We start from the raw sequence: 72,089 nt of genomic DNA, 5'->3' as shown, positions 1-72,089 counted from the left end.
AAAGTTTCATTTGTGATGTCTATTATTTTAAAGGAATGCAGACATGGTTATGCAGGTTCAAGATTTTGTAAATTGCAAATATTTTTACCATCAGAATCCAGGTGACTACTTAGCTCCTTCTGGAAATAATTACTCATGCATGTTGCTTACTCATAACAATAAAGTCTGATACAAATGGAAGAGTATGCTTTCAGAGACTGATAGGAAAACTTATTGTGAAATGGAGTTCTAGAAAGTTAAAGCCAGCAAAAGTAGGGTGCATTCCCAATGCAGGTAAGTCCCCCAATAAACATGACACGTGCATGCTTGTACACAGCCTTTTGAGTATAACTTCTATGTTCTGCTTAGTCTAGTTTTTTTTTTTAAAAAAAGCTCTATAGAATTTGGGACCAATACATTGCTTAATCCCTTATGAACCTGCCCAACCACTATGGTTATCTTTGGAAACCCTGCTTCAGGAGTCTACTGAGATTTGGCCTGTTCTGACATCAAAGCTCGGGAACTCTCTCCCTTGCCTTTCCCTCTCTGTTGCCATCTTCCACCAGTAAGTGAAAATCTTTGTTTCATTTGGCATTCCCTGTTTGAATCCTCCTTCCTAACCAACGTTTTTGTCTTTTATATGAATTCTAACTCTGTTTAATTGCTTGAACAATATGTGTTTGATGGAGTTGATTTTAATGGTTTTTAAAATGTAATTTTATCATGTAGGTTTTATATTGTTTGCTGCCTTGGTGGCCTTTGTAAGGGAGAAAGGTGGAAAACAAATGATAAATCAATAAAAAATAATACATCAATTAAAAATGGGCTGCACCTTACTGTTGTTTGCAAGGAGATGAATATTTGCACTCTGTACCCTCCTGTCACCATGATTCTCTACCAAGAAATGGAAGATTGTTGGCCTTGCCTGCGTAATGAAAATCATGGAACAGTAGCTGAACTTTAAAAGCCTGTTGGTTCCTCATAGGAGAAACTGATCAAACATTAGTACATTCTCCAGAGTCCCACCTTTCATTCTGAATCTCAAGCATCCTGCACCCTCTTTTTCAAAATCCCCAGACTAGCTTTAGGACATTCACACAAATACCAAAGGACATCTATTATCTGGTACATAGTATCTGGTACATATCCTTCAGTTTCTCCAAGAAACCTATGGTGACATAAATTGCTCACCTCCAAGAAACCTATGGTGACATAAATTGCTTTTATCTTCATAACAATTCTATCTAGGTTAGGCTGACAGAGAGTCTGACTGTGCCAAAGTTATGCAAAAAGCCTCGTAACTGAATGGGGACTTGAACCTGGATTCCCCAGACTGTAACCACTACACTAGATCAAATATCTTAGCTTGCATCTTATTTATTTTGGCTGTTTCCGCACGGGCGGAATATAGCGGCCTGGGGACGGCAAAACACCGTCCCCAGGCAGCCATTTGCACAGGGGGTGCAGCTGCTTCGCAGCCGCGCCGCCCTCGTGCCGCCCGCCTGGCGCCGAGCCGGCGTTTCCAGAGTGCGCTGGGAAGCGCACTTTTCTGGAAATGCCGGCTAGAAGCCGATGCCATGCGAACGGCAGCGGCTTCCCGGCGCTTCCTCCCCACTCCCTCCCTTCACTTACCTGCTCTCCGGCCCTCAGGCATGTCGCCGGGGCCTGGGGACACGCCCCCCTGCTCTGCGACACGGAAGCAGGCGCACAGGGCAGGGGAGGCGTGTCCCCAGGCCCCAGCGATGCGCCGGAGGGCCGGAGAGCAGGTGAGTCGACCGGGCGGTTCTTTCTGGGACTGTCCATGCGGACGGTCCCAGTGTCATCGGGTCGGCATCAGAAACGCCGACCAAAGCCCTTCCGCCTCCGTGCGGAAAGGGCCTTTATTTTGTTGTTGTTAATAGTATTCCTTTCTCACAGGGACTCAAGGCAAATTACACACAGTGAGTCAGTACAATCACAAAAATGGGACTTCAGTGAACAATGCAGTAAGACTTTAGAAGTCAAGAACTAGTAGGGCATTCTAGTAGCAAAGAGTCTCTGCAATTTGCTGAGGCATCAACACAACATAAACCCCCCACTAGAAGCTACATTTTTAACTTTGTGTTTTGTTTGCTAATTCCCTATTCTAAGAGTTTTCTCAGTAAATTCTTACTTTAAACATATGACTGTTTATTTCTAAGACTCTGCACAGCCTTATGAGGCATTAGATCAAACCTTGGACCCTGGGATACACCTGGCTGGACAGCCTCTATTATAATTGCCCTAAGTGCACATGAGTGTGGGCTCTTGACATGTTAAGGAAACACTCTTATAGGCTGGGGAAATACATGTGCAGACTATTTAGGTAACACTTAATGCAAGTCTTCATACACAAGTATTAGTGCAATGACTGCAGTGGGACCCAGAATTTTTTTAATGAAATAGCAATGTGGTGGAATGTATACAAGACAGTTTGCATGATTTTATCCCATTGTTTTGAAGAACAAGAAACCCCTTGCACTAGGTCTTGCATATGTAGAAAAGATACAAAGATACAACCACGTTCACTTGGTGCTAGCTGATTTTTGTACTTCCACTTGTATGAGGATAGTTTAACATGTTTAAATCTTCAATGGGATTCAAACCCCTGTTTTTTTATTCCACTTTCTGTCCTCAGACTTCTTCTGTTGGGTGAAGGATATGTGTGTGAGAGAAACAGTAAAGTGTTTTGAATAACCGAGAACAGATTTTTCTCATACCCTAAGCCTAAGGTCCTTTCTTTGGAGTTGGATAAGACTGTAGACAGACTAATCAGGCAAGAATGACTTTTACAGTCCAATTCAAATGGGGGGACGGGACAGAACAGCCACTGCAGGCTCTTGTAGACATGTTGGCCTCCCAGCCAGCATAAACGAACTAATGCAAGCCAGGAGGGCAAATAGGGATATGGACCGGCACACTTCTGGCTGCCAATTCCAAAGTTGCACAGGCCTAACATTGAAGCCAGTGCAGCTGGGGGTATTCAAGGGGCATTCCCAGAGGCAAAGCTGACATTAATCAACTCCACAGGAAAGTCAGTGGCGAGGAAATTGGACTTATGCTCTCCCCAAAGGATGGTGTAAGTCTGTTTAGTTCCTTGGAGGGCTTCAAGAAGGTGGGGGATTTTGAGTTTTATTTTCCTCCCTGCAACCCCTGCAACTCCTCTGGCAGTAACACATCACTGGCCAGCTCTCCATCTGGATTGGGCTGTTAGAAGATCTAGATCACAGGTGTCAAACTCGCGGCCCTCCAGATGTTATGGACTACAGTTCCCATCATCCCCTGCCAGCAGTGATCTAGATCAGCCATTCTCAACCAGGGTTCCCTGGTACCCTGGGATGCCGTGAGAATGTCCCAGGGGTACCACGGCAACACTACCGCTCCCCCTCATTTTTGTGGTGTCTCCCACCGGCGCCAGCAAGGACATGGAGCTGGCTCATGGGGCAGGGCCTGCCACAAGGTCAGCAGCCACCACCACCCCCAGTGCTACCCTTCACCCTGGGAGGGGAAGGTGGGGGGTGTGGCAAGCAGGGGCAATGGAAGGGGAAGGGGGAGGGTGGCAGCAGGGGTACTGTGAGATATGAAGAGTGAGGTCAAGGGTACCCTGACCTTGAAAAGGTTGGGAAACACTGATCTAGATAGATTTTTAATACAGCAGCCCCTATGTATTATTAGGAAACTGACTGTAGCCAATTCCCCTGCTCATGAACACATACCAATATTATGAAAAAAATATGCTGGAAATCTTTATACTTCTGATATTTCCAGATACAAATACTGTATTTAGGGGCAGTTTTATAAAATGCACTTTGACTGAGGAAGAATAATGTCTGCGAATCACTGCTTTCTGTATGAGGGATTGAAAACGACTGTTACTTTTCTATTCTGTTGCAGATGAAAAAGTCCTCTTATAGGCTAGTGGCTTAATATTGCATCTATTCTGTCACATAACCCCCCTCCCCCCCCCACACACACACCAGTCTTATTGCAGGCTAGTAGCTTAATATTGTGTATATTCAGTCATATAACACCCTCCACACAAAGTCTATTAGTTCTAAAACCTAGTGGTTATTCAAAGATAGAAAGGTATACTACTGCTAATGACTGTAGGGGACAATTTAGCTATTTTTATAGGTAGTTTTACCTTTCTTTCCTGTACCAATAGTATTCAGTGTATTTTCTATTAGAAGCCAATATTAGCTGCAATAAAAGGGCAAATTGCTTCTGACAAACAGGACACAGAAAAGCAATTAATTTTTGTTATTTTCTTTCCATAGCAGGGACATGGTTTAAGAAAGGTTGGGCAGGAAAACTTGCATACCACCTCCTCTGGATTATTTGATTACTTCTCTGCAGCCTGAATGACTGCTGATTATTATGAATATATAAAAAATAAACATGCCATTGCACTCAAAGTATGCTCCTGTTTTAAACATTCAATTTTGTCTATATCCAAGAGCAGAGCGTTGCGAACTGCTGCTGTGAATCTTTGGGTGAAACATCAATTAACTGTGCTATCCTAAGTGGGCCTACCCAAATCTTGGCTGTTGCTGTCACAAAGCTGTTCTTCAGAATGCACTGTAATTCCTTTTCCTTCTTTCCAACAGAACATCTGAGGAAATGGGGAAATATTTCGGCTATTCCTTTTTAGCCTCCTTTTTTTCTGTCATCACCCTCAAAGGCTGTGGCTGACTTTTTCTTCCTTGGTCGTGATGGCTGCTCACAGTTGTAAATCTGGAGCATGGACAAATTAAAAGGCTGATCTGGGTTAACAGACAATAGATCCCACACAGTCTTTCCTAAAGTTACCCCTCAATCCATGAACAGAATTCTAAGCCACAACTGATTGACTAACAAATGATAGCATTTAATAAATGTTTGGATGCAAGTGGTCAGTATGGCTAAAGGTAATTATGGAGGTAAAAGTTAAAGGTAGTCTCCTGTGCAAGCACAGGGTTGTTACTAATCAATTTGTCACATCATGACTTTTGTTTTTACTTTTTATGGGGTCATTTGCCATTACTTTCCCCAGTTTTCTACATTTTACCACCAGCAAGCTGAGGAGATGGCTGGGTAACTAGCTGGAGTTACCTAGTGAGCCTGGAGAGGGCAGCACTAGTGTCAGGTTTCTGTGGTGATTTGAACACATAGTCACATAGACATTTATTTATTTTTTTACCTCAGTTTAAGGTACTTATACTGGGACATGAAACTTTAGCTAAAAACCACCCAAACCAAACAAATAGACTTTAAAGACCATCATTACCAAGAAACCACAAAATTGTACGACCATAATTTTTGATAAGATCACCTGGGACCACTGTGTTCTCAACCGTTTTTACTTGTTCCATCTATCAGGGCTATGAGATCTGGCTCAGCCCATTTGTGGGCCTATTTTCATGAAGAAATCAAAAGACTATCTTTCCTTCTGGTTTTCAAGAGTTTTTGTATAACAGTGTTATTCATAAAGGCTTTGGATGGATTAAAACATGTAGAGATTGGAATTGGAATGTAGGATTTACGATGTTTTGTGTGCTGTCTGGTTTTAATTTTTTTAAAAAAAATTGCATTCTTATTGCTCTGTGTCTATTATGTGAACTGTATTCAGCCTTGTGTGAAGGAAAGATATAACAAAAAATTAATAAGTATGAAATAGGGTTTTTTAAAATCTTTGACTTAATAGTTCCAACTTAAACAAATTTAGTTAAAATGTAGACATGCCGAGTTCAGCAGAATATTTTGTTTTAAGTATGTATATTCCATACATCCATTTATTTGATTAGGGACTTTGAGGAAACATGGTTAAGATTTTGCTATTGAATTACTTTAATAGGTTCATCCTTAAAATTGGTCATAGGACATCATCCACAACATTACTAATTATGATGACCTTATTAAACTTACCCTTTTTCTTATAGTAAATCATTTTAATTCTATGTGATTGTTAGTACTTTATGGCTTTATATGCCTTATTAATTATCATCTATGACCATGACAAAGAAATATATTAATAGTCCTATTATCAGTATATCACATAATTATCCAAACATATTTTCCTACACAAACCCAATATAAAACCCATTTGGATTTCCTTTGGTATAATACTATTGTATAGTTTAAGATATGGTACAAGTCTGATGGTAGCAATCTGCATGTATTATTAAAATCCTTTTATTTAACCTGTATGGTTGTAATTGTCAGAAAGAAAAACAAATAATTATTACTTCCAAAATAAAACAGTGATTAGAAATCAAAGATTAGCTATCATATTGTAAAAATAAATTCAAATGGGTGTAAACATCCTCTATCTTTGGAAGGACTTATCTTGGTATTATGAGTATTCTTGAAATGGAATACATATTGCAACTAAAATAAATCAGGAGCACTTGTCATATCATTTACTACTTCAACACATAGACATCACTGGTTGATCAGAAGTGTTTGCTCAGCAGTGCTAAGGGTCCTTTCTGTGCTTTTCCTTCATCAAGGTGCCTTGGCACTCAGGCTGGTAGCTGCCAGCCAGCCCTATTGGCTGCAGTTTTGTAGGGCAGGAGGGTCATGACTGAATATTCAGAAGGGGGTTGGTTGTTAAAAGGGACAGAAATGATTGGTCAAACCCAAGTCAGCATCCAGACTTGCGTGGGACCTCATGGATAGGGTTCCAACAGTGGGGGGATCAATGCCTTTTGTCTTAGTGCACATTTACAACCCTAACAGGGGCATTTCTAGACTGAGGCATTAGGGAGCAGGCTAACTCCAACCACATTGCACAATACACCCATAACTATGCTGGTGTGTAGTCGACCCACGCGGTCAGCGTAAGAACGAGACGAGACGCGGAGATAACATCTGGTGGAGATCGCCAGCAGCGGGAGACCGGAGGTCCGTGTTCCTAGCGAGTCTCCCGTCTGCCGGTTCCTGGCACCTTTTATTGTTACTCTCTCGGGGGCATGTAGGAGGGAGGACCGGGGGGAGTTCCGGGAGAACGGGAGGCGGGAGGTCGGGAGATCATCATGTGATGCATGATCTCATCTGGCTACGTGCGGAGAGGAGCGTACGCGTCTGAGCCTAATCCTCACCTGGGGGCAAGACCATTGTCCCTGCGCCCGGTGATTGAGCCAGGCAGTTCATGACCCGTGACTCATGGGGGGATGAGGAGTGGGGGTGCGGTGCGACCAGCAAGGCCGTAGGTCCGTTGGCGTCCCAACGTTCTACCACGGTGCTGCTGGATCAGCAGTGCATTACTACACTGGTGCAGAGCCTTGTGCCTGAATTGTGTCACTGTACAACAGCGCTGATGCAGAAGAATGACACAACAGCACTGGTGGTCTGTGCCAGCGTAACTAGCCCGTATGCTACCTTATCTGTGAAACATGGTGGTATAATGGTTGGTTGACGTCCTAAGTCCATGCACTCCCTCCAATTGTGCTGCATAAGGCAGACTAGATATCAGAAGCTTAGGCCGTTTCCGCACGGGCGAAATATGACGTCGTGGAAACGGTAAAAGAACCGCCATAGCGAGAGCGTTCGCACGCGCAGCGGCGGAGGTGCGCATTCGCGCCGTCGCGGAAACGCTAAACCGCGAAGACGCCGTATTCAGAAAACGCTTTAAACCACTCTTTTTCCTCCTGTGACGCATCGACGCCGCACTCGTGCGAACAGCCGCAAGGGAGCCGTCGTCAAAATGGCGACTGCCAGACGGCCAAGCTGGGTCACCTTTTCCCCCCACACACACACACGTTTGTCCCTGGTGCTTTCCCTGCATGGCCAAGCACCTTTCCCAGACCCATGCACTGGGACTGACAGTAGCTGGGAGGGGAGGCACTGACAGATGGGGGACGGGCAGGACATCAGGGCAGTCACGTTGTCCATCGCACTGCTGCGTGGGCATGACGTCGGGCCTGCACGGCTTCGCAAGTGCGCAGGCGCAACGTCGCGAGACGCCGCTTCCGCAGCGCTTCAGTGCGAACCGTCACATTTCTGCGGGGCTGCGGACGCCCGCAGCTCCGCCTGTCTGTGTGAACGCTTTTTTTCGTATGCGTCGCAATTTGCGACGTCATCGCGTCGCTGCTTTTGGCCGTGCGGAAACGGCCTTAGATTTTTCTAGGTTTGGTTTTGACATTAATAGCAAAACTATCACCATAGCAGAAAGCGCAAGATGCCTATAGTATTAAGCGGGTAAATTATAAGTAGCAATTAGCTAGTTACATATAAATAACAATTAACAACAGTCCTATAAGGAGATGGACAGGTAGACTGAAGGCCAAATTAGATAATACTGTGTCCACAAGTCCACCACAGAGATGCAATATCATTTTAGACCTTTGATTTATATGTATTGTTGAAGGCTTTCAACACTATGCCGCAGAGAGAAATACATCTCACTGTGACATGCCTCTGAAGATGCCAACCTAAAAGTGGGTGAAATGTTAAGAACAAAATTACCAGACCACAGCTACACAGCCCAAAAAACCCACAACAGCTTTGATTTATAGTTTTCAAAATGCTGCAAGAGTCAAAGCTTGCTGAGACTTCAGAGCAGGGGAATGGGGGATAAGGAACTCCTTTCTGCTTCCTGTGCGGTTTTCAAAATCCAAAATGGTGACTTTTTCAGTGGATGAAAATTGTGTTTGTGGCAGAGAGGAAAGAGATAAGAACCCCTCATCCTTCTGTTTTGCAGTCCACAGTTGGATAGGTTCTCTGTAGCATTTTGTCAAGTAACAATCAAAGCTCTAAAATGGTGCTGTGTCTGTGTGGTGGTCTCAGGTACACAGTATCATCTAGTTTGACCCTGGGACAGCAAAAAAAAAAAATTCAAAAGAGAGGAAACAAAAGAGTGATTTTTAAAAATGAAGTTAACTTAGAATGCTATACTTTCTTTTCAACAGATTTGTTTCAGAAAAATTGGATTTCATTACAAAAATATCTAATATTCAGTCCAAGACATTGTGTAATCAATTGTTCCATACAACAATTTGTTTTAAAATTTATTGTCAGTTGTTGTTTTTTCATTTGGCATCAACATCACAATTTGCATTTTTTGGTCAATTAGTAATTGAGTGAGATTAAAAATTAAAATCGAATTTAAAAGGCAGTCATATGCAGATGATAGAGATAGGCTTAATGTCTAATGAGATGAAATGTTGAAACTATTACAGAAGGCCAAGACCTGATATCATTCCAACACTGCAGAAAGTAAGCTGACTGAGAAGGGAGTTTGCACACAAAGCACGAGGTAATTGGCTCAAAAAGGAAGTTGTGGACTGAAGTGCTGTGGTCTGGTGTAATTGTTAGAATTTTTTTATTTGTTTATTCTAAAAAACAGTCAAGAATTAAGGGGAAAAACTAAAATCAAGCAACATAATAAGATTAAAAAAAATAAAATATACATAAGCCGTCCTGAGTCCTTCAGGAGATTGGTGGGGTAAAAATGTAACAAACAAACAAATAAATAAATACAGTCAAAAATGGTAGATGATATATAAGCTTCTATAAGTGGTTTTCAATTACCTAAATATAAGTCCATATGCAATTGCTGTCTATATGCCATGCATTTAAATATTGATTAAGTTTGAAGGTTTTCAATCCATTAATCTACTGGAAGTGGGCTTTTATCTTTCCAGTGTTGTAATATGAGTCTTTTATCTGTAGTAAGGGCTCAGAGGTCAATTTTTGTTGACCATTGGTTAGCCTCCAAGAGATTGGCTGATATTTTAAAAAGTATATAAGCATCCTCAAAAATCAGTGAACATTCTAATACAAAACTGATGTGAATAATAATTTCTTCCCAAGAGAACAAATGATTGGATACACCCAAAGCACATGTTTAAGGGATGTATCCTGTGAGCTACGACTCCAGCAACACTTTACTTAGTCTGTTGCTAAAGAGTCACTGTGGTGTCCAGTGCATCCTAAACATATTCTTTTGCTGAGTAAATCTCAGCTTAAGATCCATGGAAAGAGCAGATATAAACTGATAGGGTTCTGGCTTGTTCCAGTTCAAGTAATCTGAGCTGCATTCATATGCAAAGTTTATGTCATGATGGAGAACCAAATGGCAGCAATGACCAGATCTGCCATTCCCCAGCTTCAGCTGGTGAGTGAGCTGCAGCCTTTCCTAGAGAAAAAATATCTTGCCATTGTGGTATATGCCCTGCTAGCATCTAGATTGGATTACTGCAGTGAGTTGTAATTGGGACTCCCCTTAAAAAATGATGGGAAGCTACAGCTCATACAGAGGCCATTTCTTCACAGGCCAAAAACAGTGTCTTAGGGACGGTAAAAACACCATCCCTTGGGCGCTGTTCGCACAGCTGCCACTGCTGCAGCAGAGCAGTGCCATGCTCTTCCCCCCAAAATGGCGGAAAAACACTCTTTTCCTAACTTGCTCAATGAGCGACTTGTTTAAAAAGCAGCTTCTTCCCGCCAGCTGTCACCGGTGTGAGGGCGCCGCTTTTAGGCACTGCCTGTTTGTGTTGTTTGCTTACCTTTTCTTCCCTCCAAGGCTCTGGAGGGAGAAGACACATACCCATGCTTCCCTCTGACCCCCGGGGGTCAGAGGGCAGCATGGGCATATCCCTCCCTCCCTCCGGAGCCTTGGAGGGAAGAAAAGGTAAGCAAACAACACAGGCCAGAGACGGCTCCATGCGGAGTCGCCTCTGCAGCCTGCAGTGGCTTTGGGGCCGCCTGCACGGTTCTGTGCGAACAGCATGATTTATACTGGTGGCCAGCTACTTCTGCAGCCAGTGCAGAAACAGCCAGAATGTTGCAGATAAAAACTTGACTGGAATAGGTCACAGGGACCAAATACTCCAGTCTTTTCTACTTGCTCCTAATCAGCTTCCAGGCCCAATTCAAGGTGTTGATATTCACTTTTAAAAGTTTACATAACTTGGCACCAACACACCTTACAGGATGTCTACTACCATATAAACATACTACAAGAATTCAAACACCCTTTCTCTGGGTGCCTTCACCATCTGTGACTAAATGGGCAGCAATTAAAGAAAGGACCTTTTTGGCCATTGCACCAAAATGATGAAATTCCCACCCTATGGAGGGACTGTACTCCAGACAGCAATGAAAGTAGTTATGTGCACTCAATATGACATTAGACTTCACTTTTTCTTAGATTAACATACACACAGGGTCGCTTTGAGGAAAAGTATGGATTAATCAGATCCATGTATAACATTCCTGACCACTGTGGCTAAATGGTGGGATATAAAAGGAATTAGTAATATTTCCATAATGTTGGAAACTTCATGTACAACAATTTTGAGATATATTTTAAAAGAAATGTTAAAGACTTGCAATAGCAACAAAATCTTTCAATAGCATATAAATCCAAGTCTTATTGCTGTGGAAAGCATTCAGAAAATTCTTCAAAATGCATTTGGTATGTGTAACATTTGATATGCATGAATGGAATTTAGCTCTGCTAAACCAAGGATTTATGAATATTTAAGAAATTCAGTATCTTTTTGTTGCAAATTACTCATGTTAGCATTTCATTCTACGGATAAGAAAAGCTATCACTGTAATTCACTGAAACAATTTGAGTTCTGGATACTTTTTCATTCTAGAAAAGTAAAAAAGCAAAAGCAAAGTAAATTAACGATGTCCTTCCAATTTAACTATTAAAAGTGAATGTAATTGCATGTATGTAATTGCATGTATAAATAACTTATGTGATTATTATTCTAATTCAAACGGAATGTCTCATTGGTATGTATGACAGCCACTTTTATATAAAATCTTTTACCCCAAGCCACAAAAGAAAGTTGCTAAATATTTGTGAGGCAGCTTCTTTGAATATTTGTTTCAAGATGTTTTTGGCAGCCATAGCTTGGCTACTTGCAAGGCCAGATCTACATTTTTTTTGAACAGGGGCAAAAATACAAAATGACACCCCCATATATTATATTCATATTTTTATGAATATAATATATGGGGGAAGGCCAAGCCTACCATGAAGGGATAGGTCTCTTTTACATATCTATGTTTGAAAAGTCCTTCTACACATAAAAATCCTACCCAAGGAGAACATTTTTCAGCCTAGCCTTTTCCCAGATATTTCAAAAAAATACAGCACACATAATTTTGACATAGGAAACATCGAACTCACCTCATGCTCCTTCACAGCCTGATAAAGTATGCCCCCCAAAAGCTTTATCTGTGAATTGTGCGGATAGAAGCTAAAATGAATAAGGACCATTCTGCACAGGCCAAGAAACACGTGTGTGGGATGCTATATAACCCGTTTGGTCAGGGGACTTTACACAAGTCCTGCCCCTAAAACAAGTCTGCCCATTTTATTCCCCCCAACCTGGGTTTTTTGAAAATTGTTTAACAAGTGAACCTTTTGAAAAAATCCAGGTTGGAGCTGCTCCGGAGCAAATGGCCATGCAGAAGGTGCTTTATTTCCCTCCCTTCCACTCTGTTCTCCATGTTGAGGGAGAAACCGCCTGCCATTGCCCAGCATTGCAGGGAGGCCCCTTTTTCTTTTTTAAATTGTGACTTGCAGATGTGTAGGTATGCAGGTGCAGCTGGTCATATCATGGAACATTGCTATGACTATGGAGGTTCATTTCAGCCTGTCTGCATAGCTACACATGTGTTGCAGGACAATAAGAAAAGAGAAGTGTCTCTGTGCAAAAGCATGACAGCAACCTGGATTGTTTCTGAAGCTTCTACTTGCTGCCTGCACAGAACACATGTGAATGGGAAAATAGGAAAACAGATTCCTTTATCACGACTGCAACCCATCATACATTTGCTGTGCAGAAGGGGCCTGTCTTGACTCTAGCGTTTTTCAAAACTGGCAGCCAAATTCCGTTCATTTTCATGGTTTCTTCCTTTCTGTTGAAATTTTACATGTGCTTGTGGACATGGACAATTTCAACGGAAAGGAAGAAACCATGAAAATGAACAGAATTTGGCTGCCAGTTTTGAAAAACACTAGAGTCAAGACAGTGACTCTAGTCAGCTCCACACAAAAAGACAGTGACTTTAGTCAGCTCCTCACAAACACATGATGACTATAGACTATAAACAATCAAAGGGAGCAAAGGCCAGACTACTTCTATTCAGATGCCTCACCTATTGACCTTGCTATCTCCATTGTTACTCACATGCTACACTTCATTGTTACTCACTTGCCAGGCCACTCCTATTCAGATGCCCTCACCTATTGACCTTTACTCACAGGTATATATACTCCACTTGCTTTCCTTTCCTACTATCAGATCCTCTGAAGATGCCAGCCACAGATGCAGGAGAAACATCAGGAGAGAATGCTGCTAGAACACAGCCATACAGCCCGGAAACCACACAGCACCCCAGTGATTCTGGCCGTGAAAGCCTTCGACAACTATTCTGTAGTTTCATATCTCAGAAAGGGATTTTAGTTTTCAGTAGGTAGCAGCAGGGTTGTGGAATGGATTCAGACCAAGATTCCAAAGTATCACACACTGAAGGAATATTTATAATAATCACTGTTAGCCTTCTGTTTTTCTCTGAAGACTTATTCTAGAAAATTGTGAAGAGATTTGATGATTTATTTGGGTTTTAAACGGTTATGGTTTCCTTGTTACATTTGACTTTTATAGAATTGTTTGTTAAATGTTTGAGTCCTAAGCCACCTTGAGCACTGAATGGTAAGTAAATAAGTAAACAAATATGACTCATAAATGCCAGGGAGGAAAAGGTAAGGTGAACAACCCTAGGGAAGGAATTCTACGATCTCAGCATATCACTATCGAGAAGACCATGTCCTTCTCCCCGCCCTTGCCTCCACTGTACCCATTCAGAAGAACACACATAAGATGCTTGATAAGAACTACTGTGTTCTCCTATCCCCCTATCTTCCAGTGGCCCCTTAATCAAGGTGGCCCTCTGGTCTTTTATACTACAATTGTGTCAATCTTGGTGGCCCTGAATATATTAAAACTAACACCAAGAAATTATTATAAACATACATAACAGTATGACGCAACATACCTAATGCTAAGCAACAAGGTACATTAGTGTCTTGAAAACATTTTACTGCTTGTGACCATTTGCTTCCTAGCATCAGAAATCCTTGAACCTGAGAATAAATGAATTTCAGCTATAGTAAAAACATTGTAAACATACTTCAATGAAAAATTTCAGGCTTTCAGAAGTTGCATTTATCTAGTCTTTCATTTTCTAAATAGGTGGCTTCATCAAGAGGCTCATACTTATATTTTGTTCTAATTATATGATGTCACGTAGTGATCTGGAATACAGTATGAGCCTCTTGAAAACCCCCAACTGAAGGAATTGGGCAGAAAGTTCTAGGAAGGTCTAAAAGGTTCTCCTGCTTGACCATATTCTTTTGGACAAATAAATTTGCTCTGAACAAGTTTGGGAGGCCAAGTAATTAAACAGATGTTCCAAGAGCATCACAGTGTGCAATTCATCACTACTGAAACAGTCAGAACAAAATGGAAATAAGTAACACCTGCTCCAGTCCCTTGGTTGAGATGAAACTTACAGTTCCAACCAAATTTTAACACAGGCCAAGACTTGGGCAGCCACTGGGAAATAAGAAGCACAATATTTCACTTACAAAAACAAATAGTGACTGCAGAAGAAACCTGGTGGGGGGCTGCCCTCAGATAATTTAAATAGTTTTAACCTTCCCATTGGTGTAATGGAACAAAAGAGAGCAGGCAATCTATTCCTAACTTGGCTGATTCCCAAACACAAGGACAGAAAATGTATCCCTAGAGATGGTTTACCCATAAAATGGTTTCTTTCTCACATTACATTGTTTTCAGTCTTGGTATATTGAGACTAGACAGAGTTCTGATTCACGTGTTCTGAAGCTAAAAATTCACACATAGCTCCTTTCAGAAAAAAATGACCATCACACATACTGGGATGACTGTGTGCATTGTATACTCCTGATAAGTGTGGTTGCTTGGCCTATGCGTATGTGACTATAATGAATGTAAAGAACTAAGGAGAGGAACCATGTGTTCCTTGAGCTGCTCACTAGTACAATGGGATCTTTCTCACATTATTTTGTAGCATCAGAGTTATAGTAACATCTTAGAGGTCTTTGATCACACTTAAAAGATACCTGCTCCAGCCTTCCCAGTTCTTAAGAGAGGTAATATTGGTATGGGAAAGAGGGGAGAAGCTGTAGCTCAATGGTGTGGTGCATGAAAAAGGTTCCAGGTTTAGTCTTTGGTATTTCTAGTTAAAATGTCTGGTGTTATGTGGAACATCTATATTTGTAACCTTGAGAAGCTGCTGATAGCCAGAATAGATAATATTGAACTAGATGGACCAGTTGTCTGACTCTGTATAAGATATGTTCATATTCAGAGGTGGGATCCAGCAGGTTCTCACAGGTTCCCGAGAGTAGGTTACTAATTATTTGTGTGTTCTGAGAGGGGGTTACTAATTGGTGATTTTGCCATGTGATTTTTGCCTTAGTTACGCCGCTCCTCTCAGCAGTAGCACGCAGAACTTGAAGCAATCTAGCAGGAGGTACACTGGCGTGCGTGGCAGCCTGCGCCTACATGCATTCGTTTCCTGTCCAAGGACTGGCGCAGCAGCTGCGTCCTGGCCACAGCCCCGCCCAGGAATGCCCCGCCCCTGGAATGCCTGGCCATGCCCCCGTTGTGCCCCGCCCAGCCCCATTGGCGCTACGCCACAGTTTGAATCCCACCACCATGGGAACCTGTTACTAAAATTTTTGGATCCCACCACTGTTCATATTTGTATTCTGAATTGTGTTTAATGGTTTATTACTTGAGCCATGCTGTAGCAGTTAATATTTCCCAAAAGTTAGAATGAGAATGGTGCATATGTGCAAGAAAAAGATGACAGTACACTCTGGCAAAACAATAGTAATAGCAATAATAATTGTTAAAATGATTACTTAGCAAATTGACAATGAAATAAGGCTTTTCTATGATGTTTTCTCTGCAATGGCGTATTCACCCATGTAATCCACCTCTGGATGATGAAGCCATCACATGAAAAACATGCATGAGTCAGTCACTGCTTGTCCATTATCTCTTCTACCCATTACTAATTTTAACTGAACTTCTTGAAAATCATCATTACTTCTAGTGCAATACTCTCTGGAGTGATGTTTAATGACCAATCATATGGATGAATTTATAGAACAGATCCCAACCTTCTAATCTGGTAGAGGGAGCTTGTTTTTTGGGAAACATTAGTATCATCAGACTCTCTCTATGTAGTTGAGCCATTACCTGAGTTGTGTGGGAGCCCTCTACAGAAAAATGACTCTCAGCATCTAGGGTAATATTGATTTAAATATTTAAGAAATAATCAAAGGCATTATTTAAAGTACCATCATTAGAAGTTGCTTTCACTGATGCCATACACTGGCCCTGTAAATGAACAATGGAAAGTTTACATCCAAATATTAGATTGCATTTGTATATTGTACTCTGGAGTATTGCCTCTTGTTCTCATTTCAAGTAATTTGAACATGCACACATTTTTCTTTCTCTTTTATTTAAAGCAAGATAAAAATCTAATGGGAAAATGTTTTGTAACAATCCAGTGCTTAAGGGGTGGGAATGAATATTTTGGCTGGAATATATAAATTGTGGTAGTGGCTTTTTTAGTCTGAACCTTGCTGAAGGGGTGGGAGTTCTGTGAAGTCCCCCCCCCCAAAAAAAAACAAGGTTTTTTCCTGCCCCCAGCCCAGGTTTATTGACCCATGCAGAAGGGGCCTTAGTAATTCAAATCTTGGAAAAAATTCCCAAAGACAAAGTAATGACATCTGTATATGCTACTGAACCAAAATTATATGTTTTTTATTCTCCCTAATATTTTCCATTTTTGTTTCCAAGGTACAATTTAGATACGGTGCCACCACAGACAATGGTATTTTGATGGACCAGCTCTGGGAAATGGGACTGAGGGGTGTTACCTGCCAGACTCGAGGTGGGATAGGGAGCTGTTTTTAGGAAGCAGTGTCTCTACTTATACTCTGTCCCTTAAAAGGTACCCTAGCGGTATAAGCCAAAGGTGGAAGCGATCTCCTTTATTGGCTCGTACTTCCTACCTGAACGAGCACCTGCACTCAAATGTACCTGGCCCGGCATTGAGGTCACAGGAGGAGGCACTTCTGGTGGTACCTGTATGGAAGTTCAACACCTCTGGTCCCTCACCCAGCCCTCTCGTCTCCAAGGAGACCGATAAGATCTTGCCAGTCAGTATAACTTTTTGTTTTTTCCAGCCGCTTCATATAAGAAAGGCTTACATGAGCCAGGGTCCTTAAACAGATCATGTTGTTTATTTACAATAGTCCAAAATCACAAGAAACAAAGCAAATAAAATCAGTTCCTTTTGGCACACTGATTAAAGTCTCCCAGAATTCTGGCAGGGCAAAAAGCCCTCCTTACAAGTGAAACACACAAACTTAACTTACTTGCTCCTGACCTCCTCCCATATACTTTCTTTAGTTAGTGATCATTAGCAGTTACTCCTATGCCTGTTAACTGCTGCAGGTGTTGTTAACTGAGTGGAGGCACCTAAGCTTACAGGCACAACTTCAACTGGTGATGTTTCCAACATATTAACATTGGCTTGTCCACACATTCCACCAAGGTGCAGGGGCCAGGGGCATACAGGAGGGCTTCCTTCGTGATTGCCCCTGGCCTCTGGAATAGTTTTCACTCAGCGATTTGCCATGTACCTACCCTTTATGGATTTAGGGGCATGGCAAAGACTTTCCTTTTCACCCAGACATTTGGTTAGCCTCCCTGGAAACCCCTTCTACAGCTGCAGGGAGGGTGGGCAAGGAGGGCTATTTTAATGTGATGTTTATTGTTGTCTTAATTCTAATATTTTATTCATGATGTTTTATTGTGGTTTTGATTATAAGCTGCCTAGAAATGCTAGTATGAGGCAGGTACAAATATTATAAATAATTAATATTGCTAGATCATTGCAGTTTAGGGAGAATCTTTATTTGATTCAGTATAAGTAGTGGCTCTGTATTGCTTGCTATTCTGTTATTTCTAGCACAGCAGTCTGGGTGGGAAGAAATAATTGTAAAAGCTATACTTTTGCAATAGGGGTGTGGGTGTGTATTTGCTGTTGAGTCGCAGCCGACGTGTGGTGACCCAGTAGGAGTTTCAAGGCAAGAGACATTCAGAGGTAGTTCACCATTGCTTGGCTCTGCTTAGTCACCCTGATATTCCTTGGTGGGCTCCAATTCAAATACTGATCAGGGCAAACTCTTCTTAAGCTTCTGATATTTGATCAGATTGGTCTAGTTTGGGTATCCAGGCCAGGGATACATACACACATACACTCATACACACTACGTATACCATATTCTTCGCATCCCCACTGAAAACATGTAGAGTGCTGCCAAAGCAGGCAAACAGAAACATTTTTTTTTACTTGCAAGTGCCAGTAGACAGGAAATCAGTGCTGCTGACTGGGGAAGAAGAAATGGCAAAATGCCATCCAGGCCATTCTCCAAACATCAAGCAGTATCTGCTATGCTGCCACAATATGTGTGCACTGCAGTGACAAAACAAGGAAGACTGACAGGACAGACAGACTTGGGTAAACTGTGAGGGATCAGTGATGGCAATCTGATCTCTCTTGATATGTCATATCAGTCATTGGAATGGTACATTTAAAGGGGAAAGCCCCACATCATTTTTCTCTTAGGCTGTTTCTGCACGTCGTCGATGGGGGTTGGGTCGGCGCATTCCGTGCCGACCCAACCCCCCTGGGACCGTTCGCACGAACGGTCCCAGAAACAGCCGGGCAGACGGCGCTGCGGAGCAGCATGTCACCGAGCGGCATGTCCGGCATAAGCGGCATGTCCGGCATGTCGCTGAGGCCTGGAGACACCCCCCCCCGGCCCTGCGCGCCTGCTTCAGCGTTGCAGGGCAGGGGGGCATGTCCCCAGTCCTCGGCGACGCGCCAGAGGGCCGGAGACAAGGTAAGTGAAGGGTGGGAGTGGGGGGGAGGGTGCCTTGGAGCCGCTGCCGTTCGCATGGCAGCGGCTCCAAGCCAGCATTTCCAAACAACCTCGCTTGCCAAGCGAGGTTGGGAAACGCCGGCTTTGCGCCGGTCGGGCGGCGCGAGGGCGGCGCAGCTGCACAGCAGCTGCGCCCCCTGTGCGAATGGCTCCCTGGGGACGACGTTTTTGCCGTCCCCAGGGTGCCATAAAACGCCCGTGTGGAAATGGCCATAATGATTTCCCTGTCTCAGCTGCTATTCTGCATTGGGTTGGGGGAGAAAAGTACATTTTAAGTAGTTAAATTAAAGGCTAAATGAAACACAACGGGGGAAGTTTTCATTTTTCTAGAGCAAGTATGGTATAGAGGTTAAAAGTGGTAGACTCTAATCAGGAGAAATGGGTTTGATTCCCACTCCTTCACATGAGTGGCAGTCTCATCTGGTGATCCAGGTTTGTTTCTCCTCGTCTTCCACAAGGAAGTTTGCTGGGTGACCTTAGGATACTTGTAGTTCCCTCTGAACTCTCTCAGCCCCACCTACTTCACAAGGTGTCTGTTGTGGGGAGGGGAAGGTGATTTTAAGCCGCTAAGAAACTCCTTATGGTTGGGAAAAGCAGGGAATAAAAACCAACTCTTCTTCTATTATTCTTTCCCTGTCATATACACCATTTCTTTACATATTGCCATTTTAAAACAAAACATGGAAAATTCAGGCAAGGGAATCTAAATCCTGCCCCCTTATATGCAAACCTGATGCATTTCATTGCATTTAAGTTTGTTTTTTTAAATTTGTCAGACAGGCTCCCATTCTAGTTTGGAGCTAGGGTGGGGGAAAGTTAGAATCTGGCTGTAGTGAAGGGCAGATTTTAGTTCTCCATGGCGCCTTCTGCACAACACAAATAAAATGTTTTGAGACAGGAAAATAAAACGTTTCCTCCAGGAGTTCCATTTGGTTCTACCACCAAAAGATTCAGAAAACATTTTATTTCACCCTCAACATGTTTCATTTGGATCCAGTTATTAAGATATCTTTTCCCCCAGAACGTTTTCAGAACATTTCCCATTTGCCCACGTGGAGAAACAGGAAAAGTTTTATTTCTCCCACCCACATGTAAAGCTCCACATCTCCTTTTGACTCTGCTACTTTAGTTTTTCTGCCCCCTTATAGCTGGCACAGAGAGTTTACAGATAATTTTGCAAAAACAAATAAAAAGGCTCGGTAAAAACTACTATCTTCTGTCCAACTGGAATCTGCAGTTTCAAATGAATTAACTGTGCTAGTTCGGGGTCCCATAGAGGATAGTCTAGGGAAAACTCCTACATCAGTAGCTTTCTCCAGTTTTTGTTTCATTGATCTTTAACAGAATGCAATATCAGCTCCTTCTGGTTGCACCTAATGGCTTCCCATGAAATTTATTCTGTTTAGAAGAGAACAAGTGTTAGTTACACACAGAAAACTCACCTTGTTCTCTCATAATCCAGCTGAGCTGCTTTTACTTTCTGTGCTATATAACCAACAATAAAAGATCTGCAAGATAGATCAGGCTCTCAGGGAAAATGTTTTTGATTGTTTTCTCATAGCAAGGAAAGAAGAAAATGAAAACTAACATAAAGCTATGTTATATTTCTTCCAGCGGCTTCACAGTAACATAAAAACTCTGATAAGATGTAATAAAATTGGGGAGTTATGACTTGTTACCAGTTCAGTTTATGAACTTCCACACTGTGCTTCCAGATGATTTTTTATAAGAAGTCAGGTATGCAGCAAATGCTAAAAAGATATATTTTAATGCATTTATTTTCAAGTGGCCTCTTCTTCAGCAGCAAACCTGAAAGAAGAATTTTTTTATTTCTGGCTTGGCTGTCTATAAAAGATCAGGTGCTTATGTCCCAGACCTTCTCTACACTTCCCATAAAGTAGCCATATAAAAGAGAGGTGTTAACCCTTCCTCCACATATTGGCTGTTTCCGCACGGGTGGAATATGGCAGCCTGGGGATGGCAAAAACGCCATCCCCAGGCCGCCATTCGCACAGGGGGCGCAGCTGCTGCACAGCCGCGCCGCCCTCACGCCGCCCAACTGGTGCGAAGCCGGCGTTTCCAAACCATGCTTCCCCAGTGTAGTTTTTTTGGAAACGCCGGCTTGGAGCCGCTGCCGTGCGAACGGCAGCAGCTTCCAAGCGCCTTCCCCCCCGGGTGACTCACCAGTCCTGTGACCCTCCGGCGCATCGCCGAGGCCTGGGGACATGCCCCCTTTGCCCTGCGACCCTGGAGCGGCCGCGCAGGGCAGGGGGGCATGTCCCCTGGCCTCGGCGACGTGCCGGAGGGCCGCGGGACTGGTGAGTCGCTCTGACGACGGTGCAGCTCCGCGCCGTCATCCAAGCCGGTTCTGGGACTGTCCATGCGTATGGTCCCAGCGTCGTCGGGCTGGCATGGGTTACGCCGACCCAAGCCCTTCCGCCTCCATGTGGAAGCGGCCATTGTTTTTATAGTGAACCCCCAAACTGCTATTTACTCTACAGGGGAAAACAAAGTAGGGAGGATTTACATTCTTAATGACGTGGGTTACATTTCTCTTCAGCCCTAATCTTCCATGCTGACCTTTAATTACATAAAATCAGTATGGTGAGCCAGTCACAGAACTCTCTGCATTTTGTTTAGTTGGGTCCTACCAGGATTAAATTCTCATTCCTAATTTCTATGTGATGGTATATATCCTCTTCCCCCCGCTCCAGTAAAAATATTTTCTCTGAGGCCAGTTCACACATGCATGTACATTGCTTCTACACTTGATTACATAACATATTTTGATTGCAAATGTCTTTATCCAGTTCATTTTAGTTTACTCATTCCCAGGATTGCAATGTTCAAATAGTCCATTTCTCATTTTATGATTTTGAGCCTATCCTGATACATACTTCTCACTTTTCATGTTCCTATTAATAGGTATCTTGAACAACTGTGGACTCTGCTTTTGCATCCATTCACATCAACAACTGAATGTCCTTTCAGTTTTAGTCCAGTTGTATCATTAAGACTAGTAGAACTTGTCCTCTGTTTTCCCCCAGTAGCTAATGGAGTGCTATCCTACTGAGAGGTCATATGCTCTAGTACTACATCATTTTTCATTTTGGATTGTGTTATCATTGGGTTTTCAACATATGGGATGATCAGCAGTGGTTTATCGTTGTCTTCTTCCCCACAGTACTAACCAGGGTTAGCCACTTCTGTTGTCTATTATAGATCCTCCACTATTGAGCCCCCAGGGGATGGGGCGGTTTATAAATCGAAACAATAAATAAATAAATAAATAAAATATTGTCACCGTGCACTAGTGCTGTTGCCCAGTAGCTAGCCTTTAAGGATTCCTCTGCCTCCATCACCATTGGAACTGTCCATTCTGTTCTGCTGATGTGGCTATTGATTCCTACAAGGGTAGAAACATCTTAGTCTGGTGACTCACCTGTGACCATTCTGCCTTGAGTCACTCTGCTAGGAGTTGACAGAGGCTGAACTCCTCACAGTATTGCTCTCAGTTGTGCTAGCACACACAGCCCCCCCCCCCCATACATATTAAGGTGTACATTTAAGGGGTGGCACCCCAAAGTACTCTTATTTTATATGATAGTGTGGATATCACCCAAAGCTCCAGTAAAATAGAACATGTACATATGAAGTCAGTATTTCTACTATGATGACAGATACATCAAATTGTATTGTACAAAAACGTTTCTCTTTTGTTGTATCAAGTGCATCACTTTGAAACTAAATATGTCATGACAGTGATAAATATACCAAACTTTTTCTCGGCATTTCAAAGTCTGAATGCTTTAATTGAATTTTTTTTTACTGTCTAAGAATAATCCAGCATCCTTTAAGATACTGATTCATCTTCTGGCAATTTCAGCTAGTCTCTTTTATTACATCCAGATGAGATTATGAAAATACAGGCCAAAATGTAATTTATAAACCTGTGATATAAATGTTTGACTAGTTATATAATTGTCCTGAAATCCTATTAAAAAATTAAAATGGGTAAATGCAGCAATCTGCTTCTCCCCCCGCCCCCCCCGCCCACAAAGCCAGTTATAGTTGCAGGGCCAATCACAAAATATTGGGAAACTCCAAACCTTTCAATGGAGGAAGCTGCTTCTAATTAAGTATTCCTTGTACATGCAAAGATGATAGTGTCTGGCCTATTCTGATGTATCTTCTGCACTGGGAAGGGAGAGAAAAGCTGCAACTGGCTTTTAAACTTGAGGTTTTAATTTGAGGAAGCCACCTCTTTACGTTTGGTTTCAGTTTCCAACAAATTAGGCGCGATGGCCACAAGGAGAGGTTTCTAAGCCTGGGGCCAGGTCACGGACTGTGATGTGGCTGCCCAGGATGAGCTCAGCACTTTGTTAAAAGCTGTTGAGGAATAAACTGTAGATCACTATTTTCTCCCCTTGCACTTGGAACTCTTTGGATTTTATCCCCAAGACTCAAGAAGCAATTGGACTCATTGACAGATACCATACTGGGGAATCACTAAATTAAAGAAAAGCTTTTGTTGCGTGTGAGTTGTATGGCCAACTGAAGTCATGTGTTTCTGAACAAGCAGAAAGAAGGGAGGTGAACATCAGATATACAAACTGGATGGAAAAGGAAAGAAATGGAAGTCCTGGCAGGGCTCCATTACAAATTGAAGTCCAGCCCTTTTGTGTGCTCTCTACTTTTGTGTTTTGCATTATGTACAATAGCATTTGAAGAGAACCATCTTGTGGCAACCAAAAAGTACTCTATGTAAAATAGGACAGTAGCCTTTTTGAAAACTTTTTATATCTTGTAAAGGAGTTGATGGGTCACTTTTGCATTGAAGACTTTTAAAGCCACAGGTATGAATTCATGTCCTTTAGAGAAAAAGAACCGCACAACTGCATCAACAGAATTCTGACATCTCCTGATAGCTGCCTCTCTATGGTTCGCCCAATCTACTCTAAATTGGAAGTGATCTCTTCTTACTCTTTTTTGATTTTGATTTTTGTGTGTGCATTTTAACAGTTTTAATGATGTTTTAATTGGTTTTAGTATGTGTGATCATTATGCATTTTTAATCTGCTAGCCACCTTAATTGCTCAAAGAAGGCAAAAAAGCAGAAATTTTCTAAATAAATAAATTTCTGGTTCAATAAGTCACCCTTGCTTTATGGGGACGTTTTATAATAGTTTGTGTCTCTATGTTATCTTAACATGAATAAGATAAAGGCTTCAAAATCCTATGCATATGTAAATGGAGATACATCACATTTAAACCAGTAAGTTTTTTGAGTATACACCCATAGAGTTGACCTACATTACTGGTATTCATTCAGGAATATTGGGTGTTAATATGTAAATTTCTGGGGATTCAGTGGATGAATCCCATCAGAGATACCACATTGACTTCTATAAAGGAGAGATTCTTACACACACTAGTGATTAATGGGGTACATGAGTTCATTGTCATTTTTACACTCCATGATGGAACTCACTGCCAAGAGAAAAATACTTAATATTATTTTTCTGTAGAAGATCCTGTAAAATCTTTTTGGGAAAAGAGTTTCCACATACCTACATCATGACTGCAGGAATTTGTCTTCAAAATGATCCATAGAGATTCCACATGGCTAGTCAAAAGGAAAGAATGTAGAGTGTAGAGAATGAAGAATCATGGCCCAGTGTCCTGACTTCAAAAGCTCCAGGGAAAGGAAAAGTAGCAAGATCTTGTGCTAAATCTTCTGTTTTTAGGTTCCATGTCATAACTCCTTTCTGCCTCCTAAAATAATAATAATAACTGGACTTTTTTCTATGCCTATCTTTCTCTGAGTGTCATACCTAAAATGAATGACACTGTCCTGATCCAAAAATCTTAGACTTGATTTTCTGTTGGTTGCATGCACTACCCTAATATTTAATGACAGATGGATCTAGAAGCACTATCCAATTCTCCCTCCAACTTCCCCTGGTAAGAAAGAAGCAAGAAGTTGTGGTAACAGCATACTTAGCAGTTGGTGAAGTGAAAAAAAAATGTCTAGTTTTACCAGCTGGTAATATTTTTGAAACAATGTTTCTCCCTGTCCAAATTGCCTATCGCAAGGTAGTTTTAGATGCACTATGGATCTCAGTGGCATCTCCAGGATCTATCAACTTTGACCAAAAGCTTGTTGAGCTTTAAGAAAGTGGAGGATAATTTGCTTATTTCACTTTGTGTAATCTCACCAGTGATATTTATGTACTTGAATGTGCTTCCTCCCTACTTCTGAACATATGTTGGGAGAGCTTTGATTATGTGTTCCTTCATTGCAGGGGGCTGGACTTGATGGCCCTTGTAGTCTCTTCCAACGCTATGATTCTATTATTCTTTTCTTTTCACTGTTCTTTCTTGTCCATAGTTAGAAGGACTATTTGTCTTCCTAAATGAAAGCCACATGAGAACAGGAAGTCATGTTGGGAACTGAAAGCAATAGAGCCTAGGGAAAAAAATATTTGTTGTAAGCCCACCTTTTAACTGGTGAATGTTTTATACTTATCCAACAAATAGTGGGTTGGGTGGAATTTGAGAATTATCATTCAAGACAGGTGAGCTAAGGGTTGCTTTTAAAATGCCTGTGGGCATACCTGAGTTTATATCTTCAGATTTATATATCTTCAGATGATTGTGAGGATAAGGTGACAACTGGTTATGAAAGAAAGAAAGAAAGAAAGAAAGAAAGAAAGAAAGAAAGAAAGAACTTAATTGGATGTACAACCAAGGCAAATAACAGGTAATGATGATGGATTTGCCACTGTAACCCTGTTTTATCGATAAGTCTGCAGTTCAACTTTGGTAATGAGATGCTTTTGAACTTTGTCTTATGACAATGTCAAACTGCAATCCTGCCTCCACTCTGTGAGAGATTCTATACCTTCACATTGCATTGAAATTGTGTGACCACATTTCAACTTGTATTTAACTTATATCATTCAGCTTGTATTTAAAATTGCTTTTTAAATTTCCCAGAGTCCTTTGCCACTATGTAGAACACAAACAACTGTTTCTTCATCTCAACTGTGACTTATTACTCTTCTTCAACTCTCAGCATGGTAATATTTTAGTTATTTATGCATTCATCCAGTTGCTCCAGTAATTATTACAGTCAATCCTATTGCAGCAATATTTATAGATCTCACTTTCAGTATTAGGCCAGAATAACAGAGGGAAATGGATTCATTAGATGAGTTTATCCACTCCAAATTTCATGGAGAGCCACATTTGCAATTCTTATTAACCAAGAAGAAGGATAAGCAGAGTTGGTTTTATATTCCGATTTTCCTTCCGTCAAGAGTCTCAAAATTAGTTACAACTGCCTTCCCCCCTGCCCTCTAGGCACTTTCTGAGTAGATAGGGTTGAAAGTGTTCTGTGAGAACTATGAATAGCCTAAGGTCATTTGGAAGGCTTCATGTGGAGGAGTGCAGAATCAAATCCAGTTTTCCATATTAGAATCTGCTTTTCTTAACCACTATACCATGCTGGCTCTCACACCATGCTGACCACTTGATCTATCTGTCTGGGAAAATTCTATGCTTATTTATTTCCTGCACAAAATGTGCCAAGAGACACTAAGTTCCATTAAAAAGGAGATCCTCTTATGGACAATTAGAGACAGTTATCCAAAATTCTTGCTCAGACCGGAAGTGACCTCCTAATCCCGTGCCATAAATACCATGGGTTTCCAAATAAATCCATAAATTCAGTCCACATGTCATAATGCTTCATGTTTGTTTTTTGTCTATTAAAGTCAGCTCTGACAGCAAGGCATAACTATTACTTTCCATTTTTGAAGAATTATTTATTCAGCTATTGCTGAGATTTGTGAGATCCAGAGTCTGTGTGATGTAGTAGTAAAGGACAGGTGGACCTTAATCTGAAGAACTGGGTTTGATTTCCCTCTCCTCCACAGGAATGACAGACGCTAATCTGGTGAGCAAGTTTGTCTTCCCTCTGCTCCACATGAACCCTAGACTAGACACAGTTCTCCCAGAGCTCTCTCTGCCCCACTTACCTCAGAAGGTTTCTGTAGTGGGGAGAAGAAAAGAAGGAGTTTGTTATCTGCTTTGAGACTCCTTACGGTTGAGAAAAGAGACCCTTCTCTTCTCTGTCCTTATGAGAGATGCCAAGGAGAAGGAATATCCTCCAGGGTTGCAACAAGCAGATTAAGATCATGTGGGCTCTTATGTTAAAAGTTCCCTTCAAGTTGAACTGTGCTGTAACCTGTCTCCATTCTCCACTTGCAAAGAGTTGTTTTATGGTTTAGAACAAGTGTAGTGGTGTGTCCCATTCTATCACCTCATTTAGCTGCACATGTTGACCCAGAACCCCTACATCTCCATAATCTTGATATGATAATCACTGGCCTGGCACTACAATTGTGTTTTTAAATAGAACAATTAGTCTTATTTTCAGCTCATATTAACAATCCCCCAATTTCTAAAAAAAAACCCAAACCCTCCTGTTTTCCTCTTCCCCTTTCATTGCCTGGGATAGGAACAAATGGGTTGAGAAACACCAAATTTGAAGATCTTCCACCCAGATATGTTAACAGTGTCATATTGTGTGTGTTTATTCAAAAAGAAGTCCCATTTGGTTCAATGGGATTTACTTTCAGGTAAGTGTGCACAGGATGGAAGGCAAAGTAATACATCTTCAGAAGACAACTGAAGCTCAAAGGGTTATGTGATAGGTAAGTGCTGAGTGGGTTCAGTAAGGGAAGGATGGGTACAGCACCTGTCTTTCTTCTACAGAGACCACTCTTGTGAACCCAGCTGTGAACAGAGCAAGAAATCAAATATTTGGGTCCTCACTGCAGGAGCCTGCACAAGCTGGATCATGAACTACATCAGTGTCATGGAGGCTCCAAGCCAATACTATTGGCTCAGAGCCAGCTCCTGAGTCAGCAAGTCTGTGAGCCTCTTGCTTCTTCCTCTGGCTTCTTACTCACTCAATAGTATGAGGTCCACTGGTTAGGTTATAGAGTGAGCTGGTCAAGGCTGTTGTGCCCTGTGGCAGTAAGTGAGAGAGACAGAGGCCCTTTCCACACACGCTTGGAAACGCACCTCCACCAGCATGAATTATGCCAGTGGAGGCTCCAAGGCTGTTTGCACCCCAGCGTGCAAGCAGCCCCTGACTTGGCCCCCAGCCGGAGAGGCGGCTCCGCACAGAGCCGCCTCTCCTCTGGTCCCCTCCACTGACCTTGTCTTCCAGCGTCGCTCTGGAGAGCTGCAGGGACCCGCCAACACTGCCCTCTGACCTCCAGGGGTTGGAGGGCAGCATGGGCGGGTCTCTACAGCCCTCCAGAGCGACACTGGACAGGCAGGTCAGGGGAGGCGACGGGAAAAGCAACGGCCTCCCGGCTTTGCATTTTGCACCATGCCAATGGGAAGCCGCCGCTTTGCAAAAACCTTGCTAGTTTTGCGAGGTTTAAAGTGGCGGCTTCACGCCGCTCTGGGGCGGCCAGGATGTGTGCGAAAGCCTCCTCAGGGATGGTGTTTTTGCCATCCCTGGGGCACTCTATTCCACTCGTGCGGAAAGGGCCAGAGAGACAGCAACAAGGGACATAAATGGTGCTTTGCCTTCCCACTGCCTTGGCAGTCTCAGTCTCTCTTCTGGAGCAAATCTCTTCAGTGAAAAAGTTATGATCCTTTATTTCTCTCTCAGGTCTCTTGCTCTATCCCTGATGAACCTGCTCAGGTGAGAGACTGAGACTGCCAAGGCACCCAGAGGACAGCAATCTGCCTATGGAGAAAATAAGTAACTTACTATAGCCAGTTTGCTCTTTTCTGGGATGGTTTTCATGGTGGTAGTAGGATAGTTTTACTCTTCTCTGGGGTCAACTTTATGTTATCCTTACAACTGCCCAGATACTGGGATAAGAGCATGGGTTTTAGTTATTGGAGGGAAGGGGCCTGCAAACACCCTTTCTGGTATCAGTTGAGGCCCACAGCTCAGGGAAGGTATCCAGCTTACTGGTCTTGTCATACCTCTGGAGGGGGCAGATTCAGCATGGTAACCATTCACCAACTACAAATCACCCTGGGTAATGGCCCAAACCACTTTTGTGGGAGAAGAGGTAGGTGTCAGAAAGAGGGAATGGCTTTCAGAAGAGCCTCAGGCAGTACATCAAAAAGCCACATGCAGGGCCATGGACTGAATATAGCTACATCTGTATCCAGCAGACCCTGGTTACTGCTGTAGTAGTACAAAATGATATGAGATACAAACTTGGCATATATCTTACAGCAGCAACTTAGGTTTCACTATGGGAGCAGCAGTGGCGTAGTGGCTAAGACTCTGATCTGGAGCAACCAGGTTTGATTCCCAGCTCTGCCGCTTGAGTTGTGGAGGCTTATCTGGGGAATTCAGATTAGCCTGTACACTCCCACACACGCCAGCTGGGTGACCTTGGGCTAGTCACAGCTTTTCGGAACTCTCTCAGCCCCACCCACCTCACAGGGTGTTTGTTGTGAGGGGGGAAGGGCAAGGAGATTGTAAGCCCCTTTGAGTCTCCTACAGGAGAGAAAGGGGGGATATAAATCCAAACCTCCTCCTCCTCCTCCTCCTCCTCCTCCTCCTTCACATTTCCATGAGACTGTGTTTTGGTGGGCAAAGCTGGGTGGAAGCTGACTAATGTTAGCTGCACCCTTGGCCACATCCCCTGAATGCTCCCACCATGTCTGCATAAATGGTAGGGGTGCACTGACACTCTGGGGGATTTCCCCTTCTGTCAGGGCAAGTCCCCCGGAGATGGCAAATCCTCTGGTGCAGACGTGCATTGCCTCCATAGGTGGATTCAGCTCCTTCAAACTCTGCATTGATCTGAAAGTCACATCAGATGAACTAATCGCTCCAGCAATTCATGCCAAAACATCTGTAAGTAAAAAGAACCAACTCTCTTTCCTTCTGTCAGATAAGTTCTTACTAGTTCTTACCAGCTGTGTTGCCAAATTTCTTTCATTGATACTAAAAACAATGTCTTGTAATTTGAAAAAAAAATGGCTGAGCTGTTTAATCACTATTTTTTCTTTTTAATCTACTGATTTTAATGTTCTTTATCTTTTGAATGCCAGTAAACATATCTGAATCTTTAAAACACTGTTTTTAATGCTTCAGTCAGGAGTATTACCTCTGGAAAGTATTGTTGATAGATTGAAACTGGCCTTGGGAAACTGTACTGTATTTACAGATTATCTCAGCTCCATTACTTGCAAAATGATTGCCAGATGTTTGGCAGATGCCAGAGAAGTATACAGACATAAATGAGAACAGAGGTGGATGGTTGCCCTCCAGCTGTTAAATGGCTGGCTTCTTCCCATATAAGCATTGCCTCATTCTCAGAAGCAGCAAAACTGGTGTGAGAATTAGAATTAGTAACCCCTTACACAAGAGCTTTCTGCCAATATGCTGCTGAAATTCAGGTCAAGTTCTGAAGTAAACACTAATGGAATATAAGCTGTTGTCAGGAGGGAAAATGTACAGAACCTTGGTCAACAGGGGCCCGGCTTGCTTGTACCTAACAGAATTCTCTAGGTTTTGTCCTTGATCTTTAGAAACCAATACAGATTTTCACTTCAACTATTTTGTTTTCATGGAGGAGAAAAGACATACATTGTTTGGGAAATGATAAAAAGCTTGATATGTGTAATCACATAATCACATGCTCTCTGTCTAACTTACCTCACAGGAATGTTCTGAGAATAAAATGGAGAAGAGAAGGATGTAAGATGCTTTGGATCAGCACTGGAGAGAAAGCAGAGTATAATTGGAGCAAACACAGCACACACGTGATTATTTTGTACTTGCAAAAAATCAAGACATTCCATTTAAGTTTGAAAAGTGTCAGATAAATCCTGTGATGTTACTTTGTTTACCCACAGGTTACTTCAGTTTCTTTCAAAGGGCACCTGTAATCTGTTTTAACTGCTGGTTGTTAACGGGATGGGTGGAGTCATTTCAGATACAACCATTTAAACTCCCAGCTCAAAGGGCTATATTTACCTTTTGAAATATAGCTGTTTGTGTCCTGTTTGCAAAGTGGGGCTCAGCCTTTTTTTTAAAAAATCAATTTTTCTTTTTTCAAGCGATCTTTTTGTTTCTGAATTGCTGTAGTGTGATGTTTGAAATGCCAATGTTTTTCAGTGATTCTTCCCCCTCTCACCTTTTGGCAGTGCATTCTTTTTTGCCATTTTTATTTCTAACTTTTCCACTATTGCACTAGACCAAAATAGCAATTTAGTGCTATAATGACAACATTCAAGTTACATAGAGTTACATAGAGACAAGAGGTGAAAAATACCCTTGAAGCTGATGCACAGAGGAGTCCATTGTGCACATTTCACTTTGCAAAATCTTGCATTATGTGTATTAATTTACAGGGTTGTTTTTTTGTCTTTAAAATGAAACTCCAAGGGTCATATCCTTTTTTATCCATTGCCTGTCAGTGCCACCAAATAAACTTTAAAGGTTCTGATTTACCTATGCAAATTGATACCATTGCCAAATGTATTTGATAGATAACATGTTGGAATGAAACACTGAAGTAGATTCCAGGTGGGCAGCTTGTTAAAGGTTTATTATTTACTTTGCACGGCATTCTAGAAGGAAAGGGGTTTATCCTCCATGGTCAAGGAAGAGAACCTTACAATGTCTTTTTGGCCTTTTGGGAAGTAAACCTTGGGATTCCGGGGTGGGTTGACACAAAGTTTGCTGCTTTGATGAAAATTTTTGACACACGGGGCGGGTGGCAGGTGCCCTGTGGATTCTACTCTTCTGCCATTGACTTGATGGGGTGGGTGGCAACCACCCTAGCAGGTGAGTTGGGTGATGAGGTGGTAGGTTGCACTCCCTTGCATCCACTTGTAAGTCAGGTTGACAGTCGCCTGGGACAGCTCTTGCTATTTTCAGCACTCTCCATGAGACTTTTTGGATGCTCACCTGTGTTCAAAGCGTACAATGTAATCTAAGTGGAAAAAAAGAGAAACATCAGGCAGTAGCATATCAGAGAATTTAGTTACTTTCATTTCCAAAATAAATTGCTACACACACCTCTTTGATGATAACAGAAGTGACTGACAGTCCTACACCAAGATCTTCCCAAGCCACTGATTCCCAAATAAAGAAGAAAGTCAGCAAACACTTCAAGGCCAGGTCTACTCAGAAAGGAGTCCAATTTTATTCAATGTCTTACTCCCAGGAGCATTTGTAAACCACACTTACTTAAGTACAGTGCCATTGCCTGGTTGGAGAATGTTATTTCTCTTCTCTCTAACAAGGTTAAAAACACTGTCCAATTTTTCAGTTTTACTATGCATCTGTTGCTGGAGCTCCTGTCCTGATACCTAACTATGATCATAAAGAAGGATGACTGCATCAAGAAGTATGTGCCTGGACCAGAAGGGAGGCTCACCTTACGCATGCTCAGGCCCAAGCTGGTTCACTATCCATTTGACCATGCTGGTTCTGACACGTAGGCTGGATGTTTACCATATGGATCTACTGCATTGTCTTCTGTCTTTGTAAGCCAATTTCTACACTATATCTCATGCCTTAAACAGGGGTTTTGTTTTGTTTTTTGTTTGCATTGTTTTATAGTTCTATAACCCTAATCCTACTGCATTTTTATTTATTTTTATGCTGATTTTTTCTTTTTATATTTTGTAATCTGCCTGGAGTCTTAGTGAGAATAGCCGGCTATAAGTAAATATACATTTGTTTCCCAAGTTCCTTACTGACATTAATAAAACCAAACAAGTTACGTATATGAAATGTGAATCTTTAAATAACAACTTATAAAGTAGGCAAATTCCCCAGAACAATCACTGCTGTACAATCTAGGATCCATGAAAGCCAGTTTCTGTAGTAGAGTTAAAACTTTTGACAAATCTAAACTACTTATGAAAGACCTGGCTTTTTTCTATAGGAAGAAGAAGAGGATTTTGGATTAATAACCTGCCTTTTTCTCCTATAAGGTGTCTCATGGTGACTTACAAACTCCTTTTCCCTTCCTCTCTCCACAATAGACACTTCGGCCGTTTCAAGCTCGATGTTCTTAAATGTATTACCTGGGAACGGGATAAACGCTTCGGGCCCCCAGGGGAGTTATTTGCACAGGCGTCGCTGCTGCTAAGCAGCAGCGCCGACCTGGCGTTGCTCCCCCTCCCCCAGGGCGGTGTCACGCCGCCCTGAAAAACAACCCTTTAAAGGGTTGTTTTTCCCCAGATGCGTGTTCTTCGGGCGTAACGGCGCGTAACAGCACCGCCGGCCAACACGTTGTTTCCCCTCCCCTCCCACTCACCTTGTCCTCCTCGTTGCCGTTTGTTGAGCTGTCGAAGCCCCAACCATCGCTGTCCTCCTCACCCCTGGAGGTCGGAGGGCAGCGTGGGCGGGGCTTCGACGGCCAGCAGGCCGGCGACGGAGACACGGTGAGTGGGACGGGGAGGGGGGAAGAGGCGGCTCCATGCGGAGCCGCCTGCCGTCTGCCGGCCTCTCCAGAGGCCGTCGGCATGCTTGCATGCGAACGGCCTCCGCCTCCACGCCGGCAGAATTCTTGCTGGCGTGGAGGCGCCTCGACGGCTGTGCGGAAACAGCCTTCGTGAGATAGGTGGGGTTGAGAGAGTCCTGAAGAACTCTGACTAGCCCAAGGTCACCCAGCAGACTTCATGCAGGGAAACAAATCCAGTTCACCAGATAAGAGTTCACTGCTCATGTGGAGGAGTGGGGAGTCAAACCTGGTTTGAATCCAATTTGAATCCACCTGTTCTTAAGCACTATACCACACTGGCTAAGTATGATCAAAAATATGATCTTGAGTGGGACTTGTCATAACAACATTTTCTTGAGAGCAGATTATTTGAGGGGAGAGGAAGGAAAGAAAATGATACAAAAGAAACCAGTTACTGCATCTTTCATTGCTCCGCTGTGGAAAATGCAACATCACTTTTTTGCTAACCTTACAGAGTAGAGAAAAAAAAATGGCAGGAAACCCACAATGCTGAAAGTACACCTGATAAATGGTGCAACTATTTTACCAAAGTAGATTTGCTCATTTATTACAAATAATAGCTGTTTTGTCCCTTCTCAATGGGACACCTTTGTAATATAAGTAATAACTCCCAGCACAAGATGTATGATTAACAAAACTATTGACTAGAGAAGAACAATTCCTGAAATGTTCTGTTATCATATGCGTCATGGAACAAGAACATGCCATCTCTGGTTATTATGGGTGGGTTTTTTTTATTTTGGCAGAAGCATCAAATGAGCAGTGTCTTGAGTATCCTATAGTCCCTTTAAAAAAAAAATCAAAACTAACAAATGAGCCTGGGAATAACATGAAGGGAGAAGACAAAGACGTCTAAAACCAAACGAAGATAGTTAAGCAAGTAAATAAAAGCAGAGGACCAGGAAAGTGCGTGTTCTCTACCCAAGGAACATTACGAGTGAGGGAGGAAAGAAACATCAAAATGGCACAAAACATTCTTCACACTGAGATTGCAAGTTGCCCTTAAAATGGTCACAATGTAATTATACACACATACTCTCTTTCTCTCATATATATATACACACATATATATACACACCAACCACTGAATTATGCACAATGTGTGTTTTGTAACCAAACTTTCCATTTTATTTAACAAGGAATTGTTATGAACTTTGCTGTCTGAGGATGAATATACTAAAATATTTTCTTTTATCTTCTATTGGGTTAATTTAAAATGGTTGTGATTTCTAATTCTAACATTATATTCCTTTTGCACCCTGATAATTGCAGGAAAATAAATTTATGGCATCATTCCTGGACTGATTGCAGATAGGCATCATGTTAAAAGGCAGGGAGTGAGACTTTTCCTGATATTGTAGTCACCTGTAACTAGCATAGTACTGAAGTGATGGGCAAGGCTTCATTCATAGAAATGCAAATGATAAAAGGAACGGATAGCATAATTATCAGCATTTCACAGATGCAAATGCTATGAATGACGTTTCAGTTTCATATCAACCATCACTTTCCAGATGTCTCCTTCCTAATACTATTTCACATTGCATTCCTAATTCTATTTCACATTGCACAAGATTAAAGTAAATTTCTAATATGGAGAAAAAGAAATAAATGCATCATATAGTTAGTAACAAATACCTTTTATCAGTTTTATAAAGCAAGCTTCATCTATTTCTCAGACAAAACCCTGCTTTATGATTAAAGTGAATGATACGTGTTTATAAAAGAAAGAAGAACCAGGAACATATTTCCTGCTTCTGTACAGACTGTCTTTAAAAATGCAAGTTAATAACATTCCTGCCAAAATATATAACAGTCATAACCAAGTAGCTTTTTAATACTTTAGACATAAATTATAGTGACAGACCTAATTCAGAATACTGTTTGCTTCATATACTCCAATTTGTAGCCATTGTACAAAACTCTGAACTGCAGATAAATGGATTGGTTTTATGCTTTATGACTCATAATCAAAGAAGAAATGAAGAGAATGTAAGGAGGCAGATCTATATGCTGAAAAGAAAAGGAGACTGAATTTACAGTTTCTGGTACCCTTTTATAATTCTGTAGAATACAGAAGTGAGCAAGGCATGCACTGGTTGAGCCACATGATATAGTGTCATTGCATATTTTCTGCACTACAACACAATGAGGAAGTACAATGAAATATACTATACCTGGCTGCAAATTGAGTGAAGAATCACAATCACCAAAAAAAATACAGCAAAGAATGAAATGTCCACTGAAGCAGGAAGGCCCAGGTGCAAGATCTGCCTCTGGCCTTTTCTGCACGGGGCCAAAAACAGCAGCCCAGGGACGGAAAAACACCGGTCCCTGGGGAGCTGTTCGCATAGGCAGCGCTGCTGCAACACAGCAGTGCCATCCTGTGTGGCCCCGAGCAGTGTGAAGGCACTGCTTTCCACCTCCCTCCGGGACGCACCACCGACGCACCACCCTGGGACCTTTCACATGGATGGTCCCGGTAGGGGTGTGGAAGATGGTGCAGTCTGCACAGAGGTTGCACTGTCCTCCGAACGCCTTACCGTCCTTCTGACCTTCCGGCGCATCACCCAGGCCAGGGGACACTGCCGCCTGCCCTGCGCGACAGCTCTGGAGTCACAGGCTGGGGTGCATGTCCCCTGGCCTGGGCGATGCGCCGGTAGGTCAGAGGGACAGTAAGGCATTCGGGAAAGGGGGGGAAATGGTGCCTTCCAACCGCTGCCGTTCGCACGGCAGCGGTTGGAAGCTGCTGTTTCCGAAAAACCTCACTCAGGGAGCAAGGTTTGGAAACAGCAGCTTTGCGCCGCTCATGCAAAACCCTCCCCAAGGATGCTGTTTTTAGCATCCCTGGGACGCTGTATTCCACCCGTGTGGAAACAGCCTTCCTGAGGGAGGTTTTTGGAAAGCGCCACCTTCCCATCGGCACGGTGCCGTTAGCACCATGCCAAAGACGCTGCTTTCCCATCCCCCCTCACCTCGTCCTCCAGTGTCTGTCTGGAGGGCTGCTGAGACCCGCCCACGCTGCCCTTTGACCCCTGGAGGTCGGAGGGCAGCATGGGCGGGTCCCTGCAGCCCTCCAGGCCGACGCTGGAGGACGAGGTGAGTGGAGGGGGGAACGCAGAAGAGGCGACTCCATGCGGAGCTGCTTCTTCTACGTCGGCCTCTGTGGGGACCGCTTGCATGCTCCCGTGCGAACGGCCCCCTCTCCTCCACCAGCATAATTTCTGCCGGTGGAGAGGCGTGCGGAAAGGGCCTCTGCCATAAGCAAAGAAAGGAATCTTAAGCAAATTACTAATTTTTCACTCTCAGCCCCTGTGTCAGCTGCAGTACTGATCTATGTCACAGAGTTGTAAAGATTCATCAAAACTTTACAAAACACTCAAATGATCTGAATGAAATACAAGTCCCCCATATATTATATTAGACCTCCAACCTCCACTCAACCATCACCAGGTTACATTTTCTTGATGTGTTGTAAGGGAAGATATGCATGAATCATAGGTAAGAAAACTCATTGCAATTCATGTTATTTCCTTGATTTCCTTTCTAGGGATTAGGCCAGAGAGACAGAAAGCAGGAGTCCTACCAAATTGGGAAGGCTGTTAGTTTCCATATGAATATCCCTGTTTTGATTATAACTTCAAAGAGGTTCTGATTTCAGAATCAATTTGCATAATATTTAAGGTGTTCCTGGACTTCTGTTTGATTTTTGTTTTGATTATGTTTCTTCTGTATAAGAAATAAACCCATGTTTGTTTTTGTACCATTTCCTCTGTCTTCACATTGAATTACTTCCCTTAAATATGATGCTATTTGCAATGTTATTTTTGTGTCCATTTCACACAAAATGCTGCATTTTAAATGGGGAAGGGTTTATTTTTATTCTTATTAGAGCTGTTTTAACTTATATTTATCGTATTTAAAATGTTATTGTGCTCTATCCATGTTGTACACCGCCCTGAGCCCTTTGGGGGAGGGCGGTTTATAAACCCAAATAATAAATAAATAAATAAATAAATAATAAATATAAATTAGGTAAAAGAAATAAAGAATGATCTACAACAAAAATGAGACCTGAAACTGGTGATGACACTATAAAAACTCACTCAATTTCACAAACTGTCACTTTAAGTCCACTTTCAATGTCCTTTAGCAACACAGCAAAATCCAATTGCAAAGTGCTTTCAAAACATATTGAAAGTGTATTATTCAGCGTATGTGACAGTGTAACCAGGGCACATAAAAAAGAAATAAGTAGCTGCTGTAGCCTGGTTTCCACATGCAGCAGAATGAGGCTAAATCACTTCAGAAAACAGGCTGGAGGAGTATGCTTTTAATACTCAGTGTAAAAACTCCCTGCAAATAATAATAATACTAATAGCTCATTGGAAAGAAAGGCTTACTGTACAAGTCATCCACTTATCAGCAATTACTCAAGGAATATAAAATGTAACAACTAAGCGACCTGAAGTGATGTGACCCATTCTGCTACTTTATTTCTTTCTCAATTGATTTGTTCACGTGTTTCTAATTTATTTTATTGCTGGTGCCCACCATCCTCTCATTTCAAAGACAAATCCTCATTTAGCTCATATGACTGTTTAGAAAAGGTGTAAAATACACTACGTACTATTGACATCAAGTATAGTGCATTGGTTAGTGTGTTGGACTGGAGTACAGAGATCCAGGGTCAAGTCTCCAACTTTGTATGAATGGGGCAAAGTGGGTTGGGCAGCTTCTCTCAGCCTAAACTACTTCATAGGATAACTATGCAAGAACAACCTGTTTGATCAGATCAGTGATCTATCTAGTCCAGCATACTGTTTCATACACACTGCAGTTTCATACACAAACATTTACTGATTGGTTCCCCACCACTGAATTTTTATTAGAAGTGCTCAAGTCAAAGACTTAATGGAAGCTTGATCACCTCTTCCTTACCAACCTTATGTGTTTTGACCAGTTTTCGTCTTGTTTTAACACCCACTCTGTCCTGTATTTTGTTTTATTTTTACTGATATGCCTAATAAAGGTCAGTTGAAGTATAATTTTATAAACTACTATCATGTCTCCCCTCATCCATTTTTGTTGTGGACTGGATACTCCCAGAGTCTTCAGCTTATCCTCACAGGAAATGTGCTCCACCTCCTTGATTATCTTGGTTGTCCTCTGCCCTCTTCTTAATGGACTGATTTGCAATTAAGTTCAGACTGAAGCATTACTGAAGCATCAGTAATTTAAGGCTTTAAAGATCAAGCACTTTAAATCTGGACCACAAGCAGGTCAGCAGGCCACAGAAATGTTGTGGGGGTAATCATAATATGATTCTACCTCTCTGCCCCTGCTAACAGCCAGAGGGCCTGACTCTGGAACAGTTGTCATTTCTGGACACTTTCTAAAACAACAAATCAAAGAGCAGGTCACAATAGTCCAGCCTAGATATCTATATGGGAAAGTTCACTCCTTCATGGAAACCATCTAGTCTGGCTGAGCTGATCTCTCCTGATTCCAGGTCTCATCTCATAAATCTATCTATTAAGCTTGTTTGCCCTCAGGCTTGGAAGCCATGCTGGCCAGCTTACTCTTTAATTGAAAAACTGTAAATTATACAAAACTACTTATTTTTTAATGACAAGAAAAATTGTAATTTTGAAGAGAGAAGTAATGTGTAGGGAGCGGTTAACCTAGCCCTTTGCTACTTGCAACTTTTCTCTCTCAAAGTGTTCCATCAAACCACACATTCCATATATGCAGTGAAGCAATGCTGCAGTCCTCAATTATAGTTTCTTCAGTTGGATGAGAAAAATTGTGCAGCCGCACTTCACATCCTATATGCAAATGGAAGGACATGTAAATGGATTCTCCTCCTGTGTCAGATTTTACCAGTACTCACATCAACAATACATGTCAAAATAAATAAATAAATAATAACTAAGTCTTTTATTGACTTCATTTCTATACCATCTTTCTCCACTATGTAAGCAGAAGCAACCATAATTGCATAAAAGCAGCAACCATAATTTTCTTGTCCTCTATTTTATGTTCACAATCTTGAGAAGTAGATTAGGCTTAGAGTATGTGATTGGCCCAAGGTCGCTCTGCAACCTTGAGGATTTGAGGCAGTGTGGGAATTTGCTGGCTCTCCTAGTTCATAATCCAACACTCCAAGCACTAACCACAGTGGATTTAACATGTGAATTGATGCTGTCATTGGGGCAACCCAATGCAAAAGCCATGAGGATCCGTGCTCTGGAACAACGTTTTTGTGCCTCTGTGGTGCCATGAGGCATTGTATGCATGATTGTTGTGTTGAGATCTGTGGCTAGGGGCATGAGCTCTGATCTGATGGTGATTGTGGGGTGACCTAGTGTAAAAATCATGAGGATCCACGTCTTTTCAACCAAGTTTTTGTACCACTGTTGTGCCATGGTGCATTGAATGCATGGTTGTCATGTTCATATCTATGGCTAGGGACATCAGTTGTGATGTGATGGTGATTCAGGGGTTACCTAATGCAAAAATCATGAGGATCCAAGAGGATCTATTTTGTTTCTGTCTATAGACTGAGACATGCTCTACATATCATAGTAGTTTCATTTCATTTCAGTGAGAAAATCATGAGAATTCATGAGGCTCCATGCCTCTGATCCATGTTTTTATGCTGTTGCTGTGCCACGAAGTGTTGGGTCCACATTTTTTTACAGTCCAGCCCATAGTCCTGACTTCCACATGTGATTTGAAACTGTTTTGGGGGGACTTCTCCATTAAAAAGTGAAGGATCCATGAGGATCTGTGTAGATCCGCATTTTACCTTTTTCCCTAAGGGAGAGTCGCAAGGAGTCTCGTAGCATGCAAGGGATAGAGTTTATTTTACGGCTAAAGACTGCCTATAAAGATAACATAAAGTTTATTATTTACTTTTTTAAAAGAACAAGGGCTAAGGAAAAGCAGGAAGGGAAAGATTAGCATATAGTTATAGGAAACGCTTTTGGGGGTGGGGGACCCGCTGAATGTCATTTTCGGGAAACGTGGGAATTTCCATTCTTTACCCCCTTCCCCGCCCTCCACTTTCTGTCTGTGTGACACCATTTCCCTCAAACAAGTGTGTTTCTGCATTCCAGGTCTTTCCTTTCGCTTTCGCTTCTGCCTAAAGACATAGCTGAAAGCTAGAAAAATCGGGAGACGGCACAGAGGACGGGTGAACGTAAGTATACTGAACAGAGGCAACGCGGAAAAAGTTTTGCATTTGGACTTCCTAAGCGAAGTCTGGAGCTTTTCAGACCCTGTTTAGAATCGGAGACGGGACGCCGCTCTTTGCAGGACCAGATGCCCACTTGCAGAGGAGTACCAGGGTAAAATGGCACCCGGAGGCATAACCTGCTCTGGGTGCCCCCGCCCCATTTACCTTTGCCAGCGGAGTGCCAGTGGCGGCAGCCTTCGAAGCTTCCCTTCCCTCTGAGTGGGCAGCCCACTCCGACAAGAAAGGAAGCGGACAGCCCCCGCTTGGAGAAGAAGGGAAGCGGCTGGAGGGGCGCCTTCACCGCTTCCCTTCTCTCTGAGCGGGCAGCCTACCTTTCTAACTACTACAACACTGACTCGTGGAAACAAATAAAGGGCAGTTCTTGTGGCCAAAGAAAGCTGGGAATCACCCCGGGCTGAGGTTGCTGTGGGGGTGAGGCGAAACCAGCAGATGCCGCCCAAGTAGGGGCAGAAATGGAAAGAGAACCATGCCTGGCAACGGCTGGCATCACCGGAGAAAGGAGGAGCGAACCGAGACTTTAAAGAGGCTCGCCCTCCTTTGTGCCAGCCACCGGCTGCGATTTGGGATGATTTGCAGATACTCTGCACGCAAGCTGTTGCGTAGGTATTTTTTTCCCGAGGAATGAAGCTTGTGGGATTGGGCGTGCTAGGGCCTCCGTTCCGGTTGGGGGCGCCTGAGTTTTCTTCAATGATATCGTCTTGCCTTTCCCGCTAGAGCGGGGTGAGCACGTTCGGGCCGGTCCCAGCCGGGGCGAGCATCACTTTCATTTTCCCCGGGCTCTGGCCGCCATGGGAATTTCCCTCAAGTTCCCTTGCTGGGCAGAGGGAACGCAGCTTCAGCAGCCCTGGCCGAGCTGGGTGCCGCTTTCAACCCTTCCCTGCAGGAGAGAGGTTTCCCCAGATGCGGCTGGCCCCAGACGCTGCGAGGATTTTCCCCACTCTCCCTTGCTGGCGGCTGGCTGCTCTTATCCCCTATCGGGAAGGATGAGATATCCAGCCCCCAGAAAGCAGCACGGCTCTTGTTTGGTGACCTCAAAGGCCATAGGGTACAGACACATAAGATTGCCTGTGGCTTGGCTGGCCCAGGCAAATCAGATCCTTTCAGGTCTTTGAGGCTAAGCAGCGTCCACCCTGGTACATTTTTGGATGTAGGAATTATTCTGGATTTCTGGATCTAGGAATTATTCTGTCGCTATGCAAAGGTAGGCAGTCACAAGCCACCTTTGTAGGTCTCCCACTTTGGGGACTCCAGCGCCTTTTTTCATGCACATATGGAAAAAGACATAGTTGTCTGAAAGTGGACTTGGCTGCTTGCAGCATAGATCCCTGACTTTCCAGTTAACCCACTCATTCGACTTTTTCTTCCCTGGTCTGCAGGAGGCAACAATAATTTGGGTTTGCTGAGGCAGGTTTTGGCCAGCAATGCCTTCCTTCCTCTTGGACAATTAATTTTCTTTTCCAACTGGGGAGGTCCAGCAGTAGAATGATTTTCCACAAGTGGACATGTTGCCAATGTAATATTGGTAGGAATTTTGATAAGAGGAAGAAGAGGAGTTGGGATTTATCCCCTCTTTCTCTCCTGTGGGAGACTGGGGGGGAGGGGGGCTTGCCGTCTCCTTGCCCCTTCCCCCCTCACAACCAACACGGCCCTGGGTTCGCCAGCATCTAAAGTTTCATGATGAAGTTGTAGACATTGAATACTCTCCCAACGGGGAAGATATGGTTAGCAGAGAAATGAAGGAATGCTTTTGCTTGGTGAACTAATGTTCTGACAGGAGCGGATTTCCCAAACGTTTAGGAGGCTGACCCAGGTTAAAGTGTGCCTTTAAATAGGCATCTCTTTCGGCGGCCACCCTGGTCAGGCTTGCCCTGTTCCCCGCCCAACTCGCTTGCCCCTCTGCGGGCCTCTCCCAGCTCGTCCTGGGGCGGGGGTGAACGGGGGCCTTGTTTTTCCCATCCTACTGACTGCAGGGTAGGCTGGCCCCCTGCTCGCCGGCTGGCCCCCTGCTGCCGGCGGCTGGCCCCCTGCTCGCTCACCCCGTTGCGGGAGTGAGGGGGCCTTGTTTTCCCCGCCCTGCTACTGGCGGGCGCATGGTCTGTTGCCACCAGCCGGGCAGGTACACCCCCCCCCAATGCTTGCTCCAGTGCAGGGGCTGGTGGGGGCCCTGTTTTCCCCTGCCCTGCTGCCTGCAGGGCGTGTTCTCTGACGCTGCCAACTGGGCAGGCTCGTGTCCTCCTCTCTTGTGGGGCGAGCAGGGGCTTGTTTTGCCATCCAGTAGCCTCCTGGGCACATGCCCCTGACGCCGCTGGCCAAGCAGGCCTGCGGTCCCCTCCCCTCCCATGAAGGGGCAAGTGGGCCTTGTTTTCCCGCCCTGCTGCCGCCAGCTGGGCAGGCGTGTGCCCCCTCACTTGCCCTATTGTGGGGGCGAGTGGGGCCTTGTTTTCCTGCCCCAGCTACCTGCAGGGCATGTGCTCTGGATGCCGCCGGCCAGGAAGGTGGGCTACCTTCCTCCTTGCTCGCCCCATTGCAGGGGTGTGCACTAATGACTCTGCCAGCCGGCCGGGCAGGCATGCAGCCTCCCCCCTTCCTCACCTGGGGGGGGGTGAGCGGGGCCTTGTTTTTCCCACCCTACTGCCTGCAGGGCATTTGTTCCTGCCACTGGTGGCTGGCCGGGCAGCGGGTGGCCTCCCTGCTTGCTCACCCCATTGCGTGAGCGAGTGGGCCTTGTTTTCCACGCCCTGCTGCTGGTGGGGTGCATGGTCCGTTGCTGCCAGCCGGGCAGGTACAGGGCCCCCCAGCTCACTCCAGTGCAGGGGTCAGTGGGGCCCTGTTTTTCCCCACCCCGCTACTTGCAGGGCGTGTTCTCCGACGGGCTGAGGTTGCTGTCGGGGTGGGGTGAGGCAAAACCAGCAGATGCCACCCAAGTAGGGGCGGAAATGGAAAGGGAGCCATGCCTGGCAAGGGCTGGCATCACCAGAGAAAGGAGGAGTGAACCGAGACTTTAAAGAGGCTCACCCTTCTTTGTGCCAGCCATGTGCTGTGCTCACCGGCTGCGATTTGCCCGCCCACCCCTCCCTACTTTTCTTAATTGTTAAGGCATTTTTATTTTGTCATAGCCCAGATACATTGGCGGCTTGGCGCATGGGTTTTGATCTGGAAGGGCAAGGGGAAGGGAGCTAGGGAGCTAGGCCTTCCCCTTGGGAACGGCGACAGCGGCAAGAAACGACTGCCCTGCCAAACAGGGCCAAGGGGGAACACCTCTTGCCAGGAGCGGCCCTCCGGGCCTGCAGAGCTCCTGTAGTTGAGCTGGCTCGTGGTATCGTGGGCGCCCGGCCCCAGTAGAGAGCTTCAGCGCGTCCTCCGCATGACCAGACCCATTCTTAGCCTCACGCTTCTGCTCAATAAAATGGCTATGGCCAATTTGTTACTCCAGCAATGGAGTGGTGTGTGTTATTGGTAAAGGGTTCGCACAAAAGGGGTCCACCCTCGGACAGCAACAGAGTCCTCCCAGCAGCCATGATACAGAGAACAATGCTTCTTGCAACAGACATCCTTTCAGACAATGGCAATGTAGTGCAGTGGTTTAACTGTCTGATATACTGCAGGGTCCTGTTTTTCAAATCTCCACTAAGCTCAGTGACCTTTTGGGCCAATCCATCTGTCTCATTTTTGCCCACCTTATTGGGTTGTTGTGAGAACAAAATAGTAAAGGGGGAAACCTGAGCCTTTTAGAAGATAAAAACTTAACCGGTAGTAAATACATAGAGCTGATTTCATGTTCCCCCTAGTTGTCTTTTCAATGAATATTTCGGTGATGATGTGTATAAGCCTGAAATGAAACTAAATCTTCTGGTTGAGAAAGAAAATTTAGGTTGCAGGTATACAAAATCTGACAGGAATTCTTTGTAACCTCTTTTTAGATTCAGAATGGCTGCTGTCAAGTCCCACTTAACCAAGCAGGAGGAAGTGCTGTTGCTGCGTCTCTTGGGAAGCAAGCACATAAGCCTTCTCTACAAGGGCAGTGTTCATGGTTTCAATATTAACACATTCCATTATATATGCAACCTACAAGGCCCAACTGTGGTCGTGGCATACAATGCAAGTGGTTATATTTTTGGAGGTTTTACTGCTCAGAGTTACAGTTCCTCTGGGGCATATCTAAATGATGAGAAAGCTTTTCTGTTTCGATTGAAGGGGAAAGAGAATGGATCCAGCCCATTAAAAATCCCAGTCAAAACTGCCCAACAAGCTGTATATGACAACAGTGAACATGGTCCTTATTTTGGAGCTGGCTCACTTGTATTGTTGTCAGAAAATAAAGCAGCTGTTGCCACCAATCCAGATGTTGCCTCCTACACTTTCCAAGCGGAAGACTTGCATGGGAATGACCTGGTTCTTACAGAATGTGAAGTGTACCGAGTTGAAGGTAAGCCAAAATTGGTAGAAATTTTTTTCTTGTTCCAGTCAGCTTTTTTTGTATTCTTAATAACATTCTATTTTTTCATAGATGTCGGAGATATTATGGAGATGCCGTGGAGGAAGGTTGGATGGACACCTGGGTAGGCCAATTGCTTCAGTATATCTCTGGGCCAAATGAGAATCAAAAAGATTTGTGATTAGGATTTTCTGCAGGGTTTTTTTTTTAAGTGGCCTCAGTTGACTGCTTGGAAGATTATAAAAGGGTGGTAGGGTGAGACAATTTGATCTTTTTCTCTTTTGCTTGCTTCATGATTTAAAACACCCATCTGAAACTACGATTAATTCTGCATAGAGGAAAAGAAAAAGTAAATACTTTCTGCCTTTCCCCTCTCCCTGTGGAGAGTTACTTGTAGCTTTGGAGGAGCTGCTTAGATTGTAGAATAGGCATGAGAAGAAAAGTTTAAACTCTCTCCCATTCAGTAATCCTGCTTCACTTCCAATCAGTCTCCTTGGGCTTCTTACTAGTTTTATGTTAAAAATGTAAAATATCTTAATTCAGGGTCTTTCTCCTCTCATTTAGTTTAGGCCTTTGTTATGGCCTATGCTTTATAAATACACCAGGAGAACACTTATTTTGGAAAACAGGTAGCCAGTTCCATTGATCAGTGGTAGCAAATAAAATTCTACACACAAACGACAGCCTAGGCATAGTGCTTCTGGTTGTGCTTTGCAGTCCCCTCTCCCCACCTCAGGTAATGTAATTTATGGTAGAGTCTGCAAGAAGAACACCCTGCTTTGTGGAGTATCCAGTTGCTGGTGTTTTTTTTTTCAGTTTAGAAAGGCTGCAAAGACCAACAGCAATGCACTGGTGGATACAAATTGCAAACACTGACGTGACTCTTTCTGACTCTTCCTGGGTCATTTTTCCAAATTGAATTCCCCCTTCCTCCTATTCTGTGGTTTACAGCATGAGTTGAAATGCACTATGGATTTTCTGTCCAGAGCAAATTATTATCCTCTTGCAAAAATATTCTGTCCTCCTGTGATCTAAATAAAAATTATTCTTTTGGATTCCAAATTATTCATTTTTTTGAGCTGGTATTTGCATTCTAAAATAGCAGGGAAGATCTATAATTGATCACCAGTTGTAACATCTTGTTCAGCCCTAAAACAGTTGTTTGTTAAGAACCATTGGGATTATGTATTATGCTTCCGGGAGGGAGACACACACTTAGAAGTGAGTATATGTACGTGTTTTCCTGTGTTGAGAAATAAAAACCTTTCCTTTAAAATATTTGACAGGGAAAGAGAGAAACTGATGGATGAAATAAGAAGTTACAAGCCTTACCTGAGTACTGTGCCAGAGTTTCGAGTTCTGATTCTTGGGCCGATTGGAGCTGGCAAGTCCAGCTTTTTCAACTCTGTGAATTCTACATTTCGGGGTTATGTGACAAACCAAGCCATAGCAGGATCAGATTCCACAAGTGTGACCATGCAGGTAGCAAAATGCTGATGAATTTAAAAACTGAAATGCATTCAACCATTTCACATTTTTAGAAAAATATTTATTGTTGATGTTTCAAATATGTTTTGTCAAGTATTATTGTAGCATTGACAGTACTACCATTTCATCACAAATCTTATCATCTCGTCGCAGTAATCAGTTGTCCATACCTATCTCCCAATTAACTAATAATCATAGTAAAAGTCTAAATATTGTTCTGTTTCATTCTGTGCTTCTAAGATGTGAACTGAATATCTTTGTGTCAGTATCGTTAACAGTATAGTTAATTTCTTCTTTCTGTATATATAGATTTTAGATTTTATCCTACCTAAGGATATTGCTTTTATTCTCCATTTCAACTTCATAACAACCCTGTGGCAAATAAGGCTGAAAAAAAAATGTCTGGTTTGAGGTAACACATTTTACAGCAGTGTGAGTTCGGAGTCCAAGTTCTACCATATTCCGAGTTTTTCAAATTAATTAATTAATTAATACATCCATTCATTCTAATACTCAGTATCTTGCCTTTTCTTATGGCTCAAGGCAGTTTACAGATGATAATTAACCCCCCCAATCCAAAAACAAAATAAAATAACTCCTGTACCCTCAGTAGATACCTGAAAATTATATCCCATGAAAAGCACTATAATTAAATGGTCTCCTGAAAACTTCTACAGTCTGTGCTCCTTCATCATCTTAGGAATGCTCTGGTTAATGCCAGCTGAGCAGCTATGAGTGGGAGAACTGCTTGTAGGTGTCAGGTTGAAGACCTCAGCCGTCACATAGATGAGGGTTGTGACCTTTACAGTCTTTCAGGGACTAGCATCCAAATGTCCAAATATGTGACAAGATGGTCCTTTAAATATTTGGATCCTAGGTCCTGAGTAACTTTAGAGAGTATAACCAGCATCTTGAATATGGACTTTAAAACATTGGCATTCCATGTAGCTTTTAAGATGAATGGTAAATATTCCTACTGGCTAGCCCCTACAAGCACTGTGGCCAACCAGCATTACCTCTGTCTTTAGATTCAGCTTCAGTTTGTTCTACCTTAGCCACAGCCTCAAAGAACTGATTCAAACTCCAAAAGATTTGTAATTCATTACTATGCATAAAACTTTTAAATAAAATCATAGAAATTATGCAGTTATATTACTGAATTTAATTTGGGGAAGAATCCAGGGAATTATTGCTTTTATTGTAATATAAATAGTTGTACAAAACTGAATATCCCATGAATTTTAGGAAGATGGTGGGACATAAATACTTCTAACAAATAATAAATAAAATATCTTTTTCAGACACACTATTTTCAGCAATATTATTATTACATTCTTCTGAGCGAGAATGTTTTTTATGCAAGAAAGTTGCAGGGATGAAATTGGGCAAACATTCTACCTGAACCATTGTTTTCAGGGAGAGTCACTGGGAAACTGACTATAAACCTGCTCAAAATTACTACTCTGGCCCATTAATTTCAGTGGGTTTAGGCTGGAGTAACTGCATAGTAAATTGCTGAGGAAGAAATGAAATTCTCATATTAACTGATTAAAAGCCACTGTTTGAATGATATTTTCCTAATAATGCTTTATAACTAAAATGTGGGATAGGTTAACCTTAAATCCAGGATAAATAACTTATCATTAGTCAGCCTTCTTATCAGAAAACTGATAATTCATACAGTAGTTTTTAAAAAAAGCATTTTGAAGAAATCAATGGAACTATATAGAGTTGTGATTTTAACTGCTGCGTTGGAAATTTTTAAAAGATTACATACAGAGAAGAACAAGCTCTTGTTAGAAATAATCAGTGTGGTTTCTGCAAAGAGCTTGGTTTGGTTCATTTTTAGAATTCTTGTGATTCAGCAAATTTGAGGATAAGGGTATCCATTACTTTCAGGGCCCCTTCCTCCCCGCGACGGGTTGTAACGGTGGCCTGGGGACGACAAAAACGCCATCCCCAGGGAGCCATTCGCACAGGCGGCGCTGCTGAAATGCAGCAGCGCCGACCTGGCTCCCCTTCCCTTCCCCCAGGGCGGTACGCCAGGCCAGGTCACTCTCAAAACACACCCTTCGAACTGTAGGTTTTTGAGAAACAGCTGTGTTCCCGGCGGTGCGGTGCTTAATGGCACCGCCGGCTGAACATCGCTATGTTTACCTCGTCTTCCATTATTTCATTTCTCCGTTAACGTTGCTGCCATGTTGGTCTTCCTACAGTTCCTCCCTCGCTGTCCTCCCGACCCCTGGAGGTCGGAGGGCAGCATGGGCGGGGCTTAGGAGGCCAGCAGGGCGACGACAGCGACGAGGTAAGTGGGAGAGGGACGGGGAAGAGGCGGCTCCGTGTGGAGCCGCCTTCTTCCTGTGTCCGTCGCCTCTGTACGCCGCCGACACTGGTGCGAACGGCTCTCTCATCTCCTTCCACCGGCAGAATTCCTGCCGGTGTGAGGGCGCCCGGAGGCCTGTGCGGAAAGGGCCTTAGATTTTCTGAATTTACTTTGAATGAAGTTACTAAAACCAAGAATAGCAGGATAAGTTTCTATAACTTGTTTAACACGTTATCCCTAATGTATACCATGCCTTTTTTAAAAATAAAAAACCCATAGTACAGGACCTATCAAGTTAAAAATGGAAGAGATGGAAAGCCACTACCCATTGTTTTCTGTGACACGATGGGACTAGAAGAAAAACAAGGAGCTGGTCTGGAAATTGAGGAAGTGCCCAACATATTAAAAGGACATGTTCCTGATAGGTATCAGGTATGATTTCTCACTTAACATTCTGTACTTTATTTCAACCAAAGATATTTGTTAAGAACTTTTTGTTTGATATTTTGGTTTTAAGTATTCACAGTTCCTGTGCTTTACCATTCACCCTCATGACAACCAACCTTCCAGCTTTTGGAATGTGTCTCCAGACTAACGACTGTTTTGCACATGTGGCTTCTTGAAAACACAGTTGGATAAAGGATGTTCCATTTGGCAATGTGTTTTTGGGAAGTGGCTTACCATGTGGCTACAACACTTACTTTCCACACCATCTAGTTGTCACTTTTTATGTGGCTGCTGGTCATGTTGTGTAAATTATTGGAACCACATGGAAAGCCACTCTCACAAAGAGGTTGCCATCTTGAGGAACCTGCCTAAGAGTACATTTTGAAGTGTCCAACTGCCAGAAATTTCCTGTGCAAGTCATACCTCTGACTGTGGTTGTGGTAGTACACCTCATTTCAAGTCAGTAGCATTCTGGCGTTTGCAAATTGGAATATGCATATGTAAATTTGCTCTTTCTATAATAATTGTTAGCAAGACTATTCTAGGTTGTTCTTCAAGCTTGTGTGTAGCTCAGCTTTAATAAAATAGTGTGAAATTTTCACACAGCTAAATGTACTAGATATATGTAGCTATGAAATTACAAGATATATGTAGCTATGAAACTATGTGTTCGTCTTGGACCATATTAAAGAATGTTGTTGTTCTGAATATGCTTTTCTCAGTCTAATTGTGGATCCTGATCTGGTGGAAAGGCAGCATACAATGTTACAGTAATTATACAAGTTGACTCCTTAATAGAAAGGCAGAATAAAAATATGAGATGGATGCATTATGTGCCCTATCAAATTTGTATTCCAAATTTGATTGTCTATTCTCATATACCTTATATACTTTTATTATGACTTTATTACTGGGTTTCCTTCTCAGTTCAATCCATCCTCCATTATACACCCAAACGCGCCTGGCTACATCAGAAATCCAACTCTAAAGGACCAGATTCATTGTGTTGCATTTGTTATTGATGGGTCCAAGGTTGAGATCCTCCCTGAAAATCTTGCAGCAAAACTGAGAGAAATTCGACGAAAAGCAAATCTACTTGGTCAGTATTGTATATTTCTGTTTCAAATAACCTGATCCATAAATGTTTCTACAAACCAGTGTTTCAGAACTGAAGTATAAAAAGAATAGTCACTGAAATGTTACCAAGTCTCCGGCACCTCTCAAAAAGAAGGCCTTCATTTGTATCAGAATTCTATCCATATGTCATATGAGCAGGTTCTTGATTAATGTCATGTTTTGACCTTCCACAGGATGTTTAATATTCCTACTTGTTGTGGACTGTTTAGCCATAACTACATGATTAGAGGTTTTATTACATATCACGTAACATGTGACCATATGAAGCAAGCACACAAATAATCCAACTAGCTCAGTACTGAAGCTCTAATGAACAGTGAGCTCCTCTCTTGAACTGTGCATTATATGATTTTTTCTGTTCTGAATCTACTTTCCAAAGTCTTTATTGGGCATTTAATAATTCTAGGAGAGAATTATTAGAGAGAATTTGGAGAGAAAGAAGCTTGTGTGTCCCTCTTTTGACATACTGTGCAAAGTTTTAACATATATTCTGATCAGTAATGTCTCTCAGGGTCTCTGGTATGTCCTGCTACCAGTTATCCTTTAATTGGTTGTATCAAGGATTGAGTCTGGAAGCTATTTCTACTACCATTAAAAGCTGTCCCACTTTAAAAAGTGCAGATAACTCCAAAGGTACCAAATATGAATAAACGAAGTATCAAATTTTTATCTAGTATTATTTATGTTGTCTGAAGATTGGTGACACCATTTCCCCAATGACATCCTCCCCCTTTCCTCCTTGCTTGAGTCAATAGCAGTTTTGGAGGCAAAATGATCAGGTCAGGAAGAATTGTTTGGAAATGGAGGATTCTTGACCAGATTATGGTACTTCTCTGCAAATGTCTGCAAACTTCACAGATGTAAACAAAAACAAAAGATAACCCCCCATTAAGTTAAGTTCCAATTTAATTTCCTAGATAATTTCTATTCTACATTTGTTGTCAAAGTCGGTAGTTCAGGGACTCTGGATGTTTTGTGCCTCTGGTTCTGAATGCAGACTTTGCAGCAACAGACCATATGGGCCAAGAAACACTGGCCCCTTCCGCACACGCAAATTAATGCATTTTCAAACCACTTTCACAACTGTTTGCAAGTGAATTTTGCCATTCCGCACAGCTTCAAAGAGCACTGAAAGCAGTTTGAAAGTGCATTATTCTGCGTGTGCGGAATGAACCACTCTTCTTCAAGGCCTGTTCATTCACCCTCTTTACTACAGAAGGAAAAAGGCTTTGTAGTCTAATTTGCCAAGGTGAGTCTGGACCATTTGCTTCAAAATCTGCAGAAGAAGAATTCATATGTAAGGTCAAGTTTCCCATTTTTTCTTAGAAACATATCCAGGCTTATGTCTATAAATCCTAGGCCCTATCACTAACAGATGATTGTGATGAAGTAGTGTAATCCAGTGATTAGAAAAACTAGTTTCTTTTGTTGATTACTAAGAAATTTTTTGAAACTCTTTAATAATTATGAAAGCATGGAAGTTAGTTGATTGTGATTTATAACTATTTTCGTTACCTATTGTCTTGCTACAGGTGTGCCACAGCTAGTTTTATTAACTAAAGTGGATGAAATTTGCAGTTGTCTTGAGAATGATATTTCATATGTCTACAAAAGCAAACCTGTTGAGAAGCAGGTAAGATGTGGTTCTTACTCTGGATATTTGTAGTCTTAAATGGGCAAAATCACTTATGCATTCATTCTCAGTGCTGTATGAGATAAATCCTGATTGCAGTCATGTCCTTGAAGGCTGCCTGTTGGAGGAATGAATACATAAACTCAGTTCTTTAGCTTCCAGCTGTAATTGTAGTTCTTCTGGTTGGAAGGTGCAGATACACTGTTTTGGGATGAGTGCAGAGCCTTAGAAATGTGACTTAAAGGCTGTTCCAGATTTAAAATTTTTCCTACATGGAAAATCTCCTGTACTGAAAACAAAGTTTAGTGTATACTGTTATGTGTGAGAGTTACATAGGCATCTGTGTTTGCTGCACCTGGATGACAAGTGTGTATGTTGACAAACTGGGCAGCCCAATCTGGGTGCCTGGCTGTGACACTGCAGCTGTAACACAGCTGGGTGCCTGGCTGTGACACTGCAGCAGCACCACCAGGCCCCTCCCAAAGGAGTTTCCCAGTGGTGCAGGGAGGCCTCGTAAGTGTGCAAGCTTCCCTACCGCCAAGGAGCCCCCTTTGGGCTCAACAGATGCCACCCTTTTGGTTGACGTGTGTAGTCCAGGCTGCCAGCATAACACTCCCTTGCCCCTGCCCTGCCCCTGCTACACTGACAGAAGTGGCATGAGTGTAGGAATTCTGGTACTACAGTTGGTGCCACATCCAAGTTCCAGGGGAGAGTGGTGGCAGCTGTGGACCAGTGAAATCACCTTTCTGCCAAGAGAAATGCCCCACAGAGAGTGAATCTGCTGGCATGGCTGGTGTGCATTTCCCTCAGTGGATTCACTCACCCCTCTTTGGATGGGGCTCACAGATGTTTAGGGCCAAACTGGTTTCAGGAAGAGGGCTAGTGAGGATAGAAGGTTTGGATAGTAGAGTATGTGAAGAAATGGATTTTTAAAGAATCAAAGCTTTGAACTATTTTTAAAAATTGTCAAAACCAGGAAAAAATGCTGGGCAGCACAAGCTCAGTTGGAACATTCTGAGGATAAGCAGCAGCATGCAAGTGCTGTATGCAGACACAAGGAGTAGCAAAGGTGTGAGAAGAGAGTAAAGATATATTTTAACCGGGGCACGAGATATACTCATGTAAACTTGTGCATGTCTACCTTAGTTAAAATTGGGTTGCTTTGTGTAAATCATTGGTACTCCAACATTACATTGGGTTGTTAACAATACAGAGTGGCTAAAATATCAACTTTGTGCAGTTAGGTCCTTGCCCAACAATTTCATGTTTAAATTGCACTCAGAACTGAACAGAACATGAATGATGCATTCCACTTATCCTTGATCAGCGAATGGGCAGAATAGTTGAGTGGAATGCAAATGAACAGAATACTCTTACTAATTTCAGGAACTAAGTTGTGTATGGGTCAGACATCATCATATTACCTGGACAGTTTGCACGTGTTTTTTTTAAAGAAGAAAAATAGAAAATAGTATTTAAAAATCTGGAATAAGTATATCCACAGTTGTGAGTATATGAACAGGATTAAATGAAGTAGCTGGGGGGAATAAAAAATGATGGATAGAAATAAAAAAGATAGCAGACCAGGTTGGGAAAACTTTAAGAAGACATCTGGTTTCATGTGCATAATCTTAAAATGGACGAAAAAGGGGGAAATTGCCCACCATCCACCCAAACAGAAAATAAAACAAATATTGAGGAAGAGTTCAGATAGATTATGAACAAGGGTAAAATAACTGATTGATTTTCAAACTATAGAGTCTGAAAATCTGAAGTGTAATGTGATTTACAACATTGCCATAATGAACATCAGTTTTTTTCAACAAATATTTATTAAAGGTATTGATTTTAAAAACATGCCAAAATCAAACATGTTTCAATTGAAGATGATACTAAGATGTTACACAAATATGTAGTTTGAAACATCAAAATTCAGTGAAGATAAAAAGCCAAGAGTATTACAATTAAATCACCATGTAAGCAGACTAGTTAAAAATAAAATATTTAAAATAAAATATAATTGAGATTGAAATCATTCACTAAAAAGCTTTGAGCAAAATGCCACCAAGAAAACCAAGTTTTCAGTTGAGCTACAAATGGCACATAATGGCAGATAACTGAGGCACATAAACATTCCAAGTTGGGGTAGAGAGAAGAGAACATCAGTATACAGAGGTCACACCTATATGTCATAATGGCTCAAAAACTGTCCACAAGGTGGAAGATCAGTGAAAAATTGACATCTATTAATTCTTTGTATCTCACACACCTCCTTTCCTCTCTGTACTTAAAAGGATAGTGTACAGTGGATTCAGTGATCTAAGGGAATAGTTTATTGTTAAATTCTCCTTTGGCAATCTAAATGAACACTCCATTTTTTTAGTTGGACTAAAGAAGGAATTCTGTGCCTCTGAGAGACCCCTTAGGGACAGAAAGGAGCAAGCTTTTGTCACTCTATTGACAAGCCCAACCCCCTGTTCCGGGAAAGGTGACCATCCATCTTCCTACTTGGAAATGGAAATTTTACAAGATGTTTAAAACAGCAAGGAACTGTACTTTTCTTTTTGTTCAGTATTCTGTAGTTTTACCTTTTAGAACATTAGCTTATTTTGGGGAACATAAAATAGAACATTTTTTTTATTTGTCTGCTTATATTTAAGCAATATCTACTTTGACTTCCAAGAGACTGTCTGGGTTATTTCCTTGCTTGCTGGTCACTTTTTGTTTACTCTTTATAAGGAAATTACAGGCCAGTCAGTTTGACATCTGTTCCTGGTAAATTAGTAGAATCTATCATTAAAGATAAAATTATTAAACATGTAGAAAAGCAAGACCTGCTGAGAAAGAGTCAGCATGGCTTTTGCAGAGGCAAATCCTGTCTTACAAACTTACTAGAGTTCTTTGAGGGTGTAAACAGGCATGTGGACAGGGGTGAACCGGTGGACATTGTCTACTTGGATTTCCAAAAGGCTTTTGACAAAGTTCCTCACCAGAGACTGTTGAGAAAACTCAGCAATGAAGGAATAAGAGGGGAAGTCCTCCTGTGGATTAAAAACTGGTTGAGAAACAGGAAACAAAGAGTGGGTGTAAATGGGAAGTTCTCACAATGGAGAGATGTTGGGAGTGGTGTCCCCCAAGGATCCGTTTTGGGACCAGTGCTCTTTAACCTATTCATAAATGACCTGGAAGTAGGGGTGGGTAGCGTGGTGGCCAAGTTTGCAGATGATACCAAATTATGTAGGGTGGTGAGAACCACAAAGGATTGCGAAGAGCTCCAAGCGGACCTTGATAAATTAGATGAGTGGGCTCAGAAATGGCAAATGCAGTTCAATGTAGCTAAATGTAAAGTGATGCACATAGGGGCAAAAAATCCAAACTTCACATACACGCTACAGGGGTCAGTGCTATCAGTCACAGACCAGGAAAGGGATTTAGGCGTCTTAGTTGATAGTTCCATGGGAATGTCAACTCAATGCATGGCAGCTGTGAAAAGGCAAACTCTATGCTGGGGATCATTAGAAAAGGAATTGATAATAAAACTGCAAAGATTGTCATGCCCTTATATAAAGCAGTGGTGCGACCGCACTTGGAGTACTGTGTCCAGTTCTGGTCGCCTCATCTCAAAAAGGATATTGAGGAGATAGAAAAAGTGCAGAGAAGGGCAACAAGGATGATTGGGGACTGGAGCACCTTCCCTATGAGGAGAGGCTGCAGCGTTTGGGACTCTTTAGTTTGGAGAGGAGGCGGCTGAGGGGGGATATGATTGAAGTCTACAAAATTATGCATGGGGTAGAAAATGTTGACAGAGAGACATTTTTCTCTCTTTCTCACAATACTAGAACCAGGGGACATTCATTGAAAATGCTGGGGGGAAGAATTAGGACTAATAAAAGGAAACACTTCTTCACGCAACGTGTGATTGGTGTTTGGAATATGCTGCCACAGGAGGTGGTGATGGCCACTCACCTGGATAGCTTTAAAAGGGGCTTGGACAGATTTATGGAGGAGAAGTCGATTTATGGCTACCAATCTTGATCCTCTTTGATCTGAGATTGCAAATGCCTTAACAGACCAGGTGATCGGGAGCAGCAGCAGCAGAAGGCCATTGCTTTCACATCCTACATGTGAGCTCCCAAAGGCACCTGGTGGGCCACTGCGAGTAGCAGAGAGCTGGACTAGATGGACTTTGGTCTGATCCAGCTGGCTTGTTCTTATGTTCTTATGTTCTTATGAGAAAAGGACAAGAAGAAAAAGGGGTGGAATCCTATTCTTTATCTCACATATCCACACAAACTTCAATGAAGCAGAATTATAACTGACCTGGAGGAGTCAACCTCAGTATTCTTAAAGTCTTTGGGTAGTGACCTGGGTGTCTGGGATCTAAGAGAATGTAGTATCATGTAAAGTCTTACATACAAAGGCCCAGAGAATCTGGATATGGATAACATTGCACATAATCTGGATAACATTGCACATAAGATCACCTCTGTGTATCTACCGTGTGGATTTTATCCCATCCTTCCTTTGAGAAACTCAGGAGTGTACATGGGTCTCCCTTTCCTGTTCTCAGAACAAACTTGTTGAGTAGGTTAAGATTAAGGGGGAGTAACTGGCCTAAGGTTTCATAGCACAGTGATTGGAACTCAGGTCTTCCAGATTCTAGTCCAGCACTACAGTCACTACACCACACTGGTCTAAACCTAAGCAAAAAACCCCACAAATCACTAGCAGACTAATGACAATCCTAAACATCTTCTTACACTATATAATTAGGCAACATGTAAAGTGTTGTGATGATAACCCGTTAGCCAACAGGTGAGCAGGACTGTTGCTTGCCCATTAATTCAGGGTTCATTTCTCCAGCCAATCCCCTTCCTGCCTTTCACCCCAATCCAGAAGCGAGCTGGATGCAACAGTCGCCAACACGGTGGTGGCAGGTTGCCCTCCAAAGTTGTCCCACCTGATGCTGATGTGAGCTGGCCACAGTGGCCACTGGGCAATGCTGACAGGCTGCCCTCCAAAACCCTTCTTCTCTCACCTTCCCACTCACTGCAGGAGCAAGCCAGCCGTGGCAGCCCCCGGAGCAATGCCAGCAGACCACTTTCCAAAGCCCTTCTCCTCTTCTGCTGTTTCATCTGATCCATAACCAAGAAGGCTGCAGCATTCTGCTCTCCATGCTGGCCCCTCCAAAAGCCCTCCTGCTGTCCCCCTCTCCCCACCCTTCCTTCTCCCAGACAGAAGCCCTGTTGTGTCCCCCTTCTCCTAAAACACCCACACAAAAGCCTTCCAACTTCACCTTTACACTCTCCAAGGCCACAGACTAACCCAGGCCTTCCACTCTGACCCTGACACTCAACTCATTGCCCTCCCCACCAGTCATGCGGCAGCCCTATTACTTCCCCCTCCTCTTCCAAGCTAGGTCTGCCACTCTCCTGCCAGCCCTGGCACCTCCCTCCCCATTCTCCCATCAACCTCTCCCCAACTCAAACAAAAGCCCACCTGGATTATGGAGACTGGCGCCCTCTGGGATGTCTGCTTGGGGTGCATGATGGACTTCTGGAGGGGAGAAGGGAGGGAGTGGCAGATCCCTGGCCAGCCTTTCCTCCACCCTTTGCTAGAGCCCATGTTATTTCAGGTTAAAATGAACTTTGGGGCTACTGCTAACATAAAAACGTAGGGAGCAAAGAGAACATTTAGATAAATATATTGATAGAAACAGTTTCAAAAATTTAAAAGTAAAATAGACATATTTTTCTACAGTAAGAATAGAAGGGTTTTGACTGTAGTAATGAAAAGGGAGAAAACAGACACAAATTTGAGGCTCTGAATCAGGTATTTTCAATATATGTGTATAAAATATTTCTTAACATCTTTTGATTTCTGGATCTATAGCAGAAGGTACCTGTTCTTTAGATAGGAAATCTATAAAAGTAAAAGGGTTCCAGATTTTTACAAACAGCCTGAGAATAGCCTAGTTCTGGCAGCAATTGCAATCTACTACCATGGTTAACGGCATCCTTGGGGTGCAATAATTCAAGCAGACAGGGAAATAACAAGCCATATTTTATTTCTTACACAGATGCAGTTAACAGCAGAAAGACTTGGGATCCCTCTGTCTCAGATAGTTCCTGTTAAAAATTACTCCTCAGAGCTGGACATTAAGTTTGAGGTTGATATCCTTATACTTGTGGCAGTGAGACAAATGCTGCGCTTAGCTGAAAGCTTCCTTGACAATGTCCCTTTTGACTACAGCTCTGAGCTGGAATTGTACAAGTGACCATATTTCTGTTTTAGATGTCTTCTAGTTGATTCTGCTTGAAAACATTGCACAACTAATTTTATATAACTATTTAGAGCACATTTCATTACATTACATTCAAAGTTAATTGTAGTTTCTTACAATGTGAGTCATTATTAAATATTGTTGTATTGTTAAGGATTTTTCTTCTTCTGTTTCTCCCATGAAGATAAGTGTTATCAGCATTTTTTTTGTTTTCCCCCCAAAGCTACAATTTATAAAAATGAAAAACAAGTATTATTTTTGTTAGTCCTTTCAGTTTGATACACTGAAGTAGGAATGGCCTCAGGTTGTTGGAGGTAGCCTAGGGCATAGAAGTATATTGTTCAACTTGATTAGAGTCCTTATTGGATGGTAAGACTTTATAACAATGGGTGCCATTGAATGGTAACAATTTATGAAGTAAAAAGGACTTCTGATGACATACATACATATATGCATTTTATGTAACATACTTGCATGTGATACATCAGTTAAGTCTGGATATATAGTTCCAGGGAGGAATAAGCTCATTCCGCACATGCAGAATAATGCACTTTCAAACTGCTTTCAGTGCTCTTTGAAGCTGTGCGGAATGACAAAATCCACTTGCAAACAGTTGTGAGAGTGGTTTGAAAATGCATTATTTGGCGTGTGCGGAGGGGCCATAGTGTCATCCCCTCCACTGTATATTGCATAATTGGCCCACCATTCTTCCAAGACCCTTCCATCTTTTCTTTATCCTCATAACAACTCTGCAAGTCCGTGATTGGTCCAAAGCCACCCAGTGAACTTTCCATTGCCAAACAATGGCAATCCCATTGTCGTCAATGCATTACTCTAGTTGGGTAGGTGGATGGATTGAATATCTCTCAACCCAGGGACATCTTCACTGAGCCACACAATGTTTGTGTGACAACTGTTGCATCCTTATTTGGAGGTGACTTTGTTTTAACAATGTTTTCCTAGGTATGGTTTTAAGAGCAGGGTCTGAGATATCCCATTCCATCCCTCTTCTAATGCCTGTCAGAACTGGAATTAGTATCCATCTTTCTGATCTTTACAGATTGCAGCAAGTATGTACACAAGAGCTTGCAAATTTATTTTACCTGTGAATGTGATCAGTACTGGGTTGGAGGAAATCCAATGTTTTGTAAGTTTAGAAGAGAAAAGGGTGGTTTCAGAAGTGTTAAAAACAATATGTGTGAAATCTACAGAGAATTTATTGTAGATAAATTCTTCATTTGAAAACAAGTTCTTTTTACAAGTAAAATTGGTGAAAAAGTGGAATTTTTCACTAATATATTTTGCTTGCTTTATTGCAGCATGAATATGTTTTTAGCAAAATCAGCAATATGTACCTTTTTCTGTGCCATTTATATGATTTTTGCTGCACTTATTTGCATCAATAAATGTTATTTTCAAGAATGTATTTATTCAGATTCTTTATTCTGAACACTCAATTAAGTACAAATGTTATTCAGCGAAACTTTGTTACTTGAAGGCATTTGCTACTTTTTCCCATCTGTTTTCAGCATAAAGATAATAATGAGCGTAAGGCCAAGTACCTCATACTTGGCCTTATACCCATTATTTTCTTGGCCTCCTGGGAGAGGTGAAAATGTATACATTAAACATGTTTCACTTTACCAATGCAGGTATTGACCTAGTGACCTGGAGAAGATGGTTGTGCTGTCCTGTTTGGTTAGGCCCATCATAGTTACAGTGGTTTAGTATCAACTTTTGGCAAACCTGTTGCTATATAGGTGATGCATAGCGTTGGCTTTTGTTACATCATTGAGGCACATCTTTGGCCTCAAACTCAGCTACAGAAGTGGCTGAATAACAGAGCAGAGAATGCAGATGACATTCCATTGTCTCGACTAAAATTAATGGGGAAGCATAATCAGCAATATGTACTTAAAAGCTGTGAAGTTCTGCACATAAGAATCACTAAGTTAAGGCTACTGACAACTAAGAAAAGATTGACATGGGCTTCACTATCATATGCAATTGTTTATGCTGTTCCTCTTGAAGTTAACCCACAAGTGTGAGCTGCTGGAAAACAAGGTGCTGAATCCAGTAGTAGAATTCAACTAATGGGCATTATCCCCCAACTTCCCTTTTCCTAAATAAAAAATCTACTCTGAAAATAGGAGTGCAATATGTCTTCAATGTGTATTGAGAAGGGCTAAGGCTTGGAAGGTGACAGTGGCCCATTCTGCACAGCACAAATAAAATGTTTTCAGGAAGGAACAAAAAGCATTTGGGGATGGAGTTCCACATATTTCCTCTACCCCAAATGTTTGGAAAATGTTTTATTGGTGTTCAAAATGCTAAACTAGCAATTTTTATGAAAACGCTAAACTAGCAATTTTTTTCCTGAAGCAGTTTTTAAAATGTTTCCTTTTTACTGTGCAGGAAATGTTTTATTTTCACCATACGAATATAATGCTCTCACTTTTATTTTCTCAGCTGTTGTGCCCACCATTTTCTTCCACTTCAGTTTGATTCTCCGTGCTGCCCGCCATTTTCTGATTCTTTCCCATAGACATTTCCTCCACTGGCATTGCGGCTGGGCACAATTTCAGTGATTAAAATACATGAACCATACCAGTTGTCCCTGCCGATTATAGCAACATGTTGCTTTCCCCCTTTTTAAAATTTTCAGTGAAGTATCTTTGAAGTTTTGAAGATACTATATGAAATTCCATGCTGATTCTCACATCTAATTATCAAATTATTAAAGCTTCAAAGATAACTTCACCAAAAATAAAAAAGAGGAAAATGACATGTTGCCATAATTGGCAGGCACAACTGAATTAGTACGTGTACTTCAATCACTGAAATGGGACCCAGCCCATGGAGGAAATATCTGTGGGGAAAAAATAGAAAATTTCAGGGAATATGGAGAATCAAACTGAAGCAGTGGAAATTGGCGGACAAAAGAACCATTTTCTCCTGAAACTCTATTTTTCCATGCCATGTGGACAAAAAAGCCCAAACTTCTTTTTAAAGCATTTCCCAAACAGAAAGGGCCAGTATGTTTCCTTTTATAAAATAACTTCACATTTATTACATTTTTGTTACTACTTTGTTTTGTTTGGAAAAACAAAAATGTGATCAAGTTTGCCCTCTTGTGAAAGAACACAATATTATTCAAAATGCTCTAAAAATTAATGCTGCGTTTCTTCTCTAAGGCACAGCAGTGGTTAAGAGCGGGTGTACGCTAATCTGGAGGAGCCGAGTTTGATTTCCTGCTCTGCCACTTGAGCTGTGGAGGCTTATCTGGGGAATAAGTGGCATCTTATTCTTTGGCACTGTTTTAAAGTCCATTAAAGTCTGCTAAGGATGACACATTAAAGAATCTCCATTAGAAAGATGAGATAAAGAAGGCCCTTTACAACAAGATGGAAAAGCTCTGTAGAATGGTTATAGCCAACCGAGCCCAAGCTTTGCCTTTTTCATCATCATCATCATCAATTTTATTGAAAGCCATAGGCCATTACAGTATTACAATATTGTTACATTACAACTTCTGAGCCAACTTGTTATTCCAACAGGTAAGAAAAAAAAGAAAAAAAATTCACTAAAAATCCATCATTGAACACTAAATCTTTCACTTTCCCCCCTACAATATGTCTGAATTGTATTCCCACCTAACTTAAACCAGTTTAGGTTTGATCATTTGCTTTATTACATTGTTGGAGCGAATCTTTGTAGCTGCCAAGGCGAATAGGCCAACCCTATAGGATATATAGGGATCCAAATCCGCAAGGAGAAGGTATAATTTGTCTGAGTCATAGTATACCTGGGACAGGGATATAAAACTATTCAAAAAATCCTAGCCCTAGGCTCTGCGCACGGGCAGTTCAGAACATAATGAGGTAAATCCTCTACTTCCTGTTTGCAGATACAAATTCGTTGTTCAGCTGGTATTTTGGCATATCTGCCTTCTAAATAATTTGTTGGCATTGTTTGAAATCGTAATGCTGTCATAGTGTTCCTTATCTTAAACTGAGTAATGCCAGCAAGATAGGGGGCTCTGTGATGATCCTTTTTAAGGTGACTATACCAGGGAGCAAACTTGGAATGTAAAATTATATCTCTGTCCATACAGTTATCCCCTTTGAATATCCAGTCCCGAAGGTCGTGATTTAAAATTGGTGAAGAGAATAAATGATCTGGAACAGAATAACTGAGCAATATATTATTTAGGGAGGTATTATGTAATTCCGAGGGCCTTAAGTAGTATCTGCAAACTTTGATTCCCAAAGCGAAGTTGGTTTTAGTGAACTCTTTTAACGTGATTTCAAGATTGCCAATTCAGCTCGAAGCTTTAATAGAAGGCAAACCGAAGTTCTGCCCTGAGGAGGGCCGCTGGCGTTCCTTTGGGAAGTAGCAGAATTCGCGTTTAAGGAAGAAGTTTTGAATAGTTTCTATTTTATGTAGGACTTGTACATTCCATCCCCAAATCTCTATAGCATAGAGTAGCATAGGTATAACTTTAATTTTAAAATTTTTTAGGGCTGGATCAACTAAATGACCTCCTTTTGTATGATAAAATCTCACTATTGCCCCAACAGATTTTTGAGCAGCTGCTTTGACCACTGCTAAATGGGCATTCCAATTTAGTGAAGGACTGAATGTAACTCCTAAATATTTAAAATTATTGCATTGCTCTATAGGAATATTATGGATGTTCCAACTGTATTTTCTTGGTCTTTTCTTGAACACCATTACCTTAGTTTTGGAATAGTTTATGGAGAGGGCCTCCTCTCTGCAATACTCACCCAAACCATATAGGAGTCTCCTTAAACCATTCCTTGTAAGTGAAACTGCGACCATATCATCTGCATTATAGCAGAATTGAAATTTTCTGTTTTCCTAGCGAGGGGGCAATAAATTCATGGCCGGTCAGTTTGGGAATTATGTCATTGATATAAAGGTTGAATAAGGTGGGGCAAGTAAACAGCCCTGCTTGACTCTCTTTCCCCTGCTCTAAACCCATCTGTTAGAGAGCCTGATGTATTTACTCTGACTTTGATCCATGTGTCCTCGTGCAGCTCTCTAATAAGGAAAAGTAAGCTGCTTATCCATATTTGTGTTCAGCAGTTTCCACCAGAGTCTTTCTCTACATACTGAGTCAAAGCAGAGGCCAAATCAACAAATGCCGTATATAAGGCTTTCGTTGGGCCTCTTATGGCTGAATGAGCTAGTTGGTATAATACAAGGCAGTGATCAACTGTAGCTTGTCCCTTCCTAAATCCTGCCTGTTGTGGATGTATTATGCGATTTTCTTAATTTCCCAATCTTCTAATTTTCCAAGGAGATATTTGCCATATATTTTAGAGGCCGTGTTCAATAGGCTTATTGGGCGATAGTTCTTTGGGTCATTTTGTCTCCTTTTATGTATAGGGACAATTATGCTGGTTTTCCATCCACTAGGAAATTGCCAGTATTGTTAATCTGGGTGAAAAGTTTGGCAAGAATTGGTACCCACCAGGATGGAAATGTTTTGAACACATCATTCGGAATCAGATCTTCACCGGGAGCTTTCCCGGTTTTAATAGAACTGATCAAGTTCTCTATTTCTTTCTCCCTTACTGAAGGCCAATTTGGAGATAGGCGCAGGTCATCAAAAGCACCCTTTCTTGTTAAGTCTGGGAGTAACTTAGGGATCAAGGAGGAATCGAAAATTTGGGAGAAATGCTTAAACCAAATGTCACCAGGTATCTGTGCATTTAAAACTGTGCAGCATGAACCCATCCCAGATGAGACCAATGCCCAAAAATGGGCTTCGTTTTTCTCGGTCACGGCTTGGGCCAGTGCTTCCCATTGGCATCTAGAATATGCATTTTTCTTCTGCCTAATTAAAGCTTTATACTTTGATCTTAGTATGAGTATTTGGGAATTTCTGTCTGTATCCTTACCAAGCCGTAAAAGTTTTAAGTTATTATTTAATGTCCTCTTTAGTGCTCTGCACTCCTGGTCAAACCAGCCCTTATGGGCAGGCTTATATTGTATTGGAGCATTAGAGTAAACAAGTATCGGTTTGAGGCCATTAATTATCTCATCATATTCTTCCATCACACTTAGCTCTGAGTTTATTATATTCAGCCTTTTAGACTCCAAGGCCTCACTGCTTAACACCATGGCTACTTCAGACATGAGCTGTTCGGACCATTTTCGTCTACGGGTACAAGGAAATGCATTTTCTTTGGTCTCATGGTTTAGAGTTAGCAATTTATTTTTTTTATTAAGACCAACTATTAGTTTCATGGGGAAATGGTCACTCTCTATTCGATCCAGCACTGCAAACTCCTGTACTTGAGGTATTAAATCAGGTGATACTGCTATATAATCAATGGTGCTTGCAGAGATAGATGACAAGAAAGTGAAGCCACCACCTGACGTATCAAAGCTTTGCCTTTTTGGATCCAGTAACATGCTCTCCCCTATAGAATCTCATGTGTCCTGGAAATACATTCTCTCAGCCTGAGAATTGTACAAGTCCCACATAAGAGTCCTCGCTTTCTGGTCATGAAAAGGGGTTATTCTCATCATTTTTTTGGGGGGGTGGGGGGGGGTGGGGTTGTAATTCCAACAGAGGAAAACAAAATTCCCTGTCTCCCATTTTCATCCACGCAGTCCAAGCTTAACTGCACGAGCACATTATCTCTATTCTAGAGAAGGGGCTGAGACTGAGCAGTTTAGAATGTTGATTGAGATAGTGTAAAGGATTCAACGGTGTTGATGAGAAGGGCAGCCGCCTGGCCTTGAGTACATTCCACAGCCCGGGCGAAGGGCCAGCTTCTCCGGCGGAGACCTTATCTCTGCGAGGGAGATGAGACCTCCGTTCCCATGGGAATCCGGGAGGGGGATGGGGATGGACAGAGTTATAACCTGTGTTTCTGGCGGGAGATCTTATTCCTGCCACTGCGTGTACTTGAGCTTTCTAAGATGTCTGAATAAACGGTCTTTTACACCAAAGAGCCTTTTATTTCTGCTTCTATGGAATTCCTTACATTGTGGCAGGAATCCTAAATCATCTATATTCCTAGTACAGTGGACCTCTGGTGCCTCGGCATGTGGGAGGTTGGATGTTTTCTGGGGAAGGTGCGGTAGCCCCCAAAGAGGGCTCCGACCTGTCCCTTCTGGATCTGGAGGAACCCGGCGGAGAAACGGGTCTCGCTGGTGACTCTTTTCCATCCGCCCTCGTATCAGCACGAAGTCTTCCTTTACTTCGCTGGAGCGAGGGGCGTGAGAGCGACCATGGGGACTTACATGAGTCGCTTGGGGCTGTCTATGGATCGGCGCCTGTGGATCGGATATCTACCCGCTTTTTAGGTATGGATTACAAACCTCAGATGCAACCTGTCACGAGGAGGAGGCGGGGCCTGACCACCCTTTCATGCTGCAACCCAGGAGTCCATTGAGCGATTCCTGGACTGCGTATTTTGGTGATGCCCCCAAAGAACCACCGTGGCACAGCACTGGGGCCCGTCAAGACCACCCGGTGACACTGGGACTATACCAGGGATTGGGAGGGATATCCGTGCGATCTTCCGGGATCGACCCCTGATCCCGGACCAGCGGCTGCACCTGAGATGCCCCGGAGCCACGGTGGAGCACGATGCCTCGCGTCCAGACGGCGAGGAGTCCGAGAAAGCCTGCCCTCCCAGCCGGATTTGTTTCCCTCTCCCATCGAAGAGAGCTGGGATGAGGAAGTGGGCGACTACAGATGCCCAAGAAGCATGGGCCCGTGAACGCCAGCTATGGGAAGAGAGAACGGGAACAGCTGCAGCAGAAGCGTGAAAACCTGCAGAGGCCGGGAGCAGCAGGCATAGAAGTCCAACTTCGAGTGGACCGTGCCAAGGATGCGCTTCCAACGGCAATATGCCCAGAATCTATCAGTCCATGATAAAGTCCTGGAACACTCCCAAACTGAACTTACAGCGTCCAGCGTGAGAGTGTTCAGGCCTTGGCGCACTCAAAGTGAACTTACTGCAGCTGTTCAACGGGACGAACTGGCTAAATTGGGCAGAGAGAAAGCAGCTTTGCATGCGCACCAGGATGCATTGACTCGCAAGGAGAGGGGAGCTGGCTGCGGAGGAACTGAGGAAGCAGCAGACCAGGGCAACGTAGCCAGAGTTGGAGTTTACGGCTGTCGCGGGTACAGGCGACCCGAGGGAGAGGCGGCAGCTGCTGCGATCCAACCACCTTCAGGACCGGCTCCCACGAACACCAGCGGCACCGGGCTGATACCTCCACCGATTCCACGCCCCCTGCGCAACCGCTGCCTCAGCCAGCTCAACCTGCGCCCAGCCGCCCGCCCTCGCAGTGTATAAGGAGCCATGGAAAGGGTTACTACAGACCTCAATACCTGCCCGTTTCGATGGGACCTTCCAAACTTCCCTACTTCATCTTGCAACTCGATGCCCACATGGAGGACTATGATGATTTATATACGGTCTGTTGTGAAAAAAATACGGGACATCGGCTCAGTCCTGGATGGGGCAGCAGCCGACTGGTTTGTGACTCTTTTGAACCTGCAGATGAAGATTCTCGCCGGTGCCGCATTCCTCAAGCCTTGAGGGCTAAGCTTCCAAGATCCAGGTGCGAGGAAAATGAAGCTATCCGCACCATCAAACTATCCAGCAAGGCAACCTTCGTTTGCAGAATTTGCCCGTGAATTTAGATGCGGCGGCTGCTTCGACTCCCTCAGAGTGGCCTGAGCGCGTAGTGCTGAATACTTCTCAGATGCTACAGCCGACAGCAAGCTTCGTGAAACAGTCGTGTTTTTTAATTGGTCCCCCGACTATTGCTGATTGGATTACATTGGGATCCCAAAGTGGCATCTGGCAAAGATACGCTTTCGTGCGGAGGCATGCCAGTACGAGCCCCACTAAGAAAAACAGAAGCCAACCGCACTCCGGCCAGCGCGCAAGAATTCCATCTGCCAAGCCACCAAGCAGCTGGCTCAAATCTGACCCGCCCCCCCAAGCGGAACTCATCTAAAGCAGTCATCGACCAGCCTGACCGGAGGGGACCGCAGCAGTTTGCCTTTCTCTCAGCCCCAATGGACATGGGTTTACGACTCCAGGCAGCGGTGAGTGAAGGCAGGCGCTCCCATTTACAATCAAAGCGTTTCTGGCTTCACAACCCCGCTAAGCATGCACTCATTATTATAGCCTCCCAGCCCTTGTGGATCTCCTGGCTGCTCCCATTGTTTAATCATTGGTCCCAGGTGGCGGAGAGGAGCTAAGGTCTAGACCAAATCCCCCCCTGGCTAAGCCCATACCATACTTTCACCCAAATGGACGGCAGTCCTCTTTCGGGAGAAAGGACCCGACCCAGTTCAAAAGCATAGCCGGTTCTCCCTCCGCTCGCGCCGACCATTGGGAGAAAAATTAGATTTTATTCTCTGGCGCAATTATTCAAACACTCCATAGTTCTGGGCATGCCATGGTTGTTGTTACATGAACCAAAATTCCCTTTGGAAAGAAAGGATCTTGGAATTCACTGACCCTTCCCTGCGGGGAACACATGTGAATTGGGGGGAAAACTTCGACTTCTCCTTTTGAGCACACACCCCCCCTGGCTTCATCAATGCGATTGCTCCGGATTCCACCCGACATCCCACCGCGATTACCGAGATCATAGCCAGGGTATTTCAGGAGCAAGAATGCGATCCAGCATCAGCTGCCACCCCATACAGGAGACACTGGACTGCAAAATCGCAAATAATACAGCCAGGGAGCGAACTGCCCATGAGGGTAGAATTCTACCCATTATGAGTCCCAATGAGGAGAAGGAACCGTGCCTTCTTAGACAAGCAAACCTAGCATTTCGGCGGGTTCATGCGGCCGAGGAGCTACCAAGAAACACACACATGCTGCTCCTGTTTTGTTTGTAAAAAAGAAAGATGGGTCCTTCACGGCTCTGCACAGATTACCGAGGTCTCTCAATGCAAGTCTCCCCTGTCCAATAAATACCCTTTGTTCCTTTTGATCAAGGGACCTGTTAGCAGGCGCGTTGGGCGAAAGAACGCATCTTTACTAAGTTGGACTTGAGAGAAGCTTACTACAGGGTCAAGAATCTTGCTGAAGGCTATGAACACTTGACTGCATTTAACACAAAGTTTGGACAGTTTGAATACTTAATAATGCCATTCGGGTTAGAGGTGGGGCCCCGAGGGCTTTTATGGCCCTATATCAGCGGGAAGTTCTCCATGATTTATTGTACAAGGGGGGTAGGTAGTGTACTTAGATAGCGTTTTAATTCTATTCACAAACCATGGAAGAGCATGAAGCATTGGTTCGAGGTATTGAAGCAGCTTGCTCAACCAACTCTCCTCTTTGCCAAAACTTTCTGCAAGTGCTGTTTCCACCAAACCTCTATTGACTATCTGGGTTACGAATCACCAGCCTCGGAGGGGCCTACAAATGGATCCTGCTAAGATTGGATGCGGTCCTCCAATAGCCGACCCCCACCCAACCCTGAAAAAGAACTCCCAATCTTTTCTAGGTTTTGCTAATTTCTACTCGTGACTTTATACCCCAATTAGCTGAACTGACTCTCCCTCTCACAGACCTCTGCAGCACTAAGGGTAAAGATCACACTATCCATGAAGTCCGGGGCCCCCCCCTTTCCTGGTCTGAAGGGGTGTCAAACAGCCTCCCTTTCAGCTCTTAAAGTTCCTGCTTTTACCACCCGAACCTATCCTAAAAGCAATCCCTGACCCAGATCTCCCGTTTGTGGTTCCGCGTGGATACCTCCGGACAAAAGCGCTTGGGGCAGCCTGCTGTTACTGAAGGAAATAAAGATGATAGGCTGGTTCCGTGTGCTTATTTATCAAAAGAAATTCTCGGTGCTGAACTAGAAGCGCTGGACTGTGGGGATGATAAAGAGATTCGAGCCATTAAAGTAGCCCTCTCCCACTTGAAGCCACTGGCTGGGAGGGCTAAACACCTCTTTCAAGTTTGGTGGGATCCAGCAGAACTTGGCTTTCACCCTCTCCACCCCTCAAGATGTCCATGCCAAAACAACTTCGTTGGGCGATTTCTTTCGTTTTCTCTTTCTTCGCGGTCCATTTTTTCCCGGAAAAACCAATAAACTGGCTGATCGCTCAAGGCTTCTACCCGAGGGGTGGAGCCCGGCTTACAGGACATTCCACGCTGCTGTTCTCTCCCCTCCCAATTGGGGCTGGCTGTCACCGATCTCAGACATCCACTCCCCTCCTTCTCCGCCCATTCCCAGCCCTGGTCTCCTCACTTTCCTACTGGAGAACTTGAGGAGGCCCGAGGCGGCGCGAGCCTCCGGGCGGAGGAAGGCTGACTCTGGTGCGTTTGGAGAATGGTGCATTTGGCGGCGGGGGATTGTTGGGTATCGTGCTCTCCCTCCCTCCCTGCCAAGCAGGTTCTCGAGGCCTGCCACGGTGATGCCCTTCGGCTGAACATCTTTGGCTTTCTAAAAACTCTACACATTTGGCCCGCCCGTCAATTTTGTATGTATGGCGTCACGTCTTTCAGGAGACATTGAGGCGATATATTAAAGGTTGCTCTGTTTGTGCAGAAGCCAAGACGCTGTTCAGGGAAAGAAGCCCATGGTCTGTTGAAACCTCTCCGGTGGCCTCCAGCCCTGGGAAGTCATCTCCATGGATTTTATTACAGATTTTGCGCCAGAAAGTCATGGCAACCGCTTACGGTCTTGTGGGTGGTGGTGGACTTATTTTTTCTAAACAAGCCCATTTCATTCCATGTGCTTCCCATCCCTCCTCGGGCTTCCTAGAATTGGCTCGCCTGTTCATTCCAGCATATTTACGATCTAAGCACTCCGCCCCACGTTAAGGTGGTCTCCTCACCGACCCATGTAGCCCTCAATTCATTTCTCAAAGAGTTCCTGGAAAGCTTTTCTAGGGTTTCAGCTTAGGGGCAGACGCCCGGCGATTTGCCGCCCCTACCACGTTCAAAGGTGGCGGTGAGTCGGAGAGAGCGAAATGCAGAACCCTTAGAGCAGTATTTACGTTGTTACACCAACTACCACCAAGACAATTGGTCTCGCGAGGAGCTCATTCCGCTTCGCGAGATGCAGTACCTATAAACAATCGCGGTTCATAGCAAGTACAAAAAAAAACCCCTTTGAAATTGTAAGGTCTGAGTGCGGCTCCCTTCCACCGTTGCGCTTAACTACCCAGCCCGGAAGCATTGGGATCCTCCAGAGGTTTCAACAATGGATTTCATCCTAGTCCGGTGGAAATGGGTGTCGGTCCAGACTTGCCTTTTGGCTAACAGGCTAAGGACTCCCCAAAGCTGCAAGCGGATAAAGCACCTTCGGATTTCCCTCTGCGTGTGGGCTTGGGTGTATTTGTCTACCAAAAATCTCTAGAGGCGTGCATAAATTTTCCAAACTAGTGCAAAATTGCATTGGGACCTTTTTTCAGATTACTAAAAAAGTGATTAATGATGTCACCTTGATTGGATTTGCCCTAACTCTCATAGTAACATTCATCCTGTATCTTCCATTTCCAGTTTACCTCAAGGAGGCTCCCACTTCTCGATTACCTTTCGGCACTCTAACCAGCCCGGAGAGACCCCACCGACTATTATTGATGGCCACCAAGCATTACGAAATTGACGTAGCCATCCCTGTGGACTCTACCGCCTTTTAATCAAGCATAAGCGCTTTGCAATATTTAGTCTCTCTTGGGTGGGATATTCCCTCTGGGTATAATCAATGGGTTTATTCCGAAAATATTGACGCGCCCCATACTTATTTCTCAGCTTTCCACAGCGCTACTTTTCCGCATGGAAACTCTGGGGAGGGTCTTCTTTAAGGGAGGCAGAGTGTAAAGAGTTCAACGGTGTTGATGAGAGAAGGAACAGCCGCCTGGCCTTGAGTACATTCCACAGCCCGGGCGAAGGGCCAGCTTCTCCAGCGGAGACCTTATCTCTGCGAGGGAGATGAGACCTCCGTTCCCATGGGAATCCGGGAGGGGGATGGGGATGGACAGAGTTATAACCTGTGTTTCTGGCGGGAGATCTTATTCCTGCCACTGCGTGTACTTGAGCTTTCTAAGATGTCTGAATAAACGGTCTTTTACACCAAAGAGCCTTTTATTTCTGCTTCTATGGAATTCCTTACAGATGGCTGCTAAAACTGCTTTTCTTTAGTACCTGCAGATCTCATGAGAGATCCAAACTTTATATACACAGATATAAGGAAATAAGTTTCTGTAAATATCTTCAGGAATGATGTACAGTTTATACAATGTTTTTTCCTCATGAGGATTATCTAGGGCACTGCTGTCCCACTCAGGACCTCAGTAAAGTGATGCCTCTGTGACCAAACACTACAGTAGCAGGACATGTTTTGATACTGCCACTGAGAATGGGTGAAGGTATAGCTCAACCCATTTGGTTGTTCTTACTCTTGAGTTTTCTTCCACTTACATTCAGAACATCTACAAACTTACTTAGCTACCCATACATTTTTTTTTTAAAAAAATCTGGGAGTAGAGAGTAGAAAATGGGCTCC

The 72,089-nt window shown here is 43.1% G+C and overlaps 1 protein-coding gene across 2 annotated transcripts; it reads left to right on the top strand.

The window, feature by feature from the left end:
• The first annotated feature begins 40,632 nt into the window (after positions 1-40,632).
• On the top strand, positions 40,633-71,149 carry IFI44L (interferon induced protein 44 like). Of its 2 annotated transcripts, none has more exons than XM_048496874.1 (8): positions 40,633-40,753; positions 44,731-45,236; positions 45,318-45,369; positions 46,532-46,727; positions 49,336-49,488; positions 50,431-50,602; positions 52,173-52,273; positions 71,084-71,149. In XM_048496874.1, the coding sequence occupies exons 2-8, from the start codon at positions 44,738-44,740 to the stop codon at positions 71,129-71,131; spliced, it is 1,221 nt and encodes a 406-aa protein (XP_048352831.1). In that variant the 5' UTR covers positions 40,633-40,753; positions 44,731-44,737; the 3' UTR covers positions 71,132-71,149. The 2 variants fall into 2 exon arrangements, with proteins under 2 accessions (XP_048352831.1, XP_048352830.1); XM_048496873.1 differs by lacking the exon at positions 71,084-71,149 and adding an exon at positions 58,353-59,970.
• Positions 71,150-72,089: the final 940 nt, after the last annotated feature.

The sequence above is a fragment of the Sphaerodactylus townsendi genome, linkage group LG05 (genome assembly GCF_021028975.2).
Source record: "Sphaerodactylus townsendi isolate TG3544 linkage group LG05, MPM_Stown_v2.3, whole genome shotgun sequence".
Taxonomy (NCBI): Eukaryota; Metazoa; Chordata; class Lepidosauria; order Squamata; family Sphaerodactylidae; genus Sphaerodactylus; species Sphaerodactylus townsendi.
This window is presented reverse-complemented; position numbering and strand designations above follow the sequence as displayed.

Coding starts and splice junctions, on each gene's coding strand:
- IFI44L (XM_048496873.1), top strand. CDS start 44,738: ATGGCTGCTGTCAAGTCCCACTTAACCAAGCAGGAGGAAGTGCTGTTG. Junction 46,728..49,335: donor CCACAAGTGTGACCATGCAG/GTAGCAAAATGC, acceptor AAAAACCCATAG/TACAGGACCTATCAAGTTAA. Junction 49,489..50,430: donor ATGTTCCTGATAGGTATCAG/GTATGATTTCTC, acceptor TTTCCTTCTCAG/TTCAATCCATCCTCCATTAT.